This window comes from Neoarius graeffei, chromosome 4, assembly GCF_027579695.1.
Source record: "Neoarius graeffei isolate fNeoGra1 chromosome 4, fNeoGra1.pri, whole genome shotgun sequence".
Taxonomy (NCBI): domain Eukaryota; kingdom Metazoa; phylum Chordata; class Actinopteri; order Siluriformes; family Ariidae; genus Neoarius; species Neoarius graeffei.
In genome coordinates this window covers 97,033,605-97,105,693 of record NC_083572.1, presented here as the reverse complement: position 1 = coordinate 97,105,693, position 72,089 = coordinate 97,033,605, and the positions used below count along the sequence as shown (strand labels likewise).

The following is a 72,089-nucleotide window of genomic DNA, read 5'->3' as shown; positions in this document are numbered from 1 at the left end:
GCATAGTGAGAAACACGTGTACACACACACACACACACACACACGCACTCTCTCTCACTGTGTCTCTGTCCTGTGAAGGGATGATAAAAACTGGTGTCAGTGTGCGAGGACAGAGAAGAGGATTATCCTCACTGCAGAAAAATCCTCTGAAATAATTGTTACATTACATTAATTCAATAAAATACCTCCTGTATTAACTACAGCACTACACAGTCCCATGTGAATTATCATTTATTCATTCTGTCTACATAAATAACCGGCCATGAAAGAATGGGAAATAAAATAGGTGTCTAAGCTGGAATATTTTAGTGGATTTGATGAGCAATGCCACACACATATACACACATAAACGACTTGAGAAAATATATAAAATGTACTATGCACATGTACATAGTGTTAATAGGTATATACTGTGTCCACGGATCGGCCATAACATTAAAACCACTGACGGGTGAAGTGAACAACATTGGTTATCTCATTGCAATGGCACCTGCAAAGGGGTGGGATATATTAGGCAGCACAAGAACAGTCAGGTATCAAAGTTGATGTGTTGGAAGCAGGAAAAATGGGCAAGCGTAAGGATCTGCGCAACTGACAAGGGCCAAATTGTGATGGCTAGATGACTAGGTCTGAGCATCTCCAAAACAGCAGGTCTTGTGGGGTGCTCCCACTATGCAGTGGTTATTACCTACCAACCTACCAAAAGTGGTCCATCAGACAACAGGTGAACCAGCGACAGGGATATGGGTGCCCAAGGCTCACTGATGCATCTGGGGAGCGAAGGCTAGACCATATGGTCCAATTACACAGAAGAGCTACTGGAACAAAAATTGCTGAAATAGTTAATTCTGACTATGAGGAAAAGGTGTCAGAACACAATGCATTGCAACTTGCTGTTGATCAGGACACAGGCCAGTCAGAGTGCCCATGCTGATCTCTGTCCACTGCTGAAAGTGCCAACAATGGGCACATGACCATCAGACCTGGACCAAGAAGCAATGGAAGAAGGTGCCATGGTCTGATGAATCATGTTTCTTTTACAGTGGTGCTTGAAAGTTTGTGAACCCTTTAGAATTTTCTATATTTCTGCATAAATATGACCTAAAACATCATCAGATTTTCACACAAGTCATAAAAGTAGATAAAGAGAACCCAGTTACACAATTGAGACAAAATATTATACTTGGTTATTTATTTATTGAGGAAAATGATCCAATATTACATATCTGTGAGTGGCAAAAGTATGTGAACCTCTAGGATTAGCAGTTCATTTGAAGGTGAAATTAGAGTCAGCTGTTTTCAATCAATGGGATGACAATCAGGTGTGAGTGGGCACCCTGTTTTATTTAAAGAACAGGGATCTATCAAAGTCTGATCTTCACAACACATGTTTGTGGAAGTGTATCATGGCACGAACAAAGAAGATTTCTGAGGATCTCAGAAAAAAAAGTGTTGTTGATGCTCATCAGGCTGGCAAAGGTTACAAAACCATCTCTAAAGAGTTTGGACACCACCAATCCACAGTCGGAGAGATTGTGTACAAATGGAAGAAATTCAAGACCATTGTTACCCTCCCCAGGAGTGGTCAACCAGCAAAGATCACTCCAAGAGCAAGGCGTGTAATAGTCGGAGAGGTCACAAAGGACCCCAGGGTAACTTCTAAGCAACTGAAGGCCTCTCTCACATTGGCTAATGTTCATGAGTCCACCATCAGAAGAACACTGAACAACAATGGTGTGCATGGCAGGGTTGCAAGGAGAAAGCCACTGCTCTCCAAAAAGAACATTGCTGCTCGCCTGCAGTTTGCTAAAGATCACATGGACAAGCCAGAAGGCTATTGGAAAAAAAACTGTTTTGTGGACAGATGAGACAAAAATAGAAATTTTGGTTTAAATGAAAAGTGTTATGTTTGGAGAAAGGTAAACACTGCATTCCAGCATAAGAACCTTATCTCATCTGTGAAACATGATGGTGGTAGTGACATGGTTTGGGCCTGTTTTGCAGCATCTGGGCCAGGATGGCTTGCATCATTGAGGGAACAATGACTTCTGAATTATACCAGCGAATTCTAAAGAAAAACATCAGGACATCTGTCCATGAATTGAATCTCAAGAGAAGGTGGGTCATGCAGCAAAACAATGACCCTAAGCACACAAGTCATTCTACCAAAGAATAAAGTTAATATTTTGGAATGGCCAAGTCAAAGTCTTGACCTTAATCCAATTGAAATGTTATGGAAGGACCTGAAGCGAGCAGTTCATGTGAGGAAACCCACCAACATCCCAGAGTTGAAGCTGTTCTGTACAGAGGAATGGGCTAAAATTCCTCCAAGCCAGTGTGCAGGACTGATAAACAGTTACCGGAAACGTTTAGTTGCAGTTATTGCTGCACAAGGGGGTCACACCAGATACTGAAAGCAAAGGTTCACATACTTTTGCCACTCACAGATATGTAATATTGGATCATTTTCATCAAGAAATAAATGACCAAGTACAACCCCAATTCCAAAAAAGTTGGGACAAAGTACAAATTGTAAATAAAAACGGAATGCAATAATTTACAAATCTCAAAAACTGATATTGTATTCACAATAGAACATAGACAACATATCAAATCTCGAAAGTGAGACATTTTGAAATTTCATGCCAAATATTGGCTCATTTGAAATTTCATGACAGCAACACATCTCAAAAAAGTTGGGACAGGGGCTATAAGAGGCTGGAAAAGTTAAAGGTACAAAAAAGGAACAGCTGGAGGACCAAATTGCAACTCATTAGGTCAATTGGCAATAGGTCATTCACATGACTGGGTATAAAAAGAGCATCTTGGAGTGGCAGCGGCTCTCAAAAGTAAAGATGGGAAGAGGATCACCAATCCCCCTAATTCTGCGCTGACAAATAGTGGAGCAATATCAGAAAGGAGTTCGACAGTGTACAACTGCAAAGAGTTTGAACATATCATCATCTACAGTGCATAATATCATCAAAAGATTCAGAGAATCTGGAAGAATCTCTGTGCGTAAGGGTCAAGGCCGGAAAACCATACTGGGTGCCTGTGATCTTTGGGCCCTTAGACGGCACTGCATCACATACAGGCATGCTTCTCTATTGGAAATCACAAAATGGGGTCAGGAAAATTTCCAGAGAACATTATCTGTGAACACAATTCTCCGTGCCATCTGCCGTTGCCAGCTAAAACTCTACAGTTCAAAGAAGAATCCGTATGTAAACATGATCCAGAAGCGCAGACGTCTTCTCTGGGCCAAGGCACATTTAAAATGGACTGTGGCAAACTGGAAAACTGTTCTGTGGTCAGACGAATCAAAATTTGAAGTTCTTTATGGAAATCAGGGACGCCGTGTCATTCGGACTAAAGAGGTGAAGGACGACCCAAGTTGTTATCAGCACTCAGTTCAGAAGCCTGCATCTCTGATGGTATGGGGTTACATTAGTGTGTGTGGCATGGGCAGCTTACACATCTGGAAAGACACCATCAATGCTGAAAGGTATATCCAGGTTCTAGAGCAACATATACTCCCATCCAGATGACGTCTCTTTCAGGGAAGACCTTGCATTTTCCAACGTGACAATGCCAAACCACATACTGCATCAATTACAGCATCATGGCTGCGTAGAAGAAGGGTCCGGGTACTGAACTGGCCAGCCTGCAGTCCAGATCTTTCACCCATAGAAAACATTTGGCGCATCATAAAACAGAAGATATGACAAAAAAGACCTAAGACAGTTGAGCAACTAGAATCCTACATTAGACAAGAATGGGTTAACATTCCTATCCCTAAACTTGAGCAACTTGTCTCCTCGGTCCCCAGATGTTTACAGACTGTTGTAAAGAGAAAAGGGGATGTCTCACAGTGGTAAACATGGCCTTGTCCCAACTTTTTTGAGATGTCTTGTTGTCATGAAATTTAAAATCACCTATTTTTTCTCTTTAAATGATACATTTTCTCAGTTTAAACATTTGATATGTCATCTATGTTCTATTCTGGATAAAATATGGAATTTTGAAACTTCCACATCATTGCATTCTGTTTCTATTTACAATTTGTACTTTGTCCCAACTTTTTTGGACTCGGGGTTGTATAATATTTTTGTTCTCATTTATTTAACTGGGTTCTCTTTATCTACTTTTAGGACTTGTGTGAAAATCTGATCATGTTTTAGGTCATACTTATGCAGAAATGTAGAAAATTCTCAAGGGTTCACAAACTTTCAAGCACCACTGTATGTTGACATGAAAAATAGGAGAAGTTTTAAGGCTACACTTGGGACTTGGGGGTATTCCTGCATCAGTGCTACCCAGAAGGTCACAAGGGAACTAGTGACATAAAGGTGCTTCAACCTGGTGTCACTCTTGAGCTCAATAACCTGTTCCTGCATTTATAAAGGCACATCTTTTGCTGTGCAGAGAAATGGGTTCCGAAACCAAATGAATGAACTGCAGTCCTCTGTGAAGTATGAAATGCACTACTCCTTCAATGCACTGCAAGCTGGCCTAGTGGTTAGCATACCCATCTCTTGAGTGGGAGATCATGAGTTCTGCTTGCGGTTGGGTCATATCAAAGACCATCATAAAAATGGTACCTACTGCCATCTGGCAAGGTATGCTGCAATACAGATGTGAGTGGGGAGTCAAACTCTTGCAGTTACCAGAGGACTAGCCCCCCACTGTAACCTTAGCTGTATAGGCGAGAGGCCTAGGACTATAGAAGCTGAGATTGGTGCTGACCATTGTGCCTTAAGGGCCTGGTTAGTACTGGAACAGGAGACTGCCTGGGAAGACCAGATCCTGGCATGGGAAGGACATTGACTTTTTTTTTTTATTCCTTCAGTGCAGTTACGTTAACGGCAGCTGAGACAAGGAGAGGAGAGAAATCAGTCCTGCATACATCAGAATGAAATCTGCAAGACTTGGGAAAGTTTCATAATTTCTAGCAATTATGCAGTCAGTTAGGAGCAACACACTGGCTGCAAAGAACTCTCATCATATTTGTGTAGGTTTGGGGGGGGGGGGGGAGTTTGGACCTGGCAAGGCATCAGCCAGAGCAGCTCTTTTCTCGCAAGTTAAATATTTGTCCATAGTGTGCTAGTAGTCTATGCTTCAGAAATTGAAAATTATTATTTTGTTTGATCTGTTATGAGTCTCTGTATCAGTGTTGTGTTTGTGATATGAATAAATATCTTATAAAGGCAAGAGGCTGTTGCTCAATAGGCTATTGAAAGGCAATTGCAATGCTAGCACCTTAGAAATGGAAATGCTAAGACTGTATTTCATATTTCTTGTACAATACAAAACCAGGGTTTGAGATCTCAAGGCTTAGCTGAGTAGGAAGAGAAAAGAGATGGAAAGATGAAAGACTAAGATGTACTGCAGTGGAGATCACAAGACAGAAACAAGAGAAATATCCTCTAAAAGGGCTATTAAAAAGGGTACTGCTATGTAATAGCAGTGTTGTAAGACTAAAATTACCTTTTGAAACCAACTCGAGGTGATAGGAATAGCCTTTAGAAAGGCTGTTGTACTTAACACTATTGAAAGGCTGCAAAACTGAACAAAGTACAAAACTTTCGATACACAAGTGGTATGTGTGGCAGCGGGGGCGTGGCCAAGCGTTGGTCTGTGAATGGAGGGCGGAGCCAGGGAAGGTAAGTGGTGGAATCATTGGACCTGATGGGAATTAACCTGTGTTTGTGTGTCTTCCCCAGTGACCGCGCCCTTTAAAAGGAGAGAGAGAGAGCAAAGAAAGGGAGCTCTTTCCCCAACCAGAAGACTGGTGTGTGTGTGTGTGTGTGTGTGTGTGTGTGTGTGTGTGTGTGCGCGCGTGTGTGTATGTGTGGCTGGGAGAGTGTGTGTGTGTGTGGCTGGGAGAGTGTAAAAGGCAAAGCTGAAAACCTGAAAATAAAAGAGTTTTGAGAACTCAGCTCTGGCCTGCCGTGCTTCTGTGCTCCACCCACCTGGTCAGATACAACAGTGGTGCCAAAACCCGGGACGGAGTGCAGAAGGGAACAGCCACATGGAGTCCTCCCCCTTCAAGGACCTGGTCCATGCCCTCACCATGGCCCAACAGAGCCAGCACCAGGCGCTGATTGCCCTTCGAAAGGAGCAGGAACAACGGTTCAAAGCCATGGTGCTGGCGCAACAGGAAGATCGCCAGGCATTCCGGCACCTGCTCGCATCGGTGGAGTCCACGATCACCACCACCGCCAACCCTCCCCACCTCACCCTAATGAAGATGGGTCCACATGATGATCCTGAAGCCTTCCTCGTTCTTTTTGAGCAGGCAGCAGAGGCGTGGGGTTGGCCGATGGAACAGCGCGCGGCATGCCTCCTACCCCTGCTAATGGGCGAGGCGCAGCTGGCCGTGCTACAGCTCCCCCCCGACAGCCGGCTGGTCTACGCGGACCTCCGCAGGGCCATCCTCCAATGCGTGGGTCGCACCCCGGAAAAGCAACAGCAGCGCTTCCGCACGCTGCACCTGGATGAGGTCGGCCGGCCGTTCACATTTGGCCAGCAACTCCAGGACGCCTGCCGGTGGTGGCTGAGGGCTGACAACTGCAACGCTGAGGGAATCATTGATCTGGTGGCGCTGGAACAATTCGTTGCCCGACTTCCAGAAGGAACAGAGGAGTGGGTCCAGTGCCATCGCCCGGTGTCACTGGATCAGGTCATTGAGCTGCTGGAGGACCATATGGTGGCCATTCTGATGGCAGGACGGTGTGTCTCCCCTTCTTCCCTCTCTTCTCTCTCTCCCTCTGTTCCTTGTCCTCGCCCCATTCCCCCACTGCGGAGGCAGGGGCCGGCTCCACCCCAGCCGGCCCACCGCACCCGCGGTGCCCTACCGTTTCCTACTTCCTTGTCTGTGTCTTCCCCCCCTCAGGTGAGTGATCTCCAGAACACTGGTGCAGGGAGAGAGCCTGGGCCGGTATGCTGGTGCTGTGGGGAACTGGGGCACCTCCAGCATCAGTGCTCGGCGATGGAGGTGGGAGCGGTGGTCCAGATCCCCGACGCGCCAGGGACCACCATCAATTGGGCCGGAGCATATCACATACTGGTGAGTATCCAAGGGGATACATATCAGGCTTTGGTGGACTCCCGCTGTAATCAGACCTCAATCCATCAAAGTCTGGTGCAAGGCGAGGCATTGGGGAGAGTACAATTGGTGAAGGTGTTGTGTGTGCACGGGGATGTTCACAACTACCCTTTAGTGTTGGTCCACATTCTATTTCGAGGGTAAAAATTTAGAGTAAAGGCAGCAGTTAATCCTCGCCTTACCAACTTGGTAATTCTGGGGACTGATTGGCCAGGATTTCGGGAATTAATGATGCATTTAGTAAAGAGTGGGGGCCTGCCATAGTTCAGCGGGGGGAGGTCCCGGAGTGGCATTGGGGAGAGCAGCTATCACAGAGCCGTCTACATCATCACCATGTCAGAGTGAGGAGAAGCATGCTCCTCCTCCCTCTCTCGGGGATTCCCTTGCAGATTTCCCATTAGAGCAGGCGCGAGACAAGACTCTGCAGCATGCGTTTGACCAAGTGAGAGTGATCGAGGGTCAAACTCTCCAGCCAAACGCCACCCCATCCTTCCCCTATTTTTCCATTATTAAGCATAGGTTATGCCGAGTGACGCAGGACACTCAGACTAAGGAACAAATAACACAGCTTTTAATCCCAAAGAGCTGCCGGGAATTTATATTCCAGGCGGCTCACTTTAGTCCCATGGCCGGACACTTGGGGCAGGATAAGACACTAGCCCGAATAATGGCCCTGTTCTATTGGCCAGGGATTCACGGCGATGTCCGTGGGTGGTGTACAGCATGCCACGAATGCCAGTTAGTAAATCCCATGGCTATTCCAAAAGCGCCTTTGTGCCCTCTGCCATTAATCGAGACCCCATTCGAAAGAATTGGGATGGATCTCATCAGGCCATTAGATCGTTCAACATGAGGATGTTAGGGTTTTGCTGGGAATCGAACCCGGATCGCTGGTGTAGTGATCCAGCAAACCCCCACTAGGCCACCAGGGGAATGACTCAAGTGCAGAGGCATGAGGCAAAAGTAGAGTATCAAAAACAGTTTAATTACAATATATACACTATTTACAATCCAGGGCAAAAAACAAAAAGTATAATCCAAAGGTTCAAAGTCCAAAAAATGAGAAAAGAAGAGGCCAAATGCAAAACACTCAGAAGATCCAAAAACGTAGTACAAAGTCCAAAGAAACGAAAAGAAAAGGCAAAATGCAAAACGCTCAGAAGATCCAAAAGGGTAGAACAAATCCAAAGAAAACAAAATACCAAAAAAAATACAAGAGTATAAGCAAGGTACATGGGAAAGAGGAAACAAACCATAGGTAGCACAAAGACTCCGTGACTAGGGACCAAACTGAGGGAGTATATATACACAAAACTAAATGGGAAACAGGTGACACTAATGAGGACAAACAGGCAATCAACACAAACACAAAACACAGGAACAGTGGCGGCCTCTAGAGGCCAAAACAAACAAGACAAGATAAGGAAATAACAGCAGCCTCTAGAGGCCAAAACAGTCCCAGTCCTAACAGGACCCCCCCCTCAAGGAGCGTCTCCTGACGTTCCCAGGGCGATCCGGATGGGCCGAATGGAAGTCCCGACAAAGTTCCTTATCTAATACATCCCAAGCAGGGACCCAGCAGTGCTCCTCAGGGCCATAGCCCTCCCAGTCCACTAAATATTGGAGCCCACCGCGGACCCGGCGGGAGTCAAGCAGGCGGTGCACAGTGAACACAGTCTGACCCTGGAGGATGCGGGGGGCGGAGGATTCCTAGGGGCAGGGGCATACGTGGATGACAGTACGGGCCGCAACAGGGAAACATGGAATGTGGGGTTGATCCTTAGCGTCCGTGGTAACTGGAGCCGGTAGGAGACAGGGTTCACCCTGCGCACAACTTTGAAGGGACCAACGTAGCAAGGAGCAAGCTTGCGATTCTCCACCCGCAGCGGAAGGTCCTTGGCGGACAGCCAAACCCACTGCCCAGGGCGGAAAATGTAGGCAGGCCTTCTATGGCAGTTGGCCTGAGTCTGGTTTGACCTGGAAGTCTGGATGAGGGTCCTCCTGACCTTGCTCCAGGTCTTGTGACACCGTCTCACATACAGTGGTGCTTGAAAGTTTGTGAACCCTTTAGAATTTTCTATATTTCTGCATAAATATGACCTAAAACATCATCAGATTTTCACACAAGTCCTAAAAGTAGATAAACAGAACCCAGTTAAACAAATGAGACAAAAATATTATACTTGGTCATTTATTTATTGAGGAAAATGATCTGATATTACATATCTGTGAGTGGCAAAAGTATGTGAACCTCTAGGATTAGCAGTCAATTTGAAGGTGAAATTAGAGTCAGGTGTTTTCAATCAATGGGATGACAATCAGGTGTGAGTGGGCACCCTGTTTTATTTAAAGAACAGGGATCTATCAAAGTCTGATCTTCAAAACACATGTTTGTGGAAATGTATCATGGCACGAACAAAGGAGATTTCTGAGGACCTCAGAAAAAGCATTCTTGATGCTCATCAGGCTGGAAAAGGTTACAAAACCATCTCTAAAGAGTTTGGATTCCACCAATCCACAGTCAGACAGATTGTATACAAATGGAGGAAATTCAAGTCCATTGTTACCCTCCCCAGGAGTGGTCAACCAACAAAGATCACTCCAAGAATAAGGCGTGTAATAGTCGGCGAGGTCACAAAGGACCCCGGGGTAACTTCTAAGCAATTGAAGGCCTCTCTCACATTGACTAATGTTCATGTTCATGAGTCCACCACTTGGAGAACACTGAACAACAATGGTGTGCATGACAGAGTTGCAAGGAGAAAGCCACTGCTCTCCAAAAAGAACATTGCTGCTCATCTGCAGTTTGCTAAAGAGCACGTGGACAAGCCAGAAGGCTATTGGAACAATGTTTTGTGGACGGAGGAGACCAAAATAGAACTTTTGGTTTAAATGAGAAGCGTTATGTTTGGAGAAAGGAAAACACTGCATTCCAGCATAAGAACCTTATCCCATCTGTGAAACATGGTGGTGGTAGTATCATGGTTTGGGCCTGTTTTGCTGCATCTGGGCCAGGACGGCTTGCCATCATTGATGGAACAATGAATTCTGAATTATACCAGCGAATTCTAAAGGAAAATGTCAGGACATCTGTCCATGAACTGAATCTCAAGAGAAGATGGGTCATGCAGCAAGACAACGACCCTAAGCACACAAGTCATTCTACCAAAGAATGGTTAAAGAAGAATAAAGTTAACGTTTTGGAATGGCCAAGTCAAAGTCCTGACCTTAATCCAATGGAAATGTTGTGGAAGGACCTGAAGCGATCAGTTCATATGAGGAAACCCACCAACATCCCAGAGTTGAAGCTGTTCTGTATGGAGGAATGGGCTAAAATTCCTCCAAGCCAGTGTGCAGGACTGATCAACAGTTACCGCAAATGTTTAGTTGCAGTTATTCCTGCACAAGGGGGTCACACCAGATACTGAAAGCAAAGGTTCACATACTTTTGCCACTCACAGATATGTAATATCGGATCATTTTCCTCAATAAATAAATGACCAAGTATAATATTTTTGTCTCATTTGTTTAACTGGGTTCTGTTTATCTACTTTTAGGACTTGTGTGAAAATCTGATGATGTTTTAGGTCATATTTATGCAGAAATATAGAAAATTCTAAAGGGTTCACAAACTTTCAAGCACCACTGTATTGGTTGACCGAGGGCACCCCAGCATCCTCCTCCTGGTCCGGAAACAGAGGTGGCTGGAACCCGAATTGGCACTGGAACGATGACAGCTTGGTGGCCGATGACTGCAGGGTGTTGTGGGCGTACTCTGCCCATGGCAGCCAGGTGCTCCATGATGTCAGGTTATCCATCACCAGGCCTCGCAGGATGGTTTCCAGGTCCTGGTTGAGCCTCTCCGTCTGGTCATTGGACTGGGGGTGGAACCCAGAGGAGAGGCTGGCAGTGGCCCCGATGAGCTTGCAGAAGCCGTGCCACACTCGGGAAGAGAACTGGGGCCCCCGGTCTGAGACAATGTCCTGTGGGAGACCAAAAACTCGGAAGACATGATTAAAAATAAGTTTGGCTGTTTCCAGAGCAGAAGGGAGTTTGCACAGTGGTATGAAGCGGCAGGCCTTCGAGAATCTGTCGACAATGACCAATATGACAGTGTTACCTTGTGAGTCAGGAAGACCCATGATGAAGTCGACTGCCACATGGGACCAGGGACGCCAGGGAATGGGCAGGGGATGCAGGAGGCCCTGGGGACGCTGATGTGGGTTCTTGGTTCTGGTGCAAACATCACAGGACAGGACGAATGACCTCACTTCCTTATCCATGCTCGGCCACCAGAAGCATCTTTTCAAGAAGTCCAGGGTCCTCCGAGCTCCCGGGTGGGCGGTGAGAGGGGACGAGTGACCCCACTGGAGAACCTTGGCCCGGGCTTGACGAGGGACGTACAAGAGGCCCGGTGGCCCCATCCCAGGACCGGGGTCCTGGCGTTGAGCCCGTCGGACGATCTCCTCAACACCCTAGCAGACAGGGGCCACAATCCGGGACACAGGGATGATAGGCCCAACTTCATTCTCCCTGTTGGTGGCAGAGAACAGCCTGGAAAGTGCGTCAGGCTTAGTGTTCTTAGAGCCGGGGCGGTACGATAGGGTGAAGTTAAAACGACTGAAAAGCAGGGCCCACCTAGCCTGTCGTGGGTTCAGTCTCTTGGCTTGCTGAAGGTACTCCAGGTTCTTGTGGTCCGTCCACACCAGGAATGGATGTTGTGCTCCCTCCAGCCAGTGCCTCCACTCCTCAAGGGCCAGTTTGACCGCTAGCAGTTCTCGGTCCCCCACATCATACCGGGACTCTGCAGGACTCAGGCGGTGGGAGAAGTATGCACAGGGGTGCAACTTCCCCTCCGAGCATTGAGAGAGAACCGCTCCGACACCACTGTCCAAGGCGTCCACCTCAATGATGAATGGTTGAGAAGTGTCCGGGAGGACCAGAATGGGTGCCGTGCAGAAGCGGTGCTTGAGGTCTTTAAACGCCTTTTCCACCTGAGGAGACCAGACATAAGATCCACCAGTCCTTTTGGTGAGATCTGACATAGGTGCTGCTACGGAACTGAAGTTCCTGATGAACTTGTGGTAAAAGTTAGTGAATCCTAAGAACCGCTGCACCTCCTTGACGGACTTGGGAGTGGGCCAGTCCCAGACGGCCAGAGTCTTGGCTGGGTCCATTTGGAGTTGTCCCGTCCGTACAATAAATCCCAGGAAGGAGACCTCAGGGACATGAAACTCGCATTTCTGGGCCTTCACAAACAGATTGTTCCATAGCAGCCTCTGGAGAACCTGACGGACATGGTGGCGGTGCTCCTGCAAGGTCTTCGAAAATATTAAGATGTCATTGAGGTAGACGAAAACGTGCTGATTGATAATGTCCCTCAAGACGTCATTGATGAGGGCCTGAAAAACAGCTGGTGCGTTGGTGAGTCCGAAGGGCATCACCTGGTACTCGTAGTGCCCTGATGGGGTGTTAAAGGCAGTCTTCCACTCGTCTCCCTGTCGGATACGGATGAGGTGGTATGCATTCCGTAAGTCCAACTTGGTGAAGACAGTGGCGCCTTGGAGCAGGTCGAATGCTGTGGACATCAGCGGAAGGGGATAGCGGTTGCGCACAGTGATCTTGTTCAGGCCCCTGTAGTCAATACATGGTCGGAGCCCCCCATCCTTCTTGCCGACAAAGAAGAAGCTGGCACCAGCAGGTGAGGTGGAGGGTCGAATGAACCCAGAGACCAGGGCATCCTTGAGGTATTCCTCCATGGCCTTGCGTTCTGGCTGAGAGAGGGAGAACAGTCTGCCCCAAGGAGGGGTAGTCCCAGGGAGCAAGTCGATGGCACAGTCGTAGGCATGGTGCGGAGGAAGAACGGCGGCCCTGCTTTTGCTAAATACTTCTTTCAAATCCCAGTATTCTGTGGGAACTTAAGATAACTCAGTGAGATCAGGATGCTCGACAGGAGACACAGGAGAGCTAGCGAGCAGACAAGAGGTATGGCATGCAGGACCCCATTCCACAACCTGGCTAGTTACCCAGTCTATACGAGGGTTGTGGCGGGTAAGCCAAGGAAGGCCTAGAATCACCGGGAACTCTGGTGAATGAATCAGATGCAGGGATATTTCTTCTTTGTGAGCTTGAAACTGGAGAAAGACTGGAGAAGTAACTTAGGTGACTCTTCCGTCACCTAAAGCTTGGCCATCGAGGGCAGACACAGGCAGCGGGATTTCAAGAGGAGCAGTAGGGACATTGATACTTTGGGCGAAGTGGATATCCATAAAGTTTCCCGCCGCCCCGGAGTCTAACAAGGCCTGACAAGAGTGGACGGACTTACCCCAGGAGATGGAGACCGGGATGTAGACTCCTTGGCCAGGGAGTTCGGGAGAGAGGGTAGGCCCCGTCACAACCCTCCTTCGGCTGGACGGGGCGGTCCTTTTCCCGAGAGCTCGGGACATGATGCTCGGAAATGGCCAGGCTTGCCACAGTAGATGCAGCACTTGTCCCTCCTCCTGCGCTCCCTTTCAGCTGCGGAGAGACGAGTACGGCCAACTTGCATGGGCTCTGGACAGTCACTGGAGGAGGTAGACAGGCTCCAGGTCGAGGCAGTGAGGCCGGGGAAGCTCAGGACTCGGCGGCGCTCTCTAATCCTGTTGTCAAGACGAATAGCATGTGAGATCAGGGTTTCGAGGTCACTTGGGCATCCGATAGAGGCCAGGCCATCTTTGATGGGGTCAGACAAACCATGGTGAAAGGCTGAAACCAGGGCAGCCTCGTTCCATCCGCTGACTGCTGCGAGCGTCCAGAACGCGATGGCGTAGTCTGCGACGCTTCCTCCTTGCCAGATGGACATGAGCTTTCTGGCTGAGTCTGTACTGATGTCCGCCTGATCGAAGACATGAAGCATCTCTTCTGTAAACAGCTTGAAATCAGAGCACTCAGGTCCCTGTCTCTGCCAGATGGCCGTGGCCCAAGCTCGTGCCTTACCAGCTAACAAGGTTATCACAAAGGCGATCTTGCAGCGATCCATAGTGTAGGTGGTAGGCTGGAGCTCAAAGGTGAGTTGACACTGGGTAAGGAACTCCTGGCACTCACCGTGCTTGCCGTCATACCTCTGTGGTGCAGGAAGGCTGGGTTCACGAGGTGAAGGAGGCAGCATGGCGGAAGGCACTGGAGCAGGAGCAGATGGTGGAGCAGGAGCCGGATCAGGATGAGGAGATGCAGGCAGAGGAGTCAGCTGTGCCAGGGTTTTCCCAATTTGCTGGGGCAGTACCTTGTGGCGAGCAAGGGCCTCACGTTGGCTTGCAAGTGTTCATCCATGAGTGTCCATGGTAGCTCCGAAGTGTGTTAAAGAAGCCATAATTCCCTGAAGGTTAGCCAGGTAGACCACTGAAGACGCCTCTGCTGAGTCGGTCATGACGGAGTCTTTCTGTTAGGGTTTTGCTGGGAATCGTACCCGGATCGCTGGTGTAGTGATCCAGCAAACCCCCACTAGGCCACCAGGGGAATGACTCAAGTGCAGAGGCGTGAGGCAAAAGTAGAGTATCTGAAAACAGTTCAATTACAATATATACACTATTTACAATCCAGGGCAAAAAACAAAAAGTATAATCCAAAGGTTCAAAGTCCAAAAAATGAGAAAAGAAGAGGCCAAATGCAAAACGCTCAGAAGATCCAAAAAGGTAGTACAAAGTCCAAAGAAACGAAAAGAAAAGGCAAAATGCAAAACGCTCAGAAGATCCAAAAGGGTAGAACAAATCCAAAGAAAACAAAATACCAAAAAATACAAGAGCATTAGCAAGGTACACGGGAAAGAGGAAACAAACCATAGGTAGCACAAAGACTCCGTGACTAGGGACCAAACTGAGGGAGTATATATACACAAAACTAAATGGGAAACAGGTGACACTAATGAGGACAAACAGGCAATCAACACAAACACAAAACACAGGAACAGTGGCGGCCTCTAGAGGCCAAAACAAACAAGACACGATAAGGAATAACAGCAGCCTCTAGAGGCCAAAACAGTCCCAGTCCTAACAGGGGATATCGCTTTATTTTAGTTCTGGTGGACTATGCAACGCGATATCCGGAAGCAGTGCCTCTTTGCAATATCTCAGCACGTAGTATTGCAGAAGCACTCTTCCGCGTCATCTCCCGAATCGGAATCCCCAAAGAGATTCTGACTGATCAAGGCACTACGTTTATGTCACGCACACTGCGCGAACTGTATGGGTTACTGGGAATTAAGCCTATCCGCACCAGCATTTATCACCCACAAACGGATGGCTTAGTCCAATGGTTTAATCGCACCCTCAAAAACATAATTAGAAAATTTGTAAACGAAGACGCACACAACTGGGATAAATGGCTCGAGTCCCTGTTATTCGCAGTGTGAGAGGTCCCGCAAGCCTCCATGGGGTTCTCCCTGTTCAAATTATTATACGGGCATAAGCCGCGTGGCATTCTGGATGTGCTACGAGAAAACTGAGAGGAGGGATCTTCAACCAATAAAAACAAAATTCAATATGTTATCGACCTGCGCACCAAGCTCCACACACTCATGCACCTAAACCAGGAGAATTTGTGGCAGGCCCAAGAACGTCAAGTCCGCCTGTACGACAGAGGCACGTGCCTTAGTGAATTCACACCGGGAGATAAAGTACTCGTGTTGTTGCCCACGTCAAGCTCTAGATTGATCGCCAGGTGGCAAGGATCCTTTGAGGTCACACGGCGAGTCGGGGACATCAACTATGAGGTGAGGCGAATGGACAGGGGTGGGGTGTTACAGATTTACCACCTCAATCTACTAAAACTTTGGAACGAGGAGGTCCCCATGGCATTGGTGTTGGTGGTTCCGGAGAAGGAGGAGCTGGGGCCGGAGGTTCAAAAAAGAAAATTGACATCACCCACCGCTCCGGTCCCCTGTGGAGACCACCTCTCCCCAACCCAGTTCACAGAGGTCGCCCAGTTGCAGACAGAATTTTCTGACGTGTTCTCGCCCCTGCCCAGCTGCACCCACCTCATAGAACACCACATTGAGATGCCCCCGGGGGTAGTAGTGTGCAGCCATCCTTACAGACTGCCCGAACACAAAAAAAGGTGGTTCAGGAACAACAAGAGGCCATGCTCGAAATGGGCATCGTGACTGGAGCAGCCCGGTGGTCTTGGTTCCCAAGGCCGACGGGTCAGTCCAGTTCTGTGTGGACTATTAAAAAGTCAACGCGGTGTCTAAATTTGACACATACCCAATGCCTCGTATTGACGAGTTGCTCGATCAACTAGGCACGGCTCATTTTTATTTGACACTGGATTTGACAAAGGGATATTGGAAGAGCCCCTTGACTCCACTATCCTGAGAGAAAATGGCCTTTTCCACACCATTTGGCTTACACCAGTTCATCACACTTCCTTTTGGGCTGTTTGGGGCACCCTCTATGTTCCAGCGACATAAGGATAAGGTCCTCTGTCCCCACACCACCTACATGGCCACCTACTTATATGATGTTATTATTTACAGTAATGACTGGCCGCGTCACTTAGAACACCTAAGGGCCATCCTTAGGTCACTGAGGTGAGCGGGTCTCACAGCCAACCCGAAGAAGTGTGCGATTGGGCGGGTGGAAGTACGGTATCTGGGCTTCCACTTGGGCAATGGGCAGGTGTGTACCCAAATTAATAAAACAGCAGCGATTGCGGCCTGCCCGAGGCCCAAGACCAAAAAGGAGGTGAGACAGTTCCTGGAGCTGGCTGGCTACTATCGTAGGTTTATACCTAATTATTCAGATGTCACCAGCCCGCTGACTGATCTCACTAAAAATGGAGCACCAGATCCGGTCCAGTGGATGGAGCAATGGCAGTGGGCTTTCTCTGAGGTAAAGGCTGTGCTGTGTGGGGGGCCACTGTTACACTCCCCTGACTTTTCTCTCTCCTTTATTTTGCAGACGGACACGTCGGACAGAGGGATGGGGGCTGTTCTGTCCCAGGGGGTGGAGAGGGAGGAACGTCCAGTGCTGTACATCAGCCGGAAGCTGTTGGTGTGTGAGGGCAGGTACAGCACAATCGAAAAGGAATGCCTTGCCATCAAGTGGGCAGTCCTCGCCCTCCGCTACTACCTGCTGGGGTGCCCTTTCACCCTCTGTTCGGACCACGCGCCCCTGCAGTGGCTCCACCGCATGAAGGATGCCAACACGTGGATCACCCATTGGTATCTGGCACTCCAACCGTTTAAGTTTAAGGTGGTCCACAGGCCGGGAGCGCAGATGGTCGTGGTGGATTTCCTATCCCGTCAAGGGGGAGGGGGAGTCGGCTACAGGCCGGACGGCTCCCCGGCGTGAGTCGGGCAGTGGGGGTATGTGGCAGCAGGGGCGTGGCCAAGCGTCGATCTGTGAATGGAGGGCGGAGTCAGGGAAGGTAAGTGGTGGAATCACTGCACCTGCTGGGAATTAACCTGTGTTTGTGTGTCTTCCCCTGTGACCGCGTCCTTTAAAAGGAGAGAGAGAGCAAAGAAAGGGAGCTCTCTCCCCAACCAGAAGACTGGTGTGTGTGCATGTGTGGCTGGGAGAGTGTAAAAGGCAAAGCTGAAAAGCTGAAAATAAAAGAGTTTTGAGAACTCAGTTCTGGCCTGCCGTGCTTCTGTGCTCCACCCACCTGGTCAGATACAACAGTATGTTTTTGGTGTTTGAACTGTCATATATGCTTATGGATGTCTGCTAAAGTTTGTTGTTAAGATTTCAAATGATCATTTTCAATTTTCATTGACAAGGTTGAAGACAAAGGTGTCTTTCATTTGTTGGTGCAAGTGTCACAAGGTGAAAATGTGAATTTAATTGCATTTAATCTAAACCTTCAAGGAACCTTAAATTTAGTAGTGTAACTTTACCTTCATGGAACTTTGGTTCAGCATCTTTACGAATATTCTGATGTGGTCTGGTCTAATGCTGACAAGACAAGCCTCGACAGATTTCTCAGGTTGCAGAAGAGAGGTGCCTGCATTATTCCACAAAAAAAGACCAAAGAAGAACAATCTGAAAACTTGTTTAGAGAGCTGGGTTGGATCCCTTTAACTGATTGTTGGACTTTTCATAAATGCCTATTTGTATTCAAATGCATGAAAGGACTTTGTCCATCATACCTCAGGAACATGTTTACCTGCAATTCTGAAGTACAGAACTACAACACTAGAAACAAATCTAACATTCACAAGGTTGAAATATGATCCAAATCTGGTTATAGAGCCTTCAAATATTCTGCTGCTAAATTATTTAACAGTCTGGATTATATAGTTAAAAACTCTGTGTGTTAAATCAATTTGCTCAAACTATTGGTTATGTATATAACTGAAAATCTTCCATCCATTATCCATCCATTATCCATAACCACTTATCCTGTGCAGGGTCACTGGAGCCTTTCCCAGTTTACTATGGGCAAGAGGCGGGGTACACCCTGGACAAGTTGGCAGGTCATCACAGGGCCGACACATAGAGACAAACTACCATTCGCACTCATTGTCAATTTACAGCCACCAATTAGCCTAACCTGCATGTCTTTAGACTGTGGGGGAAACCGGACCACCCGGAGGAAACCCACACAGACACGGAGAGAACATGCAAACTCCACACAGAAAGGCCCTCGTCCACCACTGGGCTTGAACCCAGAACTTTCTTGCTGTGAGGTGACAGCGCTAACCACTACACCACCATGCTGCCTAAAAATGTTCTAGAAAAACTCTAAATTGTCTAATGTACTCAAACCTCTAAGTTATTATAATTTTCACACTACTTCTTAAAGTTTCAACTGTCGATACATAAGCTCTCATATTTTTATTCAAATTATTAAATTGTATTCATTCTCTTTAATATATATTTGCCTTTAATTTATATTGATGTTGTGCACAGGTTTCATGTAAATAAGTGTCAGCTTTTGAAACCCTGTGCCTAAAAAGTATTATTATTATTATTATTATTATTATTATTATTATTAGTGTATTTAATTTATCTTTAAGACCAGCCCTTAAAATTTGTAGTAAATTTAAGTACCTTTACTGAACTTTTTAAATTTATTCAGTATACTTGTCACTTTAAGACCCTTTATTGGTATTCTTACAGTGGTGCTGTTGTGAACCCTTTAGAATTTTCTATATTTCTGCATAAATATGACTGAAAACATCATCAGATTTTCACACAAGTCCTAAAAGTAGATAAAGAGAACCCAGTTAAACAAATGAGACAAAAATATTGTACTTGGTCATTTATTTATTGAGGAAAACAATCCAATATTACATATCTGTGAGTGGCAAAAGTATGTGAACCTTTGCTTTCAGTATCTGGTGTGACCCCCTTGTGCAGCAATAACTGCAACTAAATGTTTCTGGTAACTGTTGATCAGTCCTGCACACTGGCTTGGAGGAATTTTAGCCCATTCCTCCGTACAGAACAGCTTCAGCTCTGGGATGTTGGTGGGTTTCCTCACATGAACTGCTTGCTTCAGGTCCTTCCACAACATTTCAATTGGATTAAGGTCAGGACTTTGACTTGGCCATTCCGAAATATTAACTTTATTCTCCTTTTTAGGGTAGTCACACTAAAGGCGAAATGAGCCGGAATGCTGTCGTAATGAAAATTCTTCGTATATTCCAGGATATTCAAAGTGCATTCTAAAAATTCTGAATGCATTCTGAGTGCATTCCAAACATTCGGGCCCATTCTTGTGGCCGGCCCGAATGTTTTGCCCATGCCCCAAACATTCGAGGTGCATTCGAAGAGGAGAAATATTGATTGGCATTCGAAGTGCATTCTAATAACTGCATTCTGACTGCATTCTAAATATTCTTACGGCATTCCAAAAGCATTCAAAACATTCTGATCATGTTTGAGGGAAAAATCGAAATGGCAAGCCACTTCAAATCCTGCAAGAATGTCCCGAATGTGCCTCGAATGAGCCGGAAAGCTGTCGGAATGAAAATTCTTCGTATATTCTGGGATATTCGAAGTACATTCTAAGTATTCGAGCTGCATTCTCTTTGAATTCTTAGACATTCGAAACATATTCGGCGGCTATTTCGGGAGCATTCTGACTGCATTTGAGGTGAATTCATACAGCATTTGAGGCACCTTCCGACCAGACTTTGGGTGGTATTTGGGCAGCAATCGAACCTCACTTGTATGGCATTCAGAGTGCATTCTTAATATTCTTACTGCATTCTAACAGCATTCTAGGTATTCCTACTGTGTTCCAACTACATTTGAACTGCATTCAAAAGCTAATACACCCGGAATGTGCAAGAATAATTCAAGGCGGGTTCGAAGCGCATTCTAAGTATTCGAACGGCATTCTTACAAAGCTGTAAGAATGTTGGTCAGTTTGAAATTCCCACCCAAATGTGGCACGAATTTTGAAAATTTTTTCATTCCGGCTGGTTCTGCTTGATTCCTGCTAATTCCGAATAAGTGTGACGGGGGCCTTAACCATTCTTTGGTAGAACAACTTGTGTGCTTAGGGTCGTTGTCTTACTGCATGACCCACCTTCTCTTGAGATTCAGTTCATGGACAGATGTCCTGACATTTTCCTGTAAAATTCGATGGTATAATTCAGAATTCATTGTTCCATCAATGAACAGGCCCAAACCATGATACTACCACTACCATGTTTCACAGATAGGATAAGGTTCTTATCCCATCTGTTCATTCTTTTTAACAGCATTTCGTTACCTTTACGATGTCATGGAAAGTCACTTAAAGTAATACTACAATAATTCTTCAAGTTATAAATACACTGAAATTTCATAATATTATTTTGTAAACTTTTAGGATACTTTAAGACTATCTTAGGGCCCGTTTACACGAGGACGCTGTCGGGTAAAAACGACTAAATATTTTATCGGAAGTGCCTTTCGTCTACACGGGGACGGCATTTTCGAGGCTGAAAAACGGAAAAAATTGAAAACGCCTTCCAGAGTGGATAAGTTAAAAACAGCCCCCGTTGCATATCCATCTAAACTACCCAATACGCGAAACTCTGCTTGGATCTGCTCACGTCGAGTACACGTTTACGTCATAGTAAGAGCATGTGTGGCAGCGGGGGCATGGTCAAGCGCCGGTCTGTGACAGGAGGGTGGAGTCAGGGAAGGTAAGTGGCAGAATCACTACACCTGATGTCAATTAACCTGTGTTTGTGTGTCTTCCCAGTGACCGCGCCCTATTTAAAGAGGGAGAGCAGAGAAGCTCATCCCCAAGCTAGACGCCAGTTGCATGTGTCTCTGTTGGTTTAAAAATATTGTTAGACTGAAAAGTGTGGCAATAAAGCCTATTTGTAAACCTGATCTCTGTCCTGCCGTCCTCTGTGCTCCACCCACTCATATAGAACGGCTACAGCATGTCTGATTACATCGATCCAACGGACCTTCAAGCTGCTCTGGCAACCTCACGAGTAGCCATAGCCAGAGTAGTCAAAGTTTTCGCGGCGCAGATGTGCAGATTAGACAAGACGGAAGACGTTGCGCATGCGTGCAGACATAGTGGAGGTCTTTCACAGCACCACTAAGCCGCCTGGCATGCACATCCAATTGAATTCCACACATTTATGCGTCACCGTATAGACGCAGATTTCCTCCTTGAAAACGGTCGTGTAGACGCGGAAAAAAGTGAGAACGAAAAAGGACTTTTGCGTTTTTGTTTCAGACCGTCCCCGTGTAAAGTGGGCCTTAAAGCTGTTAATTCGCTTAGTGTGTAACCCATGCCCCTTGCATTTTGCAGGTGAGAGGTCTGTGACCACATGCCTGACTTCTGAGGTAGCCCATACGCTGTCTCTGTTCCTGTGCAGGTCTCGATACTTGAATGCCAATAGCTCAATGAAATATCTTCAGCCTGCTAAACTTGGGTGAGTTAGTCAGTGAGTGAGTGAATCAGTGAGCTAATGAATGAGTCACTGAGTCAAAGAGTGAGATGGTCAGTGAGTGAGTGAAAGAATGCATGAATTAAACAGCTCCCTGAGATGCTTCATATAAAAAAAACGAGTGAACTTTATATTAACTAATTTGTGCCAAATTGTTCTTTAGTTCACTTCAATCCTTCACTCACAAACTTTTTGGTTTATCTTGGAATTGTTCAGCGTAAAATTCAGAACATTTTTGTCGAACATAACAAACCAAAGACTGGAGCTGATTCTTCTCAGTCTCCCTCAATGAATGTCTACCATGAGTGGCTTTATTTTACAGGATAGATTCAGAGTAGAAGCACGTGTACACACACACACACACACACACACACAGGAAGCGGAGTCTATTTTTTAAAAGTGCAACAGCAACACCAAGTGGAAGTATCTGGGAAATTCAAGCAGCACGATAATGCAGCACAGTTTACTGCAAGTGAGTGGAGACATGTCGTATAAGATTAGTATAATGGTTTTGCATACAATCAATAAATACTGTATATTTATATCCAAAAAAATCTGGTGGCTTTGCCAAGTAGTTTTTTTCCCACTTTGTAAAATAAGTAACAAAAATAGTCAGACTGCATTTGTTAAAATTTTCAGTCTACTTTCCAAATATTTGAGTTCTTTTTATTTGCTTTCATACATTTTTGTCTTGTCTTTCTTCCTGTAACATCTAAGCAAGCAAATTAAGTTTTATTTATACCACAACGGTATTATGAAATGTGCAAGTAATATTAACTTATTGTTTCTGCAGTGGTAACTTACACAGGGACTTTCATGGAAGATGCTCCACATGAACAGACTTTTAAAAGAAATGTGATCACTGATATGAACAATTCTGAAATATGTTTCTTTAGTATGTATAGAAGGAACATCCAGGATCAGTGCTTTGTAACAGTCAGAGATAAAGCTGTCTGACGAGGGAAATTCGTCAGGATGTAGAGCTCTGCATTTTTTTTCCTTATTAAGATTTAAAATAAGGAGCAAAACTGTTTATAGCTGCTATAACACAAGGGACATTTTTCACAGACATACCACATTTAAGCTATTCCACGAAATCAAGTCGTACATGAGCTGATAGCCGCTGAGATGCGTAGCACCGAGTTGGCTATAAGCCATGTACCGTACGACAAGATTGAGGGGAATAACGGTTTTATTCTATTAGACTGGTACCAAAATTCAAAAAAGTGCTTATTTAAGGAGTTAAAGGCATTTTTGAGACAAAGTCGGCAAACAGTCTTATTTTGTCAATTTGGGTGTGCCGAATTCAAATCTGCAATATGCCGAGCTCTATCTGACCTCTGTTGACCTCTAGAGGTCATTGAACTTTGGGCCTGTAAACGTCTCAGCTGAACCCAGTTTCTCAGCTTTCTAAGGAATGAAATGTACTAAAATGATTAATGAAGTTAGCAAATGGCCTTGTTTGTTAAATGTTTGGGTGCTGAATTCATTTTTCATTTGTAAAATGACATATGACCTCTGATAACCTCAAGGTCATTAAACTTGGCCTATAGGCCGATGCATTTAACGGCATTTTTAAACTGACTTTACTCCCCCAAAAAGAATATGAACAGACAAAAAACAAATAGAAAGGAACAAATACAACATTAAATGCCAGTCCATGTACGTGACTTACTTTTCACAATGAGAATGCCTAGGCGATCACCTTACATAACATTGCATTACATTTAGCGGTTATTGTTTATACAAAGCTACTGAAAAAAGGACAGATTCAGCAGCATACAAAATGTGGGGGCATACAGGGTATACAGGTTAATCAGGGTTAGTATATATGAGAGTTTTTTCTTTGTTTTTTGTAAAGGCTTTACCCCGTTTAAAACAAAACACAAACAACAAAGAAAAAAACTCATATATACTAACCCTGATTAACCTGTATATCCTGTACGCCCCCACATTTTGTATGCTGCTGAATCTGTCCTTTTTTCAGTAGCTTTGTATAAACAATAACCGCTAAATGTAATGCAATGTTATGTAAGGTGATCGCCTAGGCATTCTCATTGTGAAAAGTAAGTCACATGTACATGGACTGGCATTTAATGTTGTATTTGTTCCTTTCTATTTGTTTTTTGTCTGTTCATATTCTTTTTGGGGGAGTAAAGTCAGTTTAAAAATGCCGTTAAATGCATCGGCCTATAGGCCAAGTTTAATGACCTTGAGGTTATCAGAGGTCATATGTCATTTTACAAATGAAAAATGAATTCAGCACCCAAACATTTAACAAACAAGGCCATTTGCTAACTTCATTAATCATTTTAGTACATTTCATTCCTTAGAAAGCTGAGAAACTGGGTTCAGCTGAGACGTTTACAGGCCCAAAGTTCAATGACCTCTAGAGGTCAACAGAGGTCAGATAGAGCTCGGCATATTGCAGATTTGAATTCGGCACACCCAAATTGACAAAATAAGACTGTTTGCCGACTTTGTCTCAAAAATGCCTTTGGGTGTCACAATTCTGGATTTTGGTACCAGTCTATATCCACATTGACTGGATTTGTCGAAACACTGCACTTTGTTTTTTTTTTGCAAATTTGATAAAAACTTTACACAAAACTTCCGACAATCATTTCCGCTTAGCATGTAAACAAACCAGCGAAATGACAGTAGCAATTTGTGAAAAATGCTAATAATTCTTGAAGAAAAATTAAAATTAATGTTCTCACCATCAAATACTTTTATTCCATATGTTGTTGCTTTTTTTTGGGGGGGGGGGGGGGGGGGTTCAAGTAGAGCATTTATGTTATCCTTGGTTGGTTCAGCAACACTGTCCACCGTTTTGTTTTTCTCTACTCACAGTGTATGAGCTGTTAGTCTTGTAGTTAGAGTAGCCAAATCAGGGCATGCGATTGTGGATAGAACAGCAGCAAATGTAACCGTAAACAGATCCAAAAGTGTGGCTATTAAAAAAAAAAAAAAAAGAATAAAGAATTGTTATAGTTGGCAAATAGTTGTAATAACAGGAACAAAACACCACAACATGTGCTGTTATGGAACATGAATCAACTTCAAGTTGTCAAAGTAATTCCCTTGGATGTAGGTAACTATCACAGTGCCCTGTTGTTGACCATTTTCATCAAACATGCTCCTGGGAGTGTTTATTCCTGGTCAGCTTTTGGCCCTGATAACATGGATGTGTAATGACTTAAACACATGATAAACTACAATATTTTAGGAACATCAATGTCCAATATCCATATGCTTTATTTGAATTTATTTCATATTCACAGACAGACAGCAGTACAAAGAAAAATAAAGCAATATGAAATGATTTACATTGATCTTCACAGTTATAAAATTCAATCTATGCAATAACTAATGAAATTCACATTAACAGTAAAGATACTAAAAATGCACTCATTTTATTTATTTATTTATTTTTATAAACGCACTCATTTTAATTTCCACAGACAAAATTCAATGAAATAAACACTGCAGCAATGAGAAGTCATACAGAAGGGGAAAATGAAAACACAATGTTATTTTTAAGTGGATTTTTCTGTAACATGCAATTGTTTAGCAAACACTACAGTAACACAGCTTTGCACAAAGATACTCCACTCAGTTTATTCACTTGCACTCCAACACTGCTGCTCTTTATTCAATTTTAATCTTCAGTCCATGAATCTTTGCCTGAATCCTGCAAAATAAAGTTACAGGAACCAAATTAACATATTAAACATTTTTAAATTAAAATACACACACACACTTGATGTTTTGATATAATACAAAGGGCACTTATTAAAAAATATTTCACTTTCAGTTCCTTGGTAAAATGTTAAGTGTCTTGTGAGATTCAGATATGCATACTTTCAAAGCCCAAATATTTCCCTTGGTTACAACACTGTGGTTATTCATTTAACTTGCAAGCTGACAATGAAGCCAAGTGACAGTCAGCGACAAACTTGCACTCACCTTTTTTTTTTTCCTTAAATGCATCTGGTTTAGTGTTATTGTGAGGTATTGGGCCACCACAAGACACCAGAACAGTTTAAGGGCCTCTTCGCAACAATTCTACAAGTCTCTGGAAGTGTACTGGAGCAAACAACACATTTCTTCCACTGAATTGATTGCTCTACATCGCCATCATCAAAAATCATTCTCTAACATCCCCAAATCTTCCATAGGTATTCAATTGGGTTGAGATCGGGTGAGTGTGAAAGCCACAGCACAAATCATTTTCATCCTCAACAGATCATTCAGTGAGCCCTAAGGACCTGTGGATAAAGATGATCCCAGCACATATACCCAAACCATGCTAGCATATAAATATGTAAGCAGATCCAGGATTTGTTTTTTCCTTTTTCAGTCTGTTCCCAACATAACTCAAAACGTACTGAATAGATCTGGATGAAATTTGGTGGACAGCTTTAGTATTATCCTAGGTTCAAATGATTTGATTGATAATATGTGGCTTGGTGGAGGTACAACTAGACTGTCCTTCTAGTTTGTTTGTCTGTTCCCAATGTAACTCAAAGTAGTGAATGGATTTTGATGAAATTTGGAGGAAAGGTGAACCATGGACCAATTAATTAGATTGTGATGCAAATCCAGATATGTATTCATATCCAGGATTTCTTCGTCTGTTCTCAATGTAGCTCAAAAAGTATTGGAAGGATTTAGATGGAATTTGGTGGACAGTTTTCGTATTATCCTAGGTTTAAAGTTGTTTGATTTTGATGTTGAAAATATGTGGCTTGACAGAGGGATGTGCTCTACCGAGTGCCCTTCTAGTTTGTTCATCCATTTCCATTGTAACTCAAAAAGTAGTGAACAGATTTTGATGAAATTTGGAGGAAAGGTGGGCCATGGATCAAGGAACAATTGATTAGATTGTGATGCGAATCTGAATACGCATGTGGATCCAGGATACAGATATGTATGCAGATTCAGGATTTTTTTTTGCCTGTTCCCAATACAACTCAAAAAGGAGTGAACTAATTTGGATGAAATTTGGTGGACAACTTTAGTATTATCCCAGGTTCAAGTTATTTGATTTTGATGTTGATATGTGGCTTAGCGGAGGTATACGCTCTACCGAGTGCCCTTCTAGTTTGTTTGTTCCCAACGCATCTCAAGAAGTAGTGAACGGATTTTGATGGAATTTGGAGGAAAGGTAGGCCATGGGCCAAGGAGCAATTGATTAGATTTTGATGCAAATCCGGTTACGTATATGGATCCAGATGCGTTTCCGGATCCAGGATTTTTTTTTGTCTGTTCCTAACGCAACTGAAAAAGTAGTGAAAGGATTTTGATGAAATTTTGAACAAAAGGTGGGCCATGAGCAAAGAAACAATTAGAGTTTGATGCAAATCCGGATATGTATATGGATCCAGGATTTTTTTTTTGTCCATTTCCAACATAACTCAAAAGTAGTGAACAGATTTTGATGAAATTTGGTGTTCAGCTTTAGTATTATCCTAGGTTCAAGTGATTTGATTTTGATGTTATGTGGCTTGGTGGAGGTATGAGCTCTACCGAGTCCCTTTCAAGTTGTTGTTGAAGAATCCAATGCAGGACATTTTTTTTTCCCCCTCTCCAGTTTAAATGTGCATATAAATAATGAAATCCTCATGGGGTTTGCAATTTTAGAGGCTCTGACAGTACAGCCAGTTTGAGCTTAATAAAATTACTTGAGGGGGTACAGAAGTAGCGCACTAATTAGAGTGTCAAGTACCACAGGGGTGGCGCCAGCTGTCACGCTGCAGATCTGCCCCTGTTGTTTGACATCACGTGTCTTTACCACAAATACTGTTCAAGATAAAATAATTGAAAGTGCAGTGGTTCATATTTTATCAAATGATGTGAAATGTCTGAGCAAACCCTTCCCTGTGGATAAGAAGCCTTTTTGCAAATGCACTGAAATGATCTCTATACGTTTAATGTGATGATTTTAGTGAGAGAACTTTAATCTTAACTGCATCAGTTTGCACAAATGTGTCTTCCAATGCTGAAAAGGAAATAAACAAGTAACAGAAGGTCTTCATGCTTACTTTTTCATGACGTCTTGGATGTAACTCTTCACCAGTTCATAGTAATGATCAATCTGCACCTATGTGAGATAAAATATGGGAAATGAATTAAATTCAATTTACATAAGCTCAGCCAATCAGTTTCTGACTGTATTTATTCATACACATAAGAATGCTGTGATATAACTAGGGCAACTATTTAAGGAAATACTCAGGGGTGGGGGTGGTATTTATTCATAAATTTAAAAAAGTAATGGGTGCCAAATTGTTGTGGCATAAGAATAAAAAACACTTCACCATGTACTCTTAAGACATGTGCTTCATGCTGCATCACATGAGCCTGCAGTTGATTATTTTCCTAGAACTACATGCCCAGTCATGGGTTAGTTCTCATGTATATTTTTATAACATTCAAACTCACCTTATGCTTTTCATAGAATACTGGACAGGTGAACGCTGCAACATCACCTACAGGAGGAGACAGAAATCAATGGATTATTCCAAAATCTTTAAAGCATGATAGAAGTAAAAGATGTGGCATTATTTATCGTTCACCAGGTCAGACTAGGAGCTAGAGATATTACCGGCTTCCATCCCTGAATTGAACAATCCTTGCTTTATAACTCATATACCCATTTGGAGTAAACAAAGTCTCTGATAGCTTTTGCGTCATGTCAATCACTTGTCTCTGTAGTCTGTTCATTCTCCTTTAGATCAGCTCGCACAGTAAACCCATCTGAAGGGGAATGTGAGTCAAAGCCACCACTTTTCTAGCAACATAACTGGCAAAACCATCTATTTCCACAGTTCACTTAACACGCAAATAATCAAATCCGTTCGGTTTGCCCAATACTCCTGTCTGAATAATAGTCAGTCCCTTGATTGTGTGCAGTCATTTGGGGGCATGAGAGATGCTGCAACAGAAATCATTCTCCACTTTGGCCGGTTATTTGCATCTGAGAGAAGACTATGCAAGTCACAACCTAATCAAGCCTTAAAATGTCTTCACTCCAATTCTTACGTGGTCTGCCACGTCGCCTTCCTCCTTCAACAGTGCCCTGGAGGATCGTTTTCAACAGGGTGCTGTGCCTGGTGACATGTCCAAACCACTGGAGGTTCCGCCTTTTTACTTTTGCCTGTAGTGTCATTCATGTCTTTCTACGGGCTTTAAAAATAAATAAATAAATAAAAACCCAGCTTGGCGGCACCCATCTCCTCTCCAAGCTTGTGCTAGTTGGCTGTTGTCCTCTGTGGGATCATTCACCCTTTAACAAGTTTTGTTTTTAATCCTGTTGGGTTACTAGCAACCCTCATCAGAAAAGTCTGATGGGGAGCCAGTTTAGTCGCCGACAACCTGACCATGAAACAGGTAGTACTGGGCTACATGGTACCAGTAGCACTTGAGAAGAAGTGACCTGACTTCAAATAAATAAATAAATAAATAAAAGCAGCTTTATTCATTCGTCTTGGGAATATAAAAAAACACAATGAATTTACAACAAAAACCCAACAAAATCATGGAATTACATATCCAAAAAATAGATAAACAGGAGTTTGACCACATCTGGTTGTTTAGGAGGCGAGATGCTCTTGGGATAAAAGACGCATGTCTTTCAGTTCCCAATAATGGGATTGAGAGACAACTTTTGTTTCTAGTAGCTTACTTGTGGGTCACCATTCTTGGAAGGAACACGTGATTTGGATGATTAGGATCCTTTATAAATTCCTTCAAGCTCACGTATGGTTGCCTCATCTCTTCATTTCTCCAGACTTGCAAGACTTGTCTTCAGGATGCCAATTATGGCCATACAGCGATCCTGCACTTGTTTTATTTCCTCTGCAAGGCATTTTGAGATGCCGCTCCAGACCGGGGATGCGTACTCTAGCACCAGAAGAATCGTACTGCAGTAAACAGTGATCCCCACATCCTTAGGTAGATTAGCCTTCCTGCATTCACATAACCTTTTGTTAGCTTTAATTATTTCATGAACATGGTGGTTCCAGTGCAGATCCTGTTGCCAAACACTTAAGAGTTTAAACGTAGAGACCCTCTCAATGGCAGCACTTCCTATGTCCAGGCTGTCAGGCTGGGTGGACACCTGGTTGAAGGATATCCACGTCTTTAGTTAAGAACCATTTGATTGGAACTTGACCACTCATACAGATTATCCATTTGTGTGCTGCTCCCAATGTAACTCAAAGTAGTGAGCAGATTTTGATGAAATTTGGAGGAAACATGAGCTATAGGCCAAGGAACACTTGATTAGGTTTGGATGCAAATCTGGATATGGATCCAGGATTTTTTTTTTTTCTGTTTTTGTCTGTTCCTGCTTTTTTGGGGGGTAGCAGGGGGAGGGGACACAAAACCAAACTTTGAGACATCCAGGATTTGATACAGGGAAAAGAGGATCTTTCCAGGAGAATCCGAGTCTGCAAGCTTGGCTGTAAGAATATAAATACTCAAATTATCCGAGCTGAACACTTGATGGGTGCGAGATGAATTTTGAATAAGTTGCACTTTATTAAGCTCTATGCTAGATGAAAGCTTACTGATTGGAAAAAGTAGAAAGAGGCTTAACAGTGACAATGCCAATAGAAAGATTAGAGGTTCTATTAAGCAGGGCTTAAGTGGTTGACGGGTAAAATTACAGATTTGAAGCTCAACCATTATTCTGAATCATGTATACATGTGGTCAATTATTTAAGAGGCATTGCTGTAGGGCAACGAGCGCTATTGTAAATCTGAAGGACATTTTGCATAACAGTAGAAGGCGATGTCATCAAATTGTCTGACCGAGGAGGAGAAAATATATGATGCAGACTCCGATCTGAACCGTGAGGAAATCTTTGTGACATGGACAGTAAAGGTTTTATGTTTATCAATGGATACAGAGTGGAGTCTGCCAGAGAGAGGATGTAAACCATGCCAGAAATTTCTTGGCGAGCAAGGATTTCACTCCATCAAAGGCTGCAGTGAGCTCTAAAAGAGGGAGGATACTGAGGATACCAGAGTCAGCAGACAAGAAAAGAATATTAGGTGACTCTTCCAGTCTGGTTTCCTTTCACTGCACAGCACTGATACAGCTTTTGTAAAAGCTCAAAAGGGGTTGATGGAGCAAGGTCATTCTGTCGCAGAGTGGCTACAGGGTCCATAGTCTGAAATACATACATGGATCAAGGCCAGGAATGTCACTAATAAACCTGATTTATTCCTAAATTCCAGGGTTTTTTTTTATCCAATGTATAAATGAGAATTTATGAAACCCGAAATGTATATGAACTTTTCTTTGTCCTCATGCACTGCTGAGCTAGAAGGAGGACTAAAGGGAGGTCTTAGAGAGGGACTAGGAGAGTGGGCATGCAAAGGGCTAGAGGAGGAGCTGATGGAAGGAGCCATGCTAGGGCTGTGCACTGCTTGCTCTATGGGAGAGGCCAAGCAAGGCTCAACAGGAGGGATGATGGGTGAAACTGAATGGGTGGCGGCAAGGGAACAGACTACGGTACAAGAGAGACCACTGCAGGGGCCCAGAATGGGGCAAGAGATGGGCCAAAAGATGGGCTAATTGGTAGGGAAAAAAAATAAATAAATAAAAAAAATTTAAAAAAAAGAGACTTGGTAGGCGATGGACTGAGATGTGGGGGTACAGTGATGGCTTAGTCACTGTTCGGTCCTTGAGGAAGGAGTTCAATTCTAAGTCGCATTAGATAAAAGCATCTGCCAAGTAAATAAATAACCCTGAGTATAAAGTGTAAATAACCGGAACATCAAGGATGTAGTCGCTCATCTGGCCTGCCATCAAAAACAACCATGACAAAACATCAAACAGAACTGAATTGTGACAATGTAAGAGAGGACTAACCTCCACGAGAAATCATTCACAAGAGGAAAATCAACAAAAGGACTCAATTTTGCTCCCCAAGGAAAGATCTACCCAAAACATCGAACAGAACTGAATTTGCATGATAAATGAGAGAGAAGATACAATTCTAGTCAGAAGAAAATGACAATACAACGACAGAGTTTTGTACAGAAGGACGAGTTCTTTCAAATAAAAATCAGAACTGAAATCCATTGAGAATAGAGGGAGGAGACACGATTTAACTGAAAACAAAAAGCTGTAAACCAATTGTTTACAACAAGGGGGAGAAAAAAAAGTTTTGTTCCCTTGGGGAACAAAAAAAACTGATCAGAACTGATCTTGGCTAAGAACTGCGAGAGATACAATTCTAATGAAAAGTCCCAAAACTCATTAAGGTAACCTAACCAGCAGTTCATTTGCAAAAAATTGACAATGCAATGACCAAGTGTTGTACAGAAGGACTAGTTCTCTCAAACAAAACAATCAGAACTGAAATCCACTAAGAACTGAGGGAGGAGATAAGATTTAACTGAAAATAAACAAAGTTGTATAACAAATCATAAACAATAGGAAAATCAACAAACAAAAACGACCAAGTTTTGTTCCTCATGGTAAGATCGACCCAAAACCGAAATCGGATGAGAAATGAGAGAGGAGATACAATTCTAGTGACAGGCCTGGAAAATTCAGTCTAATTAACTCGTTAGCAAAAAATTTGACAAAACAACCACCAAGTTTTGTGTGGAGTGAGGAGTTCTTTCAAACAAAACAAATAGAACAGAAATCCATGGAGAACTGATGGAGGAGATACGACTGAATTGCGGGTGACAGATGAATGACGGACGCCACACCATGGCAACAGCTCATTGGCCTTATGGCCAGATGAACTAACAAGGGGATGAACTTGCAGAGGGACAAGAGGAGAAGAAATACAGTGGAAGGGACCAAGCAAGGAACTTGAGGAGGAACCCAAGAAGGGAACATGGAAGATGATAGAAGTGAGATGAAGGAAGAGAATATGGGAACTAGAGAATAGAGCAGGAAGAGATTAGTCCTTTCCTTTGGCACCTGCTCTCTCTCATTGCAGATGCCAATTTGAAGATATTATTTGAAGGTAATTATGAGAATGTATGGTTTTCCAAATGGTTTCATCATACTGCATTTTCTTTTAAGAAATAAATGCTGACTTTGGTTTGAAGTGAAATGGACAGTGTTTTTCAGTATAGCATGACTACAACACACTGATGTAAGAAGAATTCCATTCACTTCTATACATCAGTGTTTAATTCTGGGGGGGGGGGGGGGGGGGGGGACCACTCACAACAACATGATCAAATATTAGCTATTGCTCACTTACGTATACCCCTGCTCTCGCTTATCAGAATGCAAGCAATCGAAGGAATAGGACACTTATTATGAATGTTGACTTCAACAAATAATTAACCCTGAAACAAGTAAATAAAGAGCAGTGTTCTCCCCCCAGGGATTTCAAATAGCATCCTAGTAAACTGTCACTTTGAACTAGCATTTTGCTTTTTGAAATAGAGTCAAAAATCCACCCAAATGTTTTGTAAATACGTTCAGTCGGTAAACAGGAAGTCGATGTGCGACAGACCTGAAAACGGTATACACCCCCAAGCTGAAGTTTGGTACCAAGTGGCTATGATTTGTGGTTGCTGAGAAAAAGGGTGTTTCAGACAGATGGAAATACAGACGGATGGAGGTAAACCAGTATACCCCCCCGTCCTTCGGAGCAGGGGTATAATAACAACAAAGCAATACCCTGCTGAAGAGATCAAGCAATGTAAGAGCAATTCAATGCAATGAAGGCTTTGCTTTTCAGCATGGTACATTATCTGCAGGTCACTAATGAAAAGCCATAAAGTTTGTATTATACAGGGTTAGTCAAAATTATGTTAACACTTAAATGGCAAAAACCAATTGGATCTGTAGTGGAAGTTCATGAATGGCATACTGCTGTACCATCTGTAAGTAGACGTCTGACGTCAATGTCGGGGTGTCAAAGTAGGGCCCAATTACACCAGTAGCGGTCACAGCGCACCACACATTCAGGAGAAAAATAATCCATTAGTGTTAACATGATTTTGACTAACCCTATATTTCACATTTTATCACAGTCATGTTTGCATTTAGTTCTGGCACAAACATGATGAAAATAGCCTTCCCTTTTAACACTGCTGAGGCAAACACTTACCAATAATGAGAACGGTGAGTCCATTAAACACAGACCCGACATAGGTCAGAACCCACAGCACCACTGCGAACTGTACACAATTAAAACACAAAACATATTACAACATTACAGGCATTTAGCAGACGCTCTTATCCAGAGTGACATACAACACACCCAGAGCAGCCTGGGGAGCAGTTGGGGGTTAGGTGCCTTGCTCAAGGGCACTTCAGCCATTCCTGCTGGTCCAGGGAATCAAACCAGCAAATTTTTGGTCCCAAAGCTGCTTCTCTTACCATTAGGCCATGGCTTCCCCATCATCATCATACCTTCAGAGAGTCAAGGAGATCCTCCACCAGGAAGAGATGCTTCAGTCTATTAATACTGGCATTGATGTGCTTCAACAGAACATCACGGTGTCTATGAAGGATATCAGCTGGTAGAGTTTCCTCCTGCTCCAGGTACAATCTGAAAACACACACAGCCAAAGTCCATACTTAACTGCTTTATTTCTCTAAAAGGACACACACTTACAGGCTATGTGCATGTTTCTCACTTAAATGGGTGCATGTTTTCAGCCTTCTGTACAGCAGCTGCGAATCCACTGTAGATTCGGAAACAGATGGTGACAGATAACAAAGCCAAAGCGATGTATGAACACACACTGATAACGCTGAGCAGACTCAGAGAGATCAATAGTGACAGTGTCGCTCCGAACACACATGCCGTCTTCTGTACGTCACGCCAGTACAGCAGATCCCAGACTGAAATACAAAACACACACACAGTCAAACTTTTTACAGGTTGACACAGCAGATCTCTTGAAATACTTAAACCAGAATTGTGAATGACTGCACACGAGGCGGTTATTTGAGCAAAAACAACATCTCTGCCTGCCAATTTGTATGTTACAGTAAAAATGCAGACTCACTTTATGATCACTATGGTTGTCTTAAGCTGTGTCTCAAATTGTATGCTATGCTTTATACCTAAAAGCATTCGCTATGCACTGATCAGCAAGAACACACTTTCAGGTTGACACACAAAGATGCTTGTTAAAATAAAAGTCAATCAATCAAAAATTCACGTGACGTACAACTATTTCACTGTGTAATGTTTAATAAAGGTGTAATGAAAAGCAATACTGTTTCTGTATTCAATGTTTTGATAGAAGTGCAAGTGCAATTCACTCAATTTCCATAGTAACCAACCCAAAGAAACAAACAGTTATTCCTTCACCAGCCTCTTTTTTTTGGTTTCTTGAAAACAAAGCATGGACACTGGAGTGTCACATCTAGCTTAAAAAGTGTACAAGGCCCTAGTCACACTACAGCTCACAATGCATTTGTGAATACTTGGTGATGAAAAATTGGTAGCATCATTATCAATCATGTGACCCATGGCGAATGTTCTCTGAGCTTCGAGAGCTGTTTTTTTTGGTGCGTCTCCACCTCGTAAGTGGCCACAAACGTCATGAAACATTTCAGTGCATGCATTGAAATTTGGTGGCAAAGGTTTTAGCAAATTAAGTTTGGGAATAGAGTGGTGCTTGAAAGTTTGTGAACCCTTTAGAATTTTCTATATTTCTGCATAAATATGATGTAAAACATCATCAGATTTTCACACAAGTCCTAAAAGTAGATAAAGAGAACCCAGTTAAACAAATGAGACAAAAATATTATACTTGGTCATTTATTTATTGAGGAAAATGATCCAGTATTATATATCTGAGTGGCAAAAGTATGTGACCCTTTGCTTTCAGTATCTGGTGTGACCCCCCCCTTGTGCAGCAATAAGTGCAACTAAACGTTTCTGGTAACTGTTGATCAGTCCTGCACACCGGCTTGGAGGAATTTTAGCCCATTCCTCCGTACAGAACAGCTTCAACTCTGGGATGTTGGTGGGTTTCCTCACATGAACTGCTCACTTCAGGTCCTTCCACATTTCGATTGGATTAAGGTCAGGACTTTTGACTTGGCCGTTCCAAAACATTAACTTTATTCTTCTTTAACCATTATTTGGTAGAGCGACTTGTGTGCTTAGGGTTGTTGTCTTGCTGCATGACCCACCTTCTCCTGAGATTCAGTTCATGGACAGATGTCCTGACAATTTCCTTTAGAATTCGCTGGTATAAATCAAAATTCATTGTTCCATCAATGATGGCAAGCAGTCCTGGCCCAGATGCAGCAAAACAAGCCCAAACCATGATACTACCACCACCACGTTTCACAGATGGGATAAGGTTCTTATGCTGGAATGCAGTGTTTTCCTTCCTCCAAACATGACTCTTCTCTTTTAAACTGAAATGTTCTATTTTGGTCTCATCCGTCCACAAAACATTTTCCAATAGCCTTCTGGCTTGTTTGTCACTCACACCTGATTGTCATCCCATTGACTGAAAACACCTGACTAATTTCACCTTCAAATTAACTGCTAATCCTAGAGAGTCACATACTTTTGCCACTCACAGATAGGTAATATTGGATAATTTTCCTCAATAAATGAATGACCAAAGTATAATATTTGTGTCTCATTTGTTTAACTGGGTTCTCCTTATCTACTTTTAGAACTTGTGTGAAAATCTGATGTTTTAGGTCATATTTACACAGAAATATAGAAAGTTCTAAAGGGCTCGCAAACATTCAAGCACCACTGTACTTCCAGAAGCTCAGGGAACATTCAAATCCTCTTGACATGTATTTGTCTCGAATCCATGTCTCAGATGTTTGCGGGAGCCTCGGCAACACAGTGTAGCCCAACCTTCACAGAGACTTAAAGTGCATTTACATTCAGGGATCCTTCAGAGCATGCTGTGCTCGCTTGTGACCCAGTCGTTATGGAAAATGACTGATGCTGATTTGAGCACAAATCAGCATGTGCATAAGGATGGTGTTTTCACAGAGGCCTTGTGAAGTATTGTCAGGTATGCGGCAGTAGATGGAAGTAAGTGCAGGGAGTGTGTTTATTAGTAGGCATGATGTTTACAAAAACAATACCATAAGCAGAGTCATAAATGTGCCCAGAAACAAATGTGACCGTGATAATGAAAATACTTCGCAAAGTCTCTGGGAAAAAAAAAAAAAAAAAAAAAAAAAAGTGTCCTTATATGCACATACTGATTGCGCTCAAATCTATATCAGGCATTTCCCCAAACGACTGGGTCCCAGGAGCATGCAGAACACACTGAGCACACACAGCTGCTCGAGCTGCGCCAGACTGAAGTGCGTGAAGGTGCGACAGTTAAGTGTTCACAACTTTTAGCTCACCTGTATAATCACAAAAACACCTCATTTTCATCATATCCCATTGCAAAGCATCGCAAGCTGTAGTATGACCGTAACTTAAAGGCCAATTCACATAGGACACATTTCGCCTTTTGTTTTTAATACATCTATTTTAACAAGCGTTTCAGTCCAAAATCAGATGATGTCACATGCTGAAACATGCTGGCTCTTGTATAGCTGTACTTGTTTGGTAGCAAGGGTCGGCTGTGAATCAGAGTCGTAGAAAAAGAAAAAGTATATTTGTCGTTAACTCTGGGTTAATTACAAGGGTACTTCAAAAAGTTCTCTGCCTCACCCAGAAAACGTCACAGAAGAAAGACTGTTTTTGCATTATTTTTCAAGTCTCCTTTAACTTTAATGCCAACTGTGAAGTCCACCAATGTTCAAGCTTCGTCCTTGAATGGTATGGCGATTCTGATGTCTGCTTCTTTAACTTCCAGTGTGCCAGGATGTATACAAAGTTTAGAATCGACAAAGCCTTTGATCGTATGGTCAAGTAAGGTTTGTGGGTACTTCAGGCATTGGAACACTTTCCTTAAATGTTCACGTTCATCATTAAAATAGGACCATGAGGATGATAATCGATAGGTTCTGTCCAGCACCGTTTTAAATAAGCCTCGTTTATAGCGGTCACCCACATGACCTTTATAGTGTAGGAGGCTGGGGTTTATTGGCTTGACGTACACTTTAGTTTCGATATGACCGGATTTACTGAGAAGTTGCAAGCTAAGAAAGGGAAGCATGCAGTCTTTCTCAATTTCCATGGTACACTTTAAAGAGGCCTGGCAACGATTTAGGACATCCAGAAATGTAGAGCCTTCCACTTTATTAGGCATTACGACTACAATGTCATCAACATACCTCTGATAGTATTCTGGCATTTGACCTTGTTGTTGAGTATTGTCGATTGAACACAAACACATTGGCTAGCAGAGGCCTGAGCAGGAAACCCATAGCGACAGTCAATCTGTTCATATAGTGTTCCATTAAATTGGAACAGTTGATTTTTGGTTGCTAAGATGATGATTGACAAGGTCTGCTCTGCTTAATTGTAGGCCATACGGTGTCTGAGCGGCACCGAAACGTCATGCTCTTCCTTAATTTTTAGTACACTTTGTTTTTCTAAATCTTCAGAGATAAGGCTTTATAGTATACAGTTATGCCCTAAAATGGGAGTCCTGCTCCTTGTTTCTGGGTGAAGCTGAGAACTTTTTGAAGTGCCCTCGTATATGCTTGATTCATGAGTCTTATCTTTTCTACCAACAGTGAAACGTTTACCTCGCCCGGCCTTTCCAGTGACCTTGACCCAATTACCCCCAAAATTTAAATCAAGTAATCTATGGACCATTGCCCACCTACCCTGATAATTTGAAATCAATCAGCGCAACCGTCTAGACACTAGATTGTGAATGCAGACACAAACAAACTGCACCGATTACAATAGCTCGCCCCACTTACTCAGTCACAGGCGAGGTAATAACGCATATGCTCTGCACTATTATGAAATAACGTTCAATCTGAACTTACATCGCAAAGTCTTTTCAATAAACTCTTATTCATGAGTATCAATACTAACACTGTCATGTTTTCCTTAAGGCCATTATTAAAAAATTTTCTGTTTCCGGTCCATCGGCCGGGTGAGTGCCGTTTGTGCAGTTGAAATATATATTTTTTTTAAAACGCCGGTTTTTCGACATTTTTTTTCAGGTTCGTAAATCTAAAATCGAACTTGACATTTACGCATTCCCAGGGCTTTCCACTAAGGCTCATACTAGCCAGCCATGACAAATAAGTAGCCAGCCAGGGGGGAGTAAACACAAAAACTCCTGTGCACGCAGTTCCCAGGATTAAATGTATTTTCCACAGACCATTTATTTATTCAATTTACTCAAATACAAAGTAAAATGGCAGTAAACCTTCTTTCTTTTCTTGCGTATTGCATCATTAGGCGTTCCTGGCTTGTAAATCTCTTATTTTCGGTGCATGACACATTCACGCAGCTGAGCCTGCTATGAATTAACAACGACAATGGTCTGCAGTGGTGGCTACACAATTAAACCCTCAGCGAACATTTCTCCATTTGTGTATGAAAATACACTCAAACGACTCAGTTTGGTTTCATTTACAACCAACAGTGTCTTTTGATGCCAGCACGTAATTGAACGAGAGAAGACTGGTTTACCAGAGACAAAATAAGCGTTATCTCTGCTTCTGTTCCCTCCGACGGCCCCGACACACTACTGCCTCTGCCGAGTGTGCGCGCACGCACACACCGCATGTCGGGGCCGCGGATGAGTTACTCTCCCTTGATCAACGAAGTCAGCAGGGAATTTGTGGTTATCGGTACAAACAACGCGAATCACAACTTAAATGAGTGCGGTTCAGTTTGACATTGTCAGTCCGTTAGATAAACATTTAATTTTATTAAAATCGAAAATTAATATTTAGAGCCTGTGGGCTCCAAAAATAATAGTCATTAAAAGTAGCCGGCTGGACCCAATTGTGTAGTCGGCTGTATGGCCGGCGCTTGTGGAAAGCCCTGCATTCCGCGCAGAATATATAATTGAATCAGCTCTGCGCATGTGCCGTGCGCCACAAAAAAATGGCAGCCACCATGAAGGAAGGAGATCCAGAGTTTTCAAACATTTGCTTAAGTGTGAAATCGCAAAATGGCATTCTAGCAAACAACAAAATAGTAAAGATTCAGAAAAACAAATCATTCAGTGATCATTTTAATAGTGTAATTTTATCCAAACTAGGCCTAACGGTCGATTTAGAACTACAAAAAGTCAGTGTGTCGGACATTTTAAGTACCTTTGTAAAAGTTTTGCAAATGTTGCAGTCAGCGTTTAAAATGCTAACTTAAAGTTTTTGTACAAGTTTCAGTTGATTAAACAGTCATATTTTATTAAATGTGCCTGCTTTTGTAATAAAAAAAAAGTACTGAAAGAAAAAGCAAACAGCATTGCGATTTCTTATCCATCCATATAGGAAAAAAAAAAAAAAAAAAAAAAACATCCCTCCTGACTGAAATTTTTTTTTGCTCACCCGGTGGACAGGAAACAGATTTTTTTTTTTTTAAGGATGGCCTAAGTAGTTTTGTAATTACAGCTATGCCCATCCTCCAGTTCCATTGACCGTTCTACAGGACATCTCGAAATTAATTTTCTTGAGTACGAAGTTCCATATGAGCCACGAGATGGTAGCACAAACCTCTGAATACCCGCACACAGGGTCACAAGTTTATCAATTCATGTTAAACACACATTCTTGCACACCCTGTACCGCACCCTTGAAACATGAAACACCATCAAACCATGGCTGACCACAGGTATTACTTAGGTGGATCATTCTCAGCACAAGGGAGGAGCTGTTACAGGTATATGGATCAAGCACGGCAAAGTGTTTGCAGAAAAATCCTCCACCCAAAGGTATCCATTACCATGCTTTTACACTGGCAGTTATATTACGTAACCTCCAGCAGCTGCAAGACAGGATGTATGTAGCCGCTTTTAAAGAAGCACTGCTGCTGGCTGAGCTTTTAAAGTTGAGAAAAGCTCAAAGGTTCAGAAAAGTAAAGTACTCCGTGACGTCAAGTGCTTTTAACCTCCCGGTCAATAAGGTTGCAAGTTGGTCAGAAAATCAGAGAGTGCTGGTGAAAAATATGAGCAAGTGAATATAAAGAGCGTCATGACATGTTGAACTGAAAGTATTCCATTACCGTGAGATTATATTATACACTCACCAGCCACTTTATTAGGAACACCCCTACACCCGCTATTTTATGCAGTTATCTAATCAGCCAATTCCTTGACAGCAATACAAATGCATAAAATCATGCAGATACAAAATCAAGAGCTTCAGTTAACGTTCACTTCAAACAGAATGGGGGGAAAAAAAATTGTGATCTCAAAGTGTGACTCTCTTTCACAGTGGCATGGGTGTTGGTTTGAGCCAAATGGACTGGTTTGAGAATTTCAGAAACTGCTGAGCCTCTGGTGTCTCCCCCCCCACACACACAAAATGTTTAAAAAAAATTAATAAAAAAAAAAAACTTGAGTAACAGTTCTGTGAGTGGAAACATCTTGTTGATAAAAGATGTCGGAGGAAAATGCCTAATTAGTTTGACCTGCCAGGAAGGATATAGTAACTCATAGCAACTCTTTACAACTGTGGTGAACAGAAAAGCATCTCGGAATGCAACAGCAGAAGACCACATTGGGTTCCACTCCTGCCAGCCAATAACAGGAATCTTAGAATCAAGAACAAGTTCCTATTAAAGTGGTTGGTCAGTGTATTTTTATATATTACAGTGAGGTCTATAAATATTTGGACAGTGACAGTTTATCATTTTGCTTCTGTACACCACCACAATGGATTTGAAATAAAACCATGAAGATGTGATTGAAGTGAAGACTTTAAATCGACATTAATTCAAACAGTTGGGCGGACCCACCCACACACCACCACAACTGCATTAACCTTTTATTTATATTTATAAAAGGTCCTTTACAGTCTCAAAAGTAATGGGACAAACTAACAATTATAAATATAAGGATCATCTTTAAGGCTTGCATGCAAATCCATTACAGTCGAGTGTCTGATGACCGGAAGCCATGGACATCACTAAATGCTGAGTTTCCTCCTTTGAGATGCAAACAGGACTCTGCTGCAGCTGCCTACAGCTGCTGCTTGCTTGTGAGTTTTTCTGCCTTCAGTTTCATCTTCAGAAAGTCTAAAGCATGCTCAATTGGGCTGACTGTTCTTAAATGGCCGAGTAAGATAAGATAAAACTTTATTATCCGTAAAATGGAAATTTGATTTACATGATCTACCAGATGCCCCCCCAAGACATAGAAACACAAAAACATCAACAGCCACCATAAAAATAATTTAAAAACTAGTTGAAGGGAAAAAAAAAAACAAAAAAAAAAACTAGTATGTGCTCATTTGATCTTCCTCTGGTTTAAGAGTGTGATGAAATGTGGCACAAAAAAAAAAAAAAAAAGAGTTCTTGTATCTGTTCCTTCTGTAACAAGGCACTCTGAAACACCTCCCAGAGGGCAAAAGCTCAAATTCACTGTTCAACACATGAGCTGGATCCATGGAGATTGTCATTCTATTTCTTTGTCGCAAGAATTCTTGGGTTGCTTTCACCATGTTTTGGGTTGTTATGCGCCTGTACATCTTATCAGTTTTGCAGCATCGGACTGAACCTGAACAGATAAAACTATCACCTTCTCCCTTGTCCAACACTGCTGCCAGGTCAGGATCCATATTGATCCACATCATATTAATTGGAGCCAAGTTTTTACACCAGATGCCCTTCCTGCTGCAACCCTCCCATTTCTGGGCTTGGGAAACCACCATTCACACCTATGGACAATTTAGAGTAGCCAGTTAACCTGTCTTAGCATGTCTTTGGGGGAGAATATGCAAACTCCACACAGAAAGCCCCCCCCCCATCAGTCACTGGGCTCGAACCCAGAGCTTTCTTGATGTGAGGCGACAGTGCTAACCACTACACTACCGTGCCGCCCAAAGCATAGCTCTATATACAGTGCAGAATTCATCCTGCTACTTCTATCAGCAGTCACATCAATAAACACCAGTGACCCAGGTCTACTGGCAACCATAAATGCTCATGTCTAGATGATGTAGACCATGAGGCCTTCCTTTCCTTCTCTATACTCTTCTCTTCCCATTATTCTGGGACAAGTTGATCTTGGTTTCACCTGTCCAAAAAATTCTGTTGCCGAGCTGGACGGCCTTTCCGTTCGAGTGTTACCATTGGTTTGCATCTTGAGGTAAACCCTCTGTATTTACGTTCATGAAGGAGTCACTTGATTGTAGACTTTGACAATGATAGGCCTACCTCCTTAAGAGTGTGTTTGACTTGGCTCAAGGTTTTGAAGGACTTTTTTTTTTTTTTTTCCCCCTTCACCAAGGAAAGAATTCTATGATCATCCACTTTAGTTGTCTTCTATGGTCTTCCAGGTATCTTGATGCTGCCGAGCTTGGCAGTGCATTCCTTCTTTTTAAGAATGTATCACGTTGTTGATTTGGCTACTCAAAGTTTCTGCTTCCTGTCTGATGGGTCCATTTTGTTTTTGCCCCCCCCAAGAATAATTATGGACTCCTTCACTTGCATCATCCACCTCTTTGGACTACATATTGAAAAGTTCCCAAGAACAGCTGCCAAATGCAAGCTCAACACTTGGAAAAAACTCCAGATCTTTTATCTCCTTAATCTGTCAAGAAATAACAAGGAAACAGACTGTAACTGGCCATGAAGTTGCTTATCAGTCAATTATCCAATTAGATTAGAGATTGTGAAAATGGAGGGACAGTGCGTGTTCTATAAAAACCTGTAATTCCTAAATGGTTAATGCCATATTTTTTGTTAGATGCCTTGAATTAAAGCTGAAATTCTACACAGCTAGGACAAGTTAATGAAATTCTCAAATGTAGTATTATCCTGTGTCCAAAATCAGCCTCGACTCACTATATAGTGGACTATATAGTGAGGTCGCCATTTTGTAGTGCTGTCCGAATGTATAGTGAGAAGTATTGCACCCTATATAGTGCACTCAAAGTATCCCTCAATGCATCACAAAAAGTAGTGTACAACTGATGGTCACTAACCAAGCAATATATCCCATTATGCATTGCAGTCACACTGAAAGGGATATTTGGGGGGGGGGGTGTTGGGGTGAATGGACAGAGGAAGAAACGTACTTGAATGTCCGTTTATAACAATTAAAAATAGTAAGAGAACACAAAATAAGCTAAAATAGAATAAGACAGAAAATACAAGAATAAAAGTTAGTGAGGAATGGAGCGAATCGATCAGATGATTCACTGCTGTTGAATCATCAGATTTAAAAAAAAAAAAAAAAGCCTCAAATTTGATTTAATAAAAGGCAGTAGCAAAGACGAAAGTATTCACCCTTGATTTAAAATAACTGAAAGATGCAGCAGACGCAAAGTACTTTGTATTGGCTTTATCACAAAAATACACGCATGTATTTTTTTTTTTTGAAAACCCACCAGCCGACTGATCTGGCACGTTTTAATTGTGTGACAGCAATGACGTAAATAACGGCGCAACGGAGTAGTGCCTGAAAAGTGTTTAATTTTACCAGTGAGCTCACTATACAGTAATTCCCTAAATAGTGAGTAGTGAATGAGGGAGTGATTTTGGACACAGGGTTAGTTTTTAAAATTCTATATGGCCTTCCTTCTTCAGTTCTTGGAGAATTTATGTATAAAACTAAAAACTGGATGACCTCTGCCCTTACAAGTGGCGATGGTGTAATAGCTTAACAGTGAAGTGTTTTCTGGTCAATCGGCAGTTTCTTGTCACGCATCACATGACAGGACTGAACATCCTACTTTAAGAATGTAAGAGACTTGAAAACCATTGCTTAAACAGGTTTTATAACCCATTTTTAATGCTCACATAAATCAGTGCCTTTGTGGCATCATGGATTGTGTTTTTAGTGTGTTTGGTATTTTATGCATTAGTTTTGTGTGTAATATAACCATGCTCTCATGTTCTTTTGTGGCTTTTTTGGCAGCATGCGTCAGCACAAAAGGTGTCTCGGTCAGCGCCTTTCTAAAAATAAAAAATAAATTAAAAAAAAAATAAATAAAGATTTGCGTGAAAGTATACTGAAAGAGCAGACTTGGGGTCAGATACTGCAAATGAAAAAGAGCCAAGATGTAGTCTGTAACTATAATTAAAAGTGAAAATAAACTGATCGTAAACCCAATAGGCCTATGCATATTATGGTTGATGCTCAGGTCTGCCATCAGATCAGGTTTGACTTTTTTTTTTAACTGATCTGCTGACGTATAATGTTGTATGCCATGGAATGCGTGTTATATGACACACAGAACACAACTTTCCTGAAAGCATGTTATATTTGTTCTGAAGTTTGTCATAACTTGAAACAACAGCTTGTAGACACATGTCAGGATTACTCGGTGAGTGTTTCAGTTATCAGATAACACCCAGAACAGTTACATGGTAATGGCAATGAGGGGTAAAAGGGATTAGTGATTTTCTTCCTTTAAATGAAGGTCAACAAGGTAGATGCATGATGAAATTGCATCAAATTAGATCCTGATAAACTGCAACCCGGACCATGATAAAGTTCTTACTAAAGATACCTTATTTTGAAATGTATATATGAACTATTTTCCCTTTCAAATTAAATGTTCTGGACACAAAAAAAAAAAAAAAAAGTTATAGACCACCTCGATATGTATTACTCAAGTTATATGAATTAACCGTTTTTCCACAAGCCCCAACTCGTAGAGCTTGCAAGCTCGCTCATCTGCAGGCACCATGGTGTCCATTAGCAACACATCCAACATGGTGTCTAACTAACATGTCCAGGAAGAAGAAGGGAAAAAAAAAAAAAAAAAAAAGGTCAGGAACCAATGGGAATACTTTACACAAATACATCAATCCAAATACGAACAAAGTCTGCAAAAACATGATAGTGACTGAGAAAATGCATAGCATCCAAGGATGAACATGAAGAGCATGTACTGTAAATAATAAAAAGTACATGTTTTACTCTCATTAGTTCCTGACTAGGCGGCACGGTGGTGTAGTGGTTAGCACTGTCGCCTCACAGCAAGAAGGTCCTGGGTTTGAGCCCAGCGGCCAGAGAGGGCCCTTCTGTGTGGAGTTTGCATGTTCTCCCCATGTCTGCATGGGTTTCCTCTGGGTGCTCTGGTTTCCCCCACAGTCCAAAGACATGCAGGTTAGGCTAATTGGTGGCTCTAAATTGACCGTAGGTGTGTGTTTGTTTGTCTCCATGTGTCAGCCCTACAATAACCTGGTGACGTGTCCAGGGTGTACCCCGCCTCTCGCCCATAGCTGGGATAGGCTCCAGCTTGCCTGCAACCTGTAGAACAGGATAAGCGGCTACAGATAATGGATGGATGGTTCCTGACTTTTCAGACACCCTGTACAACTAGGATCCATGCTAATGGCCATAGGACATTAATGGCATTGTTAAAGGTGCAGTCATCTACTCCAACCCAATACATGTGTGTCAAATTCAGCAAATATCTGCACATGGTCTGCTAGCTGTCCGTTCTGTGTGTGCGCTGAAAAAAAATAAAATCTGGTGTTCACGCACAGCCCTAGCTCTTTAAACGGGAAAAAAGCAAAGCGATTCAGACCAAGCCACACAACACTTTCAGCAAATTGTGAACTGGGGGCAGGGTGTTTGTGCTCACGCACAAAATGGGTGTGTGTGGTTGGATGTGATCTGTTGGTCGTGGTAATCCATCAATTTGTTCTTTGCCAACCGCGAATAAACCTCAAAGAAGAAGAAAGAAAAGAGGGCCATTGGCCAGGAGAGCAGTGGATGTGTGAGGAAGTGGATGTGTGAGGAAGCAGGGGGGCTGGCCAGCTCTCCTGTCCATCCTACTTTCCAGTGGCTGCTCTCTGGACAATAAACTGGATTACATCTAACCCCAGCAGACTACTCAGTGGGAGTTTATTCAGCTAGACGGGCTTGCTTCGTGTCATACTGATGGAAATGCATCTCCCTGCAGTAAGGCTCGCAGGTGGTTGCTTGTGTTTACATCCATAGGGAATGGTGCAAGAACTCGGTTCTAGTTACTGCTCATCATTTCATTCACAGTAGAACTGTGTATGGGTCCAACAAAGTTGGTAGAGGTAATGTTTCCACTTCCATTTGTTTGACTTTTCCTAATGTAACTCAAAAAGTAGTGAACAGATTTTGATTAAATTTTGAAGAAAGGAGGGCCATGGGTCAGGGAACAATTGATTAGATTTTGATGCAAATCCAGATATGTATGCAGAGCTAGGACTTTTGTCTGTTCCCAACATAACTCAAAAAGTAGTGAATGGATTTGGATGAAAATTGGTGTACAGCTTTAGTATCATTCTAGGTTCAAGTGGATTGATTTTGATGTCAATATGTAGCTTGGGGGAGGTATGCACTCTACCGAATGCCCTTCTAGTTTTTCCTTAATTTTTACTATTGTCCCGTTTTAAATTTTTATTGTACTGTCTTGCGATGTATGAACATGTGCACTTTATATAGTCCTGTGTAGGTCTGTCATCTCAAGTAGTTCATGTTGTCTTGTGTAGCACCATGGTCATGGAGGAACGTTTTGTTCCGTTTCACTGTGTATTATACCAGCTGTATATGGTGAAATGACAATATAACTACCTGACTCAACTTGAACATGGTAACATTTCATCACCGCATAGACCTAAAAACACATAATTCGAAATGCTATGCTAGTTAGTGTTACCTTGCGTGTTAGCTTAGCTACAAATCTATAGCCTGTTCTCTGGTCACTGTTTGTAATTTTATAAAAATCTAAACAACTCTCGCTAGTTTTTACTTCCTTGTGGTTTGGATGGTGTGTTCGTGTGCTTGCATGTCATTCATCATGGCAACCAGTGTCCATGAATCTGTGGGCGGAGCTTCTGAAGGAGCACTAAAACAAGGTGTGTATTTGTTTGGATGTTGAGTTTGAATATCAACAATCTTTCTTCAGAATCGAGGACTCCCCTTTAAGATTTATTTGATGTATTTACTGATTAATAAATAGAGACAATTACATGGTTGTGCGAAGATATGAAGTTTATTTTGAAGTGGTGAACATACTCATTCGTTTGCTTCACTAACTCATAATATATTTTTCCAACATGAGAAGATAAACTTCATATCTTCGGCCACCATGTAATGTTCTTTATATTATATAGACATGTCCACAAAAAAAAAAAGTTAATCAAAAGAACTTTAACTTTGAACCAGTTCAACGTTTTGACAACACATGTCAAGTCAGTGGGAAAACACTGGGAGTGACATCAGAGTGAACTATTGGAAAACGTCACTCAAATCCACGATGGATTTTGTACGAAGGGGAGTTTTTTTTGTTTTTTCCAAACACAAGAAGATAAACTTCATATCTTCAAGCTAACGTGTGATTTTCTTTTTATTATATAGACAATCTGAAACAAAAAGTAGCAAAATTTTTCATCGATATCCTCATGAGTGACAGAACTATTATACACAGGACACTTTTTCGATGGAATAAAAACATGTTCTATTCCTTTCTAGCAGGTTTCATTCATTTGATTTAACAGCATGCTATATTGTTCGCATATTGCTTATCCTACATGTATTATGTCACCATGGGTGATAGCGTTCCGGCGCCGCGCCGGATTTCCGGCGTACCGTGGCTGGGGAAAAATAAAAAAAATCTAGTTCGCCCATTGTCCTGTGTCATTCTGAGATGCGCAGATAGACAGTAAAGGGAATTCCGAATTCCCTTTACTGTCTATCTGCGCATCTCAGAATGACACAGGACAATGGGCGAACTAGATTTTTTTTTCCCCCCCAGCCACGGTACGCCGGAAATCCGGCGCGGCGCCGGAACGCTATCACCCGTGTCACTCTACCCAATGGAGAATGAGCATTGAATATGGTTTACGATATTGCATGGTTGTCAAGACAACATGTCACACGGCAGAGATGTAAAATTTCCATGCTAGTGAGTGACTGACAATTTGTGAACAAACATGGCTGCCAGGTTTGCTTCACTAAATACGGAGGATTTTGAGAGAATTTGGAAAGAGAAAAGACACACTGAACACCTGAAAGGAACATGTATGCATAATAATAATACATGACTTTTCGTGGTATATCAAATCTAGTCCATTCAGCTAGCATGATAGTGAACTTGTCTTTGACTCGTTTAATATCATGCTAGATGAATGGAATACACCAGATATACCACTCAACACATTCAGATCTGCAATGTATTTTGTGTGAAAAATGCAAGTTTTTCAGCATGAGAAGATGAACTTCATATCTTCAAGCCAATGTGTGATTTTCTTTTTATTATTATAGACACACATTCACAAACAAAAAGTACCCAAATAATTCATCGATTTCCTCACAAGTGACAGAGATTTGGGTCATGGTTTTGGTTCTCCATGTCCTAGATGTAGCTCATATTAAAAAACATGAGTGGTGTATTTCCCAGTAAAACGCTCATGTCTGTGTAACATAAACTGATTACTTTCAATCTAAGTAAAAGAGTTGCACATGTGATCATCAGTGACTGATTATTACACAAATATAAAAGAAACAAGGAATGAAATTGTATACTTTTCCCCCCTCTACATTATCGTCAGGAAATTTGTAGAATATTTCACAGGGGTGAACGTGTGCAGGTAAGAGGGTTGAGTGGATGTTTTGGAAATAAAATGGAGTGATGATATTTCATGGGCGGTGGTGTAAGTGGTTAGCATGGTCGCCTCACAGCAAGAAGGTTCTGGGTTCGAGCCTTGCGGCCAGTGGGGGCCTTTCTGCGCAGAGTTTGCATGTTCTGAGTGGGGTTCCCCCTGTTTCCCCCACAGTCCAAAGACATGTGGTTAGGGCTGAGGTGCCCTTGAGCAAGACACCTAATTCCCAACTGCTACCTGGGTGCTGTTAGCATGGCTGCCTACTGCTCTGGGTATGTGTATGTGCGCGCATGTGTGTATTCACTGCTTCAGATAGGTTAAATGCAGAGAGGAACTTCACAAATGTGTGATGAATAAAGTTGTGCTTTCCTTCTTTATGGTGGCCTAAGAAAATGCTGTTCACTAATGGCATTTTTTTCCACTCAGGGTACACGTTTCTGTTCCAAAATGGTCATTTTTTTGAAAGCTTAGTTTTCAGATTTTTAGTCCGTGCATTTTGTTTCCACATATCTTAATATTACAGTGTGAAAATTTCATGAGGTATCCTCATCTGATTGAGAAGATATGGCCTGTTGATCAAGACCACTGTTTTGGTGAATTGGTCGGGGCTACGGAGACTACACCAGTGTATGTGCCTCTGTTATATATGCAGTTGGCATGTTAAAAGATTTATTTCAGGTTGCAGAACATTTTAATGATAGCTTTAACTTAAATTTAAAAAAAAAAAAAAAAAAAAAATGTATGGTAATGAGCACAGAATCAAATACCTTTTCTAACGAAGAAACGTCTACCGAAGAATTGGGGGCTATGGAGACTACATTTCTCAATTAAACCACTACTCCGTGCAATTACTTCAAGTCTGTAAGGACTAAAGGCATTTTTATACCTTTACTTCTCATAGTAATTATAAAAACCATTATGGGAAATTCTTTAACCCTGATTAAACCTCGAGTTTAGAGAGGGCTACGGAGACTACATTGCTTTTTCCATTATCCCAGTGAACATTTTCAATGAACGCTGAAAGGTGTCGGTGCCTTACAGTCAATTTTTTTTTCCTGTGCATTATTCCTACATATATAGGAGATTGAAACCACCAAAATAGATACCATTAAAAGAATCAGTGATTGAATTTTTGGGTTCCTTTTTGAGAACACTGACCAAAAACATCATTTGGCATAACGACGGACACATTATTAAAGACCTGCAAAATTTTTGCTAGGTGACAAATGACTCCTTTATATGCATATATTAAATTAAACAGAGATACTACATTATCATATCAATCTTATAGCACAAAATGCACTAGAAATGTGGAATTTTGTATGTTATATAGTTCAATGTACAGTGGAACAGTAGAATATGCCTAAACAGCCCTAAAAGGCATAAAAAAAAAAAAAAGAATCAACATGGAAACAAAATTTAAAAAGTGTTCTCTGTGGTGATCCAATGACATTAATGTAAACATAAGTTTAATACAAGAAATTTGACTTTTTTTTTTTTTTAAATACACCTGCATAACATCCTATTTCTCCAAATGTGTACCCGGAGTGAAAAAAAATGCCGCAAGTGCTGGATTTTATTGATGTTTTATCTGAATTATACACATTGGATGTTGTGGAGGACAATTTACCCATGTTTATAATCAGAGATTAAATTGGGCGGAGCCCTCCGGAGCTCAGCTCTGCCTCCTCGCCTCGGCAGTACAGCCAGCAGGAGCTGAGCTCCCTCTGCTTCAGTGTTGTTAATAATATAATACTTTTATACATTTTTCATCTATTCTTAAAACACCATCAATATGAAAGTTCATCAATAATGATTTAGACAACAAAAAATAAGCTAAAGTGAATTACACCCATCAATTTACAAAACAAACAAACATTCTCATTGGGGCGGCACGGTGGTGTAGTGGTTAGCGCTGTCGCCTCACAGCAAGAAGGTCCGGGTTCGAGCCCCGTGGCCGGCGAGGGCCTTTCTGTGTGGAGTTTGCATGTTCTCCCCGTGTCCACGTGGGTTTCCTCCGGGTGCTCCGGTTTCCCCCACAGTTCAAAGACATGCAGGTTAGGTTAACTGGTGACTCTAAATTGACCGTAGGTGTGAATGTGAGTGTGAATGGTTGTCTATGTGTCAGCCCTGCAATGACCTGGCGACTTGTCCAGGGTGTACCCCGCCTTTCGCCCGTAGTCAGCTGGGATAGGCTCCAGCTTGCCTGCGACCCTGTAGAACAGGATAAAGCGGCTACAGATAATGAGATGAGACATTCTCATTGGAATCACTGAATGCACATGCGCTGCGAGAATGCGTGACATCACACAGCATCATCATACGTTTAATGTTAACATAATGTTTAATGTTCAGCTTGAGAAATTGGCACCACTGTTTTCTATCAGTCCATCATACTTCATACTTTATGAGGATTTATGTCGTACGAAGTTGTAACTATGTGCTAAACACGATGCCTTAGCAAAGTAGACAGAGGTAAGTCATGGTTCTTTTGTTTATTTTGTCTTTAGTTAAGAAACTTTCTCAGGCAAAATATACTATTGCAGCAGATGACATAGCTAACACTGACAGACAGGATGCTCGTCGAAAAATTCACGCCTCCATTTGTTGAAGTTCAGATCTTTTTGTCTGTAGTTCTGTCATATTTTATCTTCATTTACTAAGTTGTAGCTGTTTTCTATGCTTTTAGCTTTTAGGTAAATATCAGAAAATTGAGTCAGCTAGTTTAATGGATGCCCGCTAACCTATCTCTGAGCATGGAACGTTAGCAAACCTTCCTCGTGATGGTGAGAACTGGCACCCTGGACTTTTCCATTGGCTAGCACGCTCGACTCCCAGTCCAATGTTGCTTTGGTCGGCCAAAGTTATGAGGTTGCTGCGGGGTACTAAGACTAGACTAAATAACAAAATTAAACGATTCAGACATCCCTAGTCTCCCGGACACTCTGGGAGTCTCCCTGGGAGCATGTAGACAGAGACAGGAAAGGCAGGAGAAACTTGATCCAAGTCCTATTTGGAAATTTGTAAAATTAAATTGTAATGACTGGCTATTGCTGATATGTGGTTTGATGTTGTGACATGTAACCAAGTTTAGCAAACAATTGATTTGATTGATGTAGATTTATGGTGTGAGATGTAAAGAACTATTGATACTATGTGAATTGATGGTGTGAGATGTAAACAAGTAATGCAAATAATCGTGTAGATTGAAGAGATGTAAACAACTATTGCTAATATGTGAATTGGTAGTGTATATTGTGAGTAAGCTTTACAAATTACAGTGTAGATTGATGGTGAAACATAGACTTAATAAGGTTACCAATATGTAATAGCGGCACGGTGGTGTAATGGTTAGCATGGTCGCCTCACAGCAAAAAGGTTCTGGGTTCGAACCCAGCAGCTGGCGAGGGCCTTTTTGTGTGGAGTTTGCATATTGTCTGTTGCCCCTTTTCCACCAAAGCAGTTCCAGGGCTGGTTCGGGGCCAGTGCTTAGTTTGGAACCGGGTTTTCTGTTTCCACTGACAAAGAACTGGCTCTGGGGCCAGAAAAACTGGTTCCAGGCTAGCACCAACTCTTTGCTGGGCCAGAGGAAAGAACCGCTTACGGCAGCAGGGGGGCGGAGTTGTTAAGACCAACAACAATAGCAAGATCGTGAAAGGTCGCCATTTTTAAGCGGCGAGAAGCAGCAGCTGTACAAACGCGAAGTCATCCATTATTATTATTATTATTATTATTGTTGTTGCTACTTCTTCTCCATGTTGTTGTTGCTACGATGTTCGCACCAAGGTTTATACAAACGCAGCAACGTACTGTAACTGACGTGACTCTGCTTAGCACCCCGAGCTATGGAAAAGCAAACTGGTTCTCAGCTGGCTCGCAAGTTCAACGAGTTGTGAACCTGCACCGGCCCCGAACCAGCCCTGGAACTGATTTGGTGGAATAGGGGTATGTATGGGTTTCCTCTGGGTGCTCTGGTTTCCCCCACACAGTCCAAAGACATGCAGTTAGGTTAATATGGGACGGCCTTGGGCTGAGGTGCCCTTGAGCAAGGCACCTAACTCCAAACTGCTCCCCGGGTGCGGTTAGCATGGCTGCCCACTGCTTCAGATGGGTTAAATGCAGAGAGGAAATTTCACAAGAGAATAAAGTTGTGCTTTCTTTCTTTCTCTTATTAAACCGATGGTGCGATAAATAATGTTTTGAGAGATATTGACCACTGTGAGTGAAGGGCTCCCCCTCTTTGCAAAAGCCAATTTAACCACTGTTTATAATATATTTTACATGTGACATGCTTTCACTGAGAAACAAATGGCACCCAGACAGCAAGGTGCCTTCTACTTAACTTCCGCCTGAAGACCAGGATGAAAAGGAGGCATCTGATTGGTCGGTTGGTTTATGGGACTTATATTAGGCTAGAAAGAATTGTTTTATGGTTGCTTGGAAACAGTGAATACATTTATTATACAGTTTAATGTAGTTAACAGTCACTACTTACACAGAGACGACAGGGCTTTAGCTTCCGCATCTGCTTCCTCTTTTCCAGGTCCTGAGTTTCTGATGTTTGCGTTTGTTTCGTCTAGAATTTGATATTTCGATCGATGTCTCTCGATGGCATCTTTTGCGCCTCCAGCCAAATCCAAAATATCATCCACGTCGAAGCTTTTACAGTCTGAGAAACCCGACGCCTCCTCTGTAAACTCATCGGGGGCGAGTTTCTCTCCTGCCTGCTGCAGGTTCCTCTGCTCCTCTGTAGCGAAACCAATCTGATCATCCATAGCGGAAACGGCTCTGAAACCAACACCAACTTTTGAAGTTTACTCTGAGACCTTCAGCGAAAATATCAGTTGCATAGTTTGTTGCAAAGTTTTCCCTTTTAAGTTAAGCCGGAAGTGCCTTACCTCTTGCTCTTCCTAACTTCAAAAGGAGGGGCTTGATGTTTCAGTCTTACACAAGGGGGAGGGGGCGTGGCTAACTGTTAACCCACATGCTTGTATGACGTAAGGGGTTCGCAAACTCTTTTTGCAATCAAAGACCCCCTTGCAGAATAAGAATGAGAATAAGAATTACATTTAGATGCAATGCAGTTATAATTCAACAAAAACTGATCCTTTCTTATTAGCAATATTTCTACAGAATGAACTACACAGGTGGTGTCGTGGTGAGCACTGTTGCCTCACAGCAAGAAGGTCCTGGGTTCGAGCCCAGCGGCCAATGAAGGCCTTTCTGTGTAGAGTTTCCATGTTCTCTGCGTGGGTTTCCACCGGGTGCTCCGGTTTCTCCCACAGTCCAAAAACATGCAGGTTAGGTTAATTGGTAGCTCTAAATTGACCGTACATGTGAATGGTTGTTTGTCTTTATGTGTCAGCCCTGTGATGACTTATCCAGGGTGTGGAGTTTCCATATTCTCTCTGTGTCTGCGTGGGTTTCCACCGGGTGCTCCGGTTTCCCCCACAGTCCAAAGACATGCAGGTTAGGTTAATTGGTGGCTCTAAATTGACCGTGAATGTGAATGGTTGTTTGTCTTTATGTGTCAGCCCTGTGATGACTGGTCCAGGGTGTGAAGTTTCCATGTTCTCTCCGTGTCTGCGTGGGTTTCCACCGGGTGCTCCGGTTTCCCCCACAGTCCAAAGACATGCAGGTTAGGTTAATTGGTGGCTCTAAATTGACCATATGTGTGAATATGAATGTTTTTTGTCTTTATGTGTCAGCCTTGTGATGACTTGTCCAGGGTGTGGAGTTTCCATGTTCTCTCCGTGTCTGTGTGGGTTTCCACCGGGTGCTCCGGTTTCCCCCACAGTCCAAAGACATGCAGGTTAGGTTAATTGGTGGCTCTAAATTGACCGTGAATGTGAATGGTTGTTTGTCTTTATGTGTCAGCCCTGTGATGACTGGTCCAGGGTGTGAAGTTTCCATGTTCTCTCCGTGTCTGCGTGGGTTTCCACCGGGTGCTCCGGTTTCCCCCACAGTCCAAAGACATGCAGGTTAGGTTAATTGGTGGCTCTAAATTGACCATATGTGTGAATATGAATGTTTTTTGTCTTTATGTGTCAGCCTTGTGATGACTTGTCCAGGGTGTGGAGTTTCCATGTTCTCTCTGTGTCTGTGTGGGTTTCCACCGGGTGCTCCGGTTTCCCCCACAGTCCAAAGACATGCAGGTTAGGTTAATTGGTGGCTCTAAATTGACCATGAATGTGAATGGTTGTTTGTCTTTATGTGTCAGCCCTGTGATGACTTGTCCAGGGTGTGGAGTTTGCATGGACAGAGTCCTCCGCCCGCACGCCACTTACGCGGCCGCATATCTGGATGATATTATCATCTATAGTAATGACTGGCAGAGGCACCTCGAACATCTGAGGGCCGTCCTTAGGTCGCTGAGATGGGTGGGGCTCACAGCCAACCCAAAGAAGTGTGCGATTGGGCGGGTGGAAGTATGGTATCTGGGCTTCCACTTGGGCAACGGGCAGGTGCGCCCCCAAATTAATAAGACCGCAGCAATTGCGGCCTGCCCGAGGCCCAAGACCAAAAAGGGGGTGAGACAGTTCCTGGGGCTGGCTGGCTATTACTGTAGGTTTATACCTAATTATTCGGACGTCACCAGCTCGCTGACTGACCTCACTAAAAAGGGGGCACCAGATCCGGTCCAGTGGATGGAGCAATGCCAGCGGGCTTTTTCTGAAGTGAAAGCTGCACTGTGTGGGGGGCCACTTTTACACTCCCCTGACTTTTCTCTCCCCTTTGTGTTGCAGACTGACGCGTCGGACAGGGGGCTGGGGGCTGTTTTGTCCCAGGAGGTGGAGGGGGAGGACCACCCCGTCCTGTACGTTAGCAGGAAGCTGTCAGTGCGTGAGGGGCGCTACAGCACGATTGAAAAAGAGTGTCTGGCGATCAAGTGGGCGGTCCTCGCTCTCCGTTACTACCTGCTGGGGCGCCCTTTCACCCTCTGTTCGGACCACGCGCCCCTCCAGTGGCTCCACCGCATGAAAGATGCCAACGCGCGGATCACCCGTTGGTATCTGACACTCCAACCCTTCAATTTCAAGGTGGTCCACAGGCCGGGGGCGCAGATGGTCGTGGCGGACTTCCTCTTCCGTCAAGGGGGGGGGTCGGCTGCAGGCTGGACAGCCACCCGGCCTGAGTCGGGCGGTGGGGGTATGTGGCAGCGGGGGCGTGGTCGAGCGCTGGTCTGTGACAGGAGGGTGGAGTCAGGGAAGGTAAGTGGCAGAATCACTACACCTGACGGCAATTAACCTGTGTTTGTGTGTGTCTTCCCAGTGACCGCGCCCTATTTAAGGAGGGAGAGTGAGAGCGGAGCGGAGCTTCCCCGGACGAGAACACTACAGTGTGTGTGTGTGTCTCTATCGTTTAAAGTTGTCAGACTGAAAAGTGCAGCAAGAAAGCTCATATTTAACCCTGATCTCTGTCCTGCCGTCCTCTGTGCTCCACCCCCACGTACGGAACGTTGACACTGACATACTTGTGAAACTTTGGAATTAAAAAAAAAAAAAAATTGGACTTAACAGTCTGTGGGTAGTTTAGTTTAGTTTATTTGACAGACTTATATCCAAACCATACAAGACAGATAAAGGACTATAAAAAACACAAATATATGGTATCACATACAAACATACAGACATTTCAGCCAGTGCGCCCTTAGTCTGGATGTGTAACGGGAACAGCTCACTAGGGGATCTGAAAGTGCAACCATGATGCTGTTGGTGGATTCATCCAGGCGATGCATAAACTTAAACATCAAGTGTCTTAAAAGCGCCTTAAGTGTGTTCACTCCAACTGACACAAACATCTGACTAGCACTCCCTCCTCTGGGAGTCTTGAGTAGGATTCTCATTGCATCATTGTAGGCAACTTGTAACCTCTGCATGCTGGATTTTCTATAAACTGACCACAGATGGGCAATGTAAAGTGGTGTACAATATGCTTTGATCAGAGCAACTTTAACTTGAGTAGAACAGCTAAACTTACGTGCAATGGTGTTTGCCTGTGCATATAACTTACAACACTATCTGTATATATCATCATCATCATTCATATCATCTGTGACAATATGACCAAGGTATTTAATCTTTTTACATACCTTAAGACTATTATTGGCAGAGGTGGAAAAACTGGATTGACAAAGTAAAAGTCCTGCTTAGGTTTTCCTTCTGCCTGTGCTCTCAACACAGGTGATTTCACCAATTAGCTCATCAACCTGGCTTAGGGGATGTGGTAATTAGGATCAGCTGGTTCATTGAATTGGCTGGAGCAAAAATGTGGCAGGGTTTTTACTTTCTGCACCCGGGTTTTTCCACCTCTGATTATTGGACAGTTTGAACACAGGAAAATTGAGCTTTTTGTCCTGTTTAGTTCTACATATTAAAACAGCACTTTTGCTGGAATTATATTTTATATCATATTCCACACCATATTCTGTACATACATTAAGCAGCTGCTGTAGCCCAGCACTACTTGGACTGAAGATAACAAGATCATCTGCATACATAAGATGGTTCACCAACATGCCACCAATCATACAACCAGTGTTACAAGCGCTCAGCTGCTTAGATGATTCATCAACATATAAATTAAATAAAACAGGAGACAGAATCCCTCCCTGCCTGACACCATTGGACACTCTAAAGGAGGCATATATACTACCCCCCCCCCCCCCCCCATTTAATGTGCATCTTCTGGTGGGCATACCAATAGGCAAGTACCCTCACAATATACCCAGGCACTCCCCCTTGCTTTAATTTAATAAAAAGCTGTTTATGATTCACTCGATCAAACGCTTTTGAGGCATCAATAAAACACACAAGAACAGTTGAATTTTTTGCTCTATACAAATCCACAATATCCTTAAGAGCATAAATACACATGTCTGTGCTATGCTTTGGCTTAAAACCAAACTGATTATCAAAGGATGAGATGTACCTACTCACTCTATCAAGGAGGAGTCTTTCTATAACCTTGGACAAGATACTGGCCAACGCTATGGGTCTATAATTATCCAGACAACCAACTTTTCCAGCTTTGTCCTTAATAACTGGAACCAGTAAGATCTCATCTCATCTCATTATCTCTAGCCGCTTTATCCTTCTACAGGGTCACAGGCAAGCTGGAGCCTATCCCAGCTGACTACGGGCGAAAGGCGGGGTACACCCTGGACAAGTCGCCAGGTCATCACAGGGCTGACACATAGACACAGACAACCATTCACACTCACACCTACGGTCAATTTAGAGTCACCAGTCAACCTAACCTGCATGTCTTTGGACTGTGGGGGAAATCGGAGCACCCGGAGGAAACCCATGCGGACACGGGGAGAACATGCAAACTCCACACAGAAAGGCCCTCGCCGGCCCCGGGGCTCAAACCCAGGACCTTCTTGCTGTGAGGCGACAGCGCTAACCACTACACCACCGTGCCGCCCACCAGTAAGATAGTTAGCATAGAATCAAGTAATATGCCATGGATCATAAAACCAGTGAAGTTGATTGCTAGAAGGGGAGCAAGCCTAAGACTGGCACATTTCAGATGCTCTGCAGTAATTAAGTCCATGCCACATGCTTTGTTGTTAGGTAGTTTCTGCATGGCATCATATACCTCATGTGTCACTATACTTATTGATTCATCATTGATAGCAGAATCTTCCACATATGGATAATTTTTTAAACAGTTAAAAAGGGAGCTTTAATGCTGCCTCCATAATTCAGCAACATTATCTACTAGGTTTTAGTCCCACTTTAATTTATCCTTGTTAGCAAATACAGAAGCATAAAACAACCAAAAGAATCATAATCATAAAGATACATTCATGTTCAAGATATTAACCATTTTTTACACATCTTTACCATAGCAGCCAATTATTATGGATTGTGATTTATTTATTTGTGCATTGATGATCTTAAAGAAGAGAAGATTCTGGAAAAGATGGACTGCTTTTTCTGTTTCTCGTCAGTAGAGCAGTGCTGCTTCGAGTCCAGAGAGTCAGAACTTTCCTTCTGCCCTTTTCTCAGTTTCTGTAAAATGAGAAATTCACAATGGCATTAAACATCTATAGAACATCCATCATAACAGCATACAGCAGAACTAGCATATCTTCCAGACAATGTCACAATAAAACACACTGCCCTGAAATTCTGAAAAGCACAGACAACCTTTTTGCTTTGTTTTGCTTTTGTTGTACAAGTCACTTTGGTTATCTCTGCTTTCTCAAGATTACCTACTCTTGTAAAAACTCGGGGCACACATCCTGTAAAAATCTTAGCAAACTTAAAGTGCATATCACGGGTACATTCAGGAGCAAGATCAATGTAATTCTCCTATTTTATATTAAACTTTGGTCAAATATCTGTCACATTTTGCATTTTGTGCAATTTTTTTTACCTTGCGGAATACCAGAAAAATTCAGTTGAAATCAAGCCATTTGAGGCGAATTCGTCTGCCTCTGAAAAAACTTGGCATTTGGATTTCCCAGCAAACATTGATTTTTGTGACGTCACATGCGGGATGCCTCCTTCTGAATCCCACGTCAGCGCTGGTTTGTTTATGAGAATACGACCTGGTGGTTTTCTGCAAATTTCTTCAATGTTATCACGTAATTATTAAAATGGTTAACAGATGTATCATAGGAGGGTGTAGCAACACCAATCATGATGGGATTAGTACTCATCGTTTTCCAAAAGACCGGACAGTGAGAGAGAAATGGGAGCGCTTCATGCGAGGCACCCGGAAGCTGAGGACCAAAGCAGAGCCAAGAAAAAGGCCAAGAAAATCGGAGATTCACAAGTTGACTGTTGCAGGTAAGAAATAAGAGAGACTATACTCTAAATTAGGTGTTCCTGTGTTTGTGTGGTACACGGATAATGTTATTTATTGACACACACAAAAGTAAACAACACGAAAGCGCTGGGCGATAATACACTTACTTCACATGTATCAAGGGATATGCGTGTCAGAGCCTGAGATCTTGGGACCTGTCAAACACATTAAATGCATATACAACCCTGCTTAGCTGATTCCATGTGTGTAGCTATGAAATCTTTCTCCTACAGTAGCCAGTACTCTTCTAAATGAAGAAATATATAAATACATAATAGTAATTAGAAAAAATATGATTTATGTAACAATAGATAGATGAGCATTGATACATGAATCCATGGGTTTAGAAGCTCAGGCGACGATTCCATATTTTAATGCAAAATCGCTAGCTGCTAAACTTGGTCTACACAGGCTGTGCACTGAATCCATGCAAGCCCTCTCAGCCTGCTGGCGGATCCGCATGTGATGTCACGAATCTGGCTCCAGACTCCCTTGGGATTTTTCCAAATGCGTTTTATTTTATTTTTTTTTCTGCTGTAGATAGATGGCCTTGTGCAAAATTACCCTTCTGGATGAGTGTGTTAAGGGACATACTTTAATACAACCCCAATTCCAAAAAAGTTGGGACAAAGTACAAATTGTAAATAAAAACGGAATGCAATAATTTACAAATCTCAAAAACTGATATTGTATTCACAATAGAACATACAACAGATCAAATGTCAAAAGTGAGACATTCTGAAATTGCATGCCAAATATTGGCTCATTTGAAATTTCATGACAGCAACACACCTCAAAAAAGTTGGGACAGGGGCAATAAGAGGCTGGAAAAGTTAAAGATACAAAAAAGGAACAGCTGGAGGACCAAATTGCAACTCATTAGGTCAATTGGCAATAGGTCATTCACATGACTGAGTATAAATAGAGCATCTTGGAGTGGCAGCGGCTCTCAGAAGTAAAGATGGTAAGAGGATCACCAATCCCCCTAATGCTGCACCAACAAATAGCGGAGCAATATCAGAAAGGAGTTCGACAGTGTAAAATTGCAAAGAGTTTGAACATATCATCATCTACAGTGCGTAATATCATCAAAAGATTCAGAGAATCTGGAAGAATCTCTCTGCGTAAGGGTCAAGGCCGGAAAACCATACTGGGTGCCCGTGATCTTCGGGCCCTTAGATGGCACTGCATCACATACAGGCATGCTTCTGTATTGGAAATCACAAAATGGGCTCAGGAATATTTCCAGAGAACATTATCTGTGAACACAATTCACCGTGCCATCCACCGTTGCCAGCTAAAACTCTATAGTTCAAAGAAGAAGCCGTATCTAAACATGATCCAGAAGCGCAGACGTCTTCTCTGGGCCAAGGCTCATTTAAAATGGATTGTGGCAAAGTGGAAAACTGTTCTGTGGTCAGACGCATCAAAATTTGAAGTTCTTTATGGAAATCAGGGACGTCGTGTCATTCGGACTAAAGAGGAGAAGGATGACCCAAGTTGTTATTAGCACTCAGTTCAGAAGCCTGCATCTCTGATGGTATGGGGTTGCATTAGTGCATGTGGCATGGGCAGCTTACACATCTGGAAAGACACCATCAATGCTGAAAGGTATATCCAGGTTCTAGAGCAACATATGCTCCCATCCAGATGACGTCTCTTTCAGGGAAGACCTTGCATTTTCCAACATGACAATGCCAAACCACATACTGCATCAATTACAGCATCATGGCTGCGTAGAAGAAGGGTCCGGGTACTGAACTGGCCAGCCTGCAGTCCAGATCTTTCACCCATAGAAAACATTTGGCGCATCATAAAACAGAAGATACGACAAAAAAGACCTAAGACAGTTGAGCAACTAGAATCCTACATTAGACAAGAATGGGTTAACATTCCTATCCCTAAACTTGAGCAACTTGTCTCCTCAGTCCCCAGACGTTTACAGACTGTTGTAAAGAGAAAAGGGGATGTCTCACAGTGGTAAACATGGCCTTGTCCCAACTTTTTTGAGATGTGTTGTTGTCATGAAATTTAAAATCACCTAATTTTTCTCTTTAAATGATACATTTTCTCAGTTTAAACATTTGATATGTCATCTATGTTCTATTCTGAATAAAATATGGAATTTTGAAATTTCCAGATCATTGCATTCCGTTTTTATTTACAATTTGTACTTTGTCCCAACTTTTTTGGAATCGGGGTTGTATAAAAAAAACACAAAATTGGTCCAGGATATGCACTTTAAATAACAATAAGCACCACCGTCATAGGTGGATTAAAAGGCTCTTTCTTCTGTTACCATAGTGACATCAATACACATGGATATCGACATACAGAAATAATGTGGCAATCCATAATGCATGTCAGAAAGTGCTGAAGCTCAACTGACCATCCCTGTTCCGGTGCCAATGGGTGAATAAAAGAAAAAAAAAAAAACATTGAGTAGCTTTACTTTGTAACTTACTAGTGGGAAGATGCAGTGTGGATATCATAATGCAAGAGATAAAAATCTAGAAAATATTTTTACCTTGAAGGGATTCTTCAGTTCTGATATCTTAAGTTTATTTTTCTTCTTCTGGCTACATGAGGCAATGTCTGGTGTTTTCTCAGCTTCTGAAACAGCAGTATCAGTCTGCTGACCGTCTTGCTCCTTAATAGAGTGCAGCTCCTCATTGTAGATGCTGGATACTTTATGCACATACTGATCAGGCAAAGTCTTAAAATGCCCAGTGTGGTCCAACAAAGAGGTCACCCAGTTTTTCACTCTGGGAACAATGTGACCTGATGGTTTGTCCACTTCAACATTTTCCTGCCTGGATGCAGTCACACTGAGTGCACACTCTGCTTCTTGAGCATCTGTGTTTCTGGTTTTAACTACCTGAGACAGGAACTTGCTCATAATGAAGGAAACTTTACTCCTAGACTTTCTATCAATATCCACTTCCATGCAAGGAACTGAAATGTTCTGAGAACATGAATCATCATCTTCATCCCTGCTCCTTTGTGAAGAGAAGTCAGACCATAGAGAAGACACGTGAGTATATAAAAAATCACCATCATTATCAAGGGATGCATATGAACAAGAAGCACCACTGAATTCATCAGCATAGCCCTTGGAGTGGCGATCAAAGTAGTCACATTCACATTCTGATTTGAAGGGCATCTCTGATCTAGAAGTAGATGGCAGGACCTCGGGATTTTGGGTAACACTAGTAAAGAGCTGCAAAGTGTGTGAATCATCCACTGCATCCAAGCCCTCATGTATTTGAACACTAATGGCATTCATTGGCGTATTAGTCAACAAGTTAGTAGTTTCAGGATCAGTGACACCGACAATGACATTGTCAATTTTCGGTATCGATGCTGATAGACTACACAAGTCTGAAGTCCCTGCCATACTCGTGTCAGGAATAATCTGCTCAAACTCTTCTTTATTGATTGCAACATTCAGTTCACAGGAACCGTATGAAGGCTGGCCACTGTGGTGTCCATTCACTGACTGGCATCGGTTTTCATCATCACTCATCAGAACGTCGATGTGGTCCACTGGCTCACTATTGATCTTGTTCAGATGCTCCAGGGAGCTGCAGGTGATTGGAAAGCCAGGCTTTTCCAAGTGAGAAACTGCTGCTGCATCAATAACCATCTGGATCACATCTGTGCTCACATCCGTGGAATTTCCTGTGATTATAACACACAAAAGCAAGAAATCAGGAAAAAGGAAAACACCGGTAATTTCTACAAATTAAACCACCACAAATGTGCTTTGTCATGAAAAAAAAAATTCAGACCTGAATCGGTATTCATGTTCATCTTTACTTTGCCTCTGAAAAGAAAAAAAAACATTTGCTGCTTATATGGAAAAAAAAAAACAACATTTGCTGCTTATATGGACAGTTTACTTACCTGGCCTCTTGATCACTACTGGGCCCTCGAGGAACACAGATCTGAAGGGAACAATTAGGCTAATGAGCCGTCACACACTACATGATGCACACAAACTGAAACGTTATGTGTCATGGCTATTCCTGTTCCTAATTTGAAGCATACCGCAGAGTAAAATTTCCAAAATGTTGATTACTGCTGGATTTTATACTGAAAATGGCATTGGAAAAAGTTCTTAACTTCAAGTTAAGCTCTTCATGAAACAATAAATACTTTCTGTAGCTTATTTCTTATGATTAAAGTTGTCTTGAGAGCGTCTTCAGTGAAATAACCATTTTAAATTTAAAATAACATCCTAAGACATATACGTTTTGTAAAGTATGCAGATATACTCATGTATATTCAAATTTGGGGCGGCACGGTGGTGTAGTGGTTAGCGCTGTCGCCTCACAGCAAGAAGGCCCGGGTTCGAGCCCCGTGGCCGACGAGGCCCTTTCTGTGTGGAGTTTGCATGTTCTCCCCGTGTCCGCGTGGGTTTCCTCCGGGTGCTCCGGTTTCCCCCACAGTCCAAAGACATGCAGGTTAGGTTAACTGGTGACTCTAAATTGACTGTAGGTGTGAATGTGAGTGTGAATGGTTGTCTGTGTCTATGTGTCAGCCCTGTGATGACCTGGCGACTTGTCCAGGGTGTACCCTGCCTTTCGCCCGTAGTCAGCTGGGATAGGCTCCAGCTTGCCTGAGACCCTGTAGAAGGATAAAGCAGCTAGAGATGAGATGAGATATTCAAATTTGAGTCTATTCAAATATACTCAAATATACTCAGAGCCTCATTTGCATAAACAGTCCTACATGTGCAATGATACAAAAAAAACCCCAAAACCTTCTTTTAACAATAAACTGGGAAGGATTAGTTTTAATGAAGCTGTGACATCTTCACCTGTTGCTCCTTACCTGTATTTTTTCACCGAAACCTTTTTATAAATGCTAAAGAAAGAACAGAAGAAAGAAAGTGTGAAGCTCTTTAGTGCTGAATTTGACAAAACTGAATGTTAGAACTTTAGAATCAAACACGTGACTTTCAAGACCCCGCCTATGACATCATAAGAACATTCACATGGACAAGACCACCTATCACCGAGGGAATAGTGTGAGGATCCACAGAAGGTGGGGCTACACACCAGTGGCGGCTGCTGGTTTTTAAAACAGGGGAAGCCCATTTTACGCATTCATCGTAAAACCTGTAGGCCGGATATCAAAGCATAGAAAGGTGTGCCCCATTAGCATAGTGAACTAGACAACCCTACCTAGTGGCAGAAAGTATTTTTGCTTGTACATTTCATGTTATAGTCTGGCTTGCCAGGCTAGTGCCTCATATCCTTAATTAAAAATATCAAACATCCAAAAATCACTGGCTATTCAACGAAGAGCCTTGAACATCATACCCTGATATGCAACACAGAGTCTTTAACACAACACCCAGCTGTGCAACACATCCTTGAACATCTTCTGCAACACAGTCTGGAAATTCATAACCAGGTAGGCTATGCAACACACAGAACCTTGAATATTATACCCAGGTATAACCTATAACACAGAGCCCACCATTCTCGTAACATTACTGAAGTGTGTATATACTTCAGATTCATGAACATGAACACTATTTATACACAAATTCTGCCCTCCGCTCCTTTTCCAGAAAATGGTCTGTGACCCTGTCATACCAGCTGGTTGTGCTTTCCAGAGACTTCACCAGTTTCTGTTAGCAGCTAGCACTGCAGATCCCAATAAGGCTCAAGCTAGCCTACAACCAGATTGAACTACAAATGAAATAAATGAGTGAATTCACGAATGATCAAACTGATAGAATGGATGAAAGTTAACGGAGCACAACGAGTAATATTTACATTTATTTACAGAGTAATGTACAGAGACATCAATGAGAAGAAACGTTTTTATGAAAAGAAATTCGGACAGCACTTTGGCACACGACTACACTTTCTCGACATCCGCTAGGGACTGACTGATCATGCTTCCGTGTTCCTCACCAAAGTACCGGCCTCCTCATGTCTTTCAAACACTACCTCCAATAATCCTTTATCAGCCCGGCTTCTTGGCCCACCCACTGTCTCGTTTAGTCCCAGAGAAGCCCGGCTTCCCTGGAAGTGACGATTTTGTTGATTTTAACCAATAACAACTAGCCGAAATTGGCTGTTCAGAGCCGTCTCGTAGACTGCAATGGATACCCGGCTGCCAGTCAGTGTTGCCAGATACTGCTGGCGTTTTCCATCCCAAAATATGTTCAAAACCTGCCAAAATGCACTTAAAACCACCCAATCTGGCAACACTGCTGCCAGTCCATAGAGCCCATTGAAATAAGAAAGGTTACAGCCTGGCAGCAAAGGTGATTCTCGTAGCGAACTGCAAATTCATCAGACATCACTCAAATAACTTACAGGATAGTTATGAACATAAATACAATCTTGGGCATATATTATGTTATGCAAGTTATTGTTTTAATGAGAATTCAACGTCGTAGACGCCGCAGTTTGGGGAGAGAATTTTAGGGGAAGCTCGGCTTCCCTTGTTGTCTCTGAGAAATCGCCCCTGCTACACACAGGTTATGGTTAGGGCAGGGATTCTCAACCTTTTCTACTTTAAGGCCCACCTGTTCATACTTGTAATGAGCCGGGGCCCATTAAAAAAAGATCCCAATTATTAAGGCTCATCTATTCTTGTAGAATCTAATAATCTATTGTAAAGTCTATTAATGGGATGCAGCATCACTCCCTGTTACAGATGGGAGCCCAGGAATTAAATAAATGCAATAAAAAGCAACCGATTTGAATTGTAGGTATTGTATTTAAAACTGTATGGATGTGCCAGAAGCCAAACCATGCATGCAGGGCATTCTCAGTCAAAAGGGATTAATGATCCAAAAGTGGAGTCTGGTTGATTAACACAAGAACTTATTGCCATGTTTGTGTCCAGCAAACAAGCAAGTTATTAAAACCAAGAAGTACACTCAAAAGAAGTGGATATAGAATGGGTAGATCCTTATATGCTAACAAAGAAGGAAGTTTGATACAAATTGGAAAATTATTCATCCATTGAGTTCCCGGACATCTCAAACTACCTGGTGCTGCAGACGTTGTTCTACACGGACAAACAGATGAAAACCTGGACAAGCATGGAGGCATACAACTTTTTTATATAGGACACTACAACATAGATAGTGGGAGATGGATCTAAGTGCAGGAAGAGTGTTTATTAGTAGGTGTGATGTTTACAAAAATGAAAGCTGAATATTTAAACAGTATTATAAATATAACAATAATAATGTTAATACTTTGCAGAGTCTCTGTGAAAACAGCATCCGTATCTGTGCGTGCTGATTGCATTCAAATCAGTATCAGGTGTTTCCCATAACAACAAAGTCCCAAGAGCGCACACAACATGCTCCATGAGCATGCGCGACCACTCAAGCTGCCTCTGACCCAAGCACAAAAAAGGCATGACAGTCAAGTGTTCACATGCTGTGTGACCACAACTTTTAGTTCACATGTACATCGCTAAGCATTGCCACCAAAATGGCTCATTTTCATCGATAACCCATCGCAAAGCATTGCGAGCTGTAATGTGACTGATGCTTAATGAGGCGGCTGTGACGTTGAATGCAACCCAGCAATTGTAAAAATTAGCTTCAACTTCAAAAAAAAAATAAAAATTGTGGCCCACTAATGGGCTGTGGCCCAGTGGTTGAGAAACACTGGGTTAGGGATTGGGTTGGGATGAGGCTACACATGTAACCTCGCCTTGTTCTCCGGGCTGCAACCGGGACCTTCTCATAAGAGTAAACTGGTGATCCAAAGCACAGAAAAATGATCAAACAAATAAATAACGAATAAGTATTTATTTAATAAATTGGCTACTTTCAGTGTTTAATATTTTGTGGACTTGCAGTTCATTTGGATAAAAAAAAAAAAAATCAATGAAACAAAGTGGTTATCACCAGGATGTAATAAACACTCGCTGTCCACTTTATTAGGAACATCTTCAGGCTGCTCATTTATGCAGTTATTCAATCATTCAATCATTTAGCAGCAGCACAATCCATAACAGATCCAGGTGAAGAGCTTCAGTTCCCCCAATGTTCACATCAAACATCAGAATAGAAAAGAAACGTGATCTCTGTGAGTTTAACCGTGGCATCATCTATTCCTCTGGCACGTGGAAGGATTTTGTGTGTGTAGTTCTTACTGTAGAAATATTTTTATATTGCTAATAAGAAATAATTAGTTTTATTAAGTGCTGAATGTTTACAACTGCATTGCATTTGAATGTAAAAAATGGACTGGGTCAAAGGGAGAACAAAAAGCGAATGCACTTTATATTATCATACACTAGAGGGCAGCAGGCGACCATATATATGTATATGTGTTTGTGGTGTGGATGCTGGAAAGGATACTGTCCTTCCTTATATCTGTCACTTGTCATTGCTTTTTCCACCCAGTTTTATCCATCTGAATTAGCCTATTTAACATTTTCTAACATCTGGTGGTTCAGTAAGATGGATGTGCTTGAATGTGTCAATCATGTGTGTATCAACGGCAGGGAAACTCCACTCACCCTCAGGACAGGTTTACTTCATGAACATTGTGTAAACGTGTCCAATAATATTTTGCCTATTTATTAGCACCATGGAGAGTCTTATTCCTGACTGCCGACTCCCTGCCCACCTTCAAGCGCAGACTGAAGACCCACCTCTTCCGGCTGCACCTCTCCCCTATTTCCCTGCCCACTGTGTATCAGTCTACTCTAGACCAACCCAGGCTGTGTACTGTCTAGCCTGGGGTTAACCATTGGGAGTTTTATTTTTCTATTTAGTTGTACTTTGTCAGTTCATTTGTCCAGTTGGCTTGTGTCCTTGGCTGTTTGCTGAGTACTGATACTTCAATAGAATATTACACTAAGTGTTATTCTGTCACTTGTTCAGTTGGCACTAGAACGTTCTTGTCTAGAAGTTCAGCACTACTGGTACTTTACTTTTGCACTTGTTGTATGTCGCTCTGGAGAACAGGGTCTGCTAAATGCCATGTAATGTAATGTAACATAACACAAGTTTACTCAGGACACAATCTTCGAAACCATAACTGACATTTTCTCATTCCTCATTGAAAAATGAAAAAAAAAAAATATATATATATATATATATATATATATATATATATATATATATATATATATATATATACGGTATATATAGTTAGGTCCATAAATATTTGGACAGAGACAACATTTTTCTAATTTTGGTTCTGTACATTACCACAATGAATTTTGAACAAAACAATTCAGATGCAGTTGAAGTTCAGACTTTCAGCTTTAATTCAGTGGGTTGAACAAAATGATTCCATAAAAATGTGAGGAACTAAAGCATTTTTTAAACACAATCCCTTCATTTCAGGGGCTCAAAAGTAATTGGACAAATTAAATAATTGTAAACAAAATGTTCATTTCTAATACTTGGTTGAAAACCCTTTGTTGGCAATGACTGCCTGAAGTCTTGAACTCATGGACATCATCAGATGCTGTGTTTCCTCCTTTTTAATGCTCTGCCAGGCCTTTACTGCAGCAGTTTTCAGTTGCTGTTTGTTTGTGGGCCTTTCTGTCTGAAGTTTAGTCTTTAACAAGTGAAATGCATGCTCAATTGGATTGAGATCAGGTGACTAACTTGGCCTTTCAAGAATATTCCACTTCTTTGCTTTAATAAACTCCTGGGTTGCTTTGGCTTTATGTTTTGGGTCATTGTCCATCTGTATTATGAAACGCCGACCAATCAGTTTGGCTGCATTTGGTTGGATTTGAGCACACAGTATGTCTCTGAATATCTCAGAATTCATCCGGTTGCTTCTGTCCTGTGTCACATCATCAATAAACACTAGTGACCCAGTGCCACTGGCAGCCATGCATGCCCAAGCCATCATACTGCCTCCGCCGTGTTTTACAGACGATGTGGTATGCTTTGGATCATGAGCTGTACCACGCCTTCGCCATACTTTTTTCTTTCCATCATTCTGGTAGAGGTTGATCTTGGTTTCATCTGTCCAAAGAATGTTCTTCAAGAACTGTGCTGGCTTTTTTAGATGTTTTTTTAGCAAAGTCCAATCTAGCCTTTTTATTCTTGAGGCTTATGAGTGGCTTGCACCATGCAGTGAACCCTCTGTATTTACTTTCATGCAGTCTTCTCTTTATGGTAGATTTGGATATTGATACGCCTACCTCCTGGAGAGTGCTGTTCACTTGGTTGGCTGTTGTGAAGGGGTTTCTCTTCACCATGGAAATTATTCTGCAATCATCCACTACTGTTGTCTTCTGTGAGTGTCCAGGTCTTTTTGCATTGATGAGTTCACCAGTGCTTTCTTTCTTTCTTTCTTTCTTTCTTTCTTTCTTTCTTTCTTTCTCAGGATGTACCAAACTGTAGATTTTGCCACTCCTAATATTGTAGCAATTTCTCAGATGGGTTTTTTTTCTGTTTTCACAGCTTAAGGATGGCTTGTTTCACCTGCATGGAGAGCTCCTTTGACCGCATGTTTTCTTCACAGCAAAATCTTCCAAATCCCAGGCCTTATATCTGCTTAATTGAGAATGATATAACGAAGGAATTGCCCACACCTGCCCATGAAATAGCCTTTGAGTCAATTTTCCAATTACTCTGGGTCCCTTTAAAAACAGGGTGGCACATGTTAAGGAGCTGAAACTCCTAAACCCTTCATCCAATTTTAATGGGGATACGCTCAAATGAAAGCTGAAAGTCTGGACTTTATGTCCATGTCCATTATATAACTATAACTTGAATATGTTTCAGTAAACAGGTAAAAAAAAAACAAAATTTTATGGACCTTATATATATATTCTGATTCATAACAGAATGGAATATGGAATGCTTATAGAGTATTTGGAATATGATTGCAATGAATAGAATGAGACCAGAATTAAATTCCGAGCATATAAAAAAAAATCACATGCTTGAAATATTGAGATTTTTCTATTCCAGTGACAAAATATTTTTGCAGTTTGTTGTAAATATCTACCACTTATTAAAATATCAGGAGATGTTTTATATTTTGGTTAGAGGAATGGCATGCAACCTTTGACCTGGATTTTCAAGTGGTTACAATGTCAAATGCCTGTTGACATTTATTGGTAAACTACAAAACTAGAAATTAATACAAACAACAATGAATGATTAACAGAGTGTGATCTATGAAAATACTTAGAAAGTGGGTAAAAAGTGGAACAAAAATTTTTTCTGACACAGGTTAAACATTATCAGTTCATTTGCTTACAAACATGAGAATTACTTCCTCATTTACGCAAGCACCGACATCAATATATTTATATAAAATATATTTTGTACTAAATATAAGTCTACGTAAAACACATTTAAAATAAAAACTATGTTACCGATTTTTAATTTTTTAAATTTTTTATTTTTATTTTTTTTTTTATAAATGATCATCTGGGTGTAGATAATTTTGGAACGGTGTTGATAACTGTGGACGAAGGTGTCAATACTTATGGAACAGTGTCATGTGAACTGATACGCTAAGTAATCAGGAATCAACTCTTTTTTTTTTCCCCCCAGTGGAGGTTTGAGTAACTATTCATGCACAATTTATATATTGAAAATCTTTTCTACTTTTGCATGACCAAAAGATCTTTAAGGTGTTGACAATTGTAGCCGCTGCTCTACTTTATATATATATATATATATATATATATA

At 42.2% G+C, this 72,089-nt stretch overlaps 1 protein-coding gene across 1 annotated transcript; it reads right to left on the bottom strand.

Moving 5' to 3' along the window:
- Positions 1–25,584: 25,584 nt before the first annotated feature.
- Positions 25,585–54,531, bottom strand: LOC132885394 (reticulon-3-like). Its single transcript, XM_060920040.1, has 7 exons — positions 54,099–54,531; positions 34,623–34,830; positions 34,396–34,534; positions 34,091–34,160; positions 28,437–28,483; positions 28,037–28,095; positions 25,585–25,683 (listed from the first exon to the last, which is right to left on the bottom strand). Exons 1-7 carry the CDS (start codon positions 54,376–54,378, stop codon positions 25,641–25,643), a joined length of 846 nt encoding a protein of 281 aa, XP_060776023.1. The 5' UTR covers positions 54,379–54,531; the 3' UTR covers positions 25,585–25,640.
- Positions 54,532–72,089: the final 17,558 nt, after the last annotated feature.

What these genes read in the sequence shown, in the direction of transcription:
- LOC132885394 (XM_060920040.1), bottom strand. Translation starts at nt 54,378, where the DNA reads ATGGATGATCAGATTGGTTTCGCTACAGAGGAGCAGAGGAACCTGCAG. An exon ending in GAAAACATGCACCCATTTAA is followed by an intron (nt 34,535 to 34,622) that starts GTGAGAAACATG and finishes GTGTGTTTTCAG; the next exon opens with ATTGTACCTGGAGCAGGAGG. An exon ending in ACTCACCGTTCTCATTATTG is followed by an intron (nt 28,484 to 34,090) that starts GTAAGTGTTTGC and finishes CTCCTCCTGTAG; the next exon opens with GTGATGTTGCAGCGTTCACC.